At 44.4% G+C, this 72,081-nt stretch overlaps 1 pseudogene across 7 annotated transcripts; it reads left to right on the top strand.

Moving 5' to 3' along the window:
• Positions 1 to 23,025: 23,025 nt before the first annotated feature.
• LOC147637225 (protein ETHYLENE INSENSITIVE 3 pseudogene) lies at positions 23,026 to 60,113 on the top strand (annotated as a pseudogene). 7 transcript variants are annotated; one of them, XR_015266354.1, is made up of 4 exons: positions 23,059 to 23,243; positions 23,433 to 23,536; positions 23,905 to 24,078; positions 58,263 to 60,113. The product of XR_015266354.1 is annotated as a protein ETHYLENE INSENSITIVE 3 pseudogene, transcript variant X2 (transcript). The 7 variants fall into 7 exon arrangements; XR_015266353.1 differs by having other exon boundaries at positions 23,912 to 24,078; XR_015266356.1 differs by having other exon boundaries at positions 23,912 to 24,052.
• The last annotated feature ends 11,968 nt before the right edge of the window (positions 60,114 to 72,081 follow it).

Below are 72,081 nucleotides of genomic sequence, written 5' to 3' on the forward strand. Positions count from 1 at the left end.
ATGCTACATCACTTTCATATAAAGCTTCAAAAGACCATGAGGATTAACTAGTCTCACCTCATAGCCTGGGCCTCGTCGATTGTCCTCCTTGGTTATCACTCATTAATTTAGTAATTCCCAAGTTTCATCTTCTTTATGTGGTGCTTAAGATATCTATTCTCCCGTTCGATTAGGGAGCCACCATGCATGCACAGAAAACATGAAAGTTTAGCAACACATAAGACATACATATAGATACAAAATGTATTAGAACTTACAAATCTAGCAATCCAAGTAACCTTTGGTAATGAACCATATTTTGTGCCACTATACATCTGTCCAAGAACCTGCTCCTATCTCTCCAACTCATCCTCAGCAAAGCCTTGTATCAAGGCTTCGCAATTTTATCCTAGGAAACACAGTCCGTAGTAGAACTGCAACCTCGAGTGAGAGATATGGATGAACCTCAAGAAAGTGGGCCCACTCCTTCTCTAGACCCTAGAGTGGAAGTCGACCAGAGTGAGAGCTATCAAACCCAGACCCAGCTACCAGACTAGAGAGCCATACCTGTCTCGGGGGGGTGGTAGAGTCATTCAGAGCTCCAGAAACCTTGCCAAACCAAGAACTAGGTCCATCTTCCCAAAGGCCTAAGACATCATGCCAAAGAGAATGGGTCTACCCAAGCCCATCGCCACACACGACAGGGCCCACCGGTCTATTAACAATACCCACCTCAAGGGGCACACCCAGTGTAACAAAACAGGACCACGTGGGCCACCGGTCTATTAACAATACCCACCTCAAGGGGCACACCCAGTGTAACAAAACGGGACCATGTGGGCCACAACCTCGTCCTCTCAAAGGTCAAAGTCCCCCCACTAGTCTACTATCTACCCGATTATGCTCCTCCACACAACAACCTATTCCCCAACCTGCACCACCTATTCTTACCATGACAGGTTTGACACCTGAAATGTTAAGGATTGCCATGGAAATAGGGAGGGGGATAGCCACGGGCATTACTCCCCCTGCACCGGTTCAACCTAGGCATGAACGAACCAAACCAGCAAACATCTCAAAGCTGATCAGGAAGTTTGATCTCGGGGGGGGGGGGGGGGGGTCGCTCATAAATATGTAAGCGTAGCACTTGGATTCCACAAAAGGGCTTTTTTAATCCCTTTTTTACACATTTTTTACATACAGAAGGGTACCATTTAAAGGGTGTATTTATAAATTAAATAGAAAAAGGGTGTGTTTTATTCATGAAAAATTTACACATAAGGGATTTTTAAATTAGGCCTTAAATGCACGTGATATAGAGAGTTTACATATAGTGAACTCCCCGAGAGTTCGATGGAATAAGTGACCCCATTACTCACCTGGAGATGTTTAGTCAGATCTGTGAAGCATTTGGCCATATAGACAATCACACTAAGATAAGTGCCTTTAGCCTTACCTTGGATAGCGAAGCTGGCCAATGGTTTAGATCCTTGAAAGTGGAAGATAAAGCTTCCTTCGAGGCTCTAAAGGAAGCTTTCAAAGTGGGGTATTCTCATCAAGGTACCCGATGGAGCCCTCTTGAACAACTCAATAATGTCAAACAAAATCAGGGTGAAACCATCATAGACCACATAAACAAAGTCAGATATCTCCACTTACACTAGTACTACAGACAAGTTCTCTTATGAGAGACTAATTCGAAGATTTCTGGAGGGACTTGAAGATATTTCCTTGCACAACTCCTTGTTTGCCTTGGGTCGCACCTCTTTTGAACAATGCTGCAGGAGTGCTCTGAAGTTTAAGACACGTTCTTGACAACTCCACGAAGATGTTAAATTTGCGACAATGTGATGAGCTATGGTGGATCAAATGCAAGAATCGACATCATTAACAAAGATATTAGACGATGATTAAGATGCGATTAGTGAGCAATTAACTGATAGCTTAATGTAGGCATGGATAATCAAAAACCAGCAAATTCTCATTAGGCCAATGCCTCAATTTATAGAGTTTACATCCAAGCATCTAATCCCACTGATCTCTCCTTGATTCACTCCACCTCTTTCACTTGATTCTCTCCACCTCTTCCTAGAATATCTCCACACATCCTAAATCTTCTCATGCTAGCCTTTATTCTCTCCCAGTAGATACCTCTCACCTTTTCACAGCTTCTCTCTCATTTATAGATTCTCTTTTATAGCCTCTTGCTAAGGGCTTGTTCCCGCACACACCCTATTCACTTGTATATTTCAACACCTCCCCTCAAGTGAATAATCCAATTTTTTGCATATACCAATTTTTGTCCCTCATAATCATGATGTTTTGTACAAGTTTTGATCCACCTTGAGTATGTTTTGATCAATCTTCATAGTTGAATTATCATATCCAACAATTTTGATCTATTTGAGTTGAAAGGAAGTGATTCTGAGGTATTAAATTTTGGAGCTGTCTTAGGACAACTGTCATAAAGCTTTGTTATCTTATAGGGTTTCTATGGCAACAGTCTAACACTGATTCAGTCAGAGAATCAAGTTGTGTGGTATTAAAGACTTCTTCTGTGTTTTGATTCAACTCTGTGTTACATGGATGGAGTGCTCTTGGTGAAAAGGCTCCAGGTAGAGAGTTAACTCTGGTTGAGTTTAAGTTGGGCCACTGAGCTTGGAAAGGGTTGATTCTGAGTCAGTCATACATCAAAAAGGTTAGCCCTATACCAAGTTTCCCTCTTACTTGGTAGCCCGCGACCAGTGCCTCAAGTCCCTAAACTCATAGTCCTTGACACTCTCTCTCTCTCTCTATGTGTCCAAGGCTACTACAAGTGCCCGTGACCTTGACTAAAGTGCTCACACATACATCTACCACATGGCCTATATCATCGGTGTGGACCTCTTCCCCAAGAAATGCACATTTTTAAAATCAGACTTTATGATAAGCTATGTTAGTATGCAAACAACATTCAAAGAAAAAAGACACACCTATGCAAGTAGCCAGTGCCCTTTGATGGTCCCAATGCCCCATGGTCCACCTGCCATGTCCTCTAGAGTGTGTCTAAGAGTTTCTACTTTAACTTGCAGCATCTATTTTTTGAATGCATTATCTGTGTTTTATAAGGCTTTCATAGTAATAGCTATGTCCCTATTCACCACTTTACCATTATAAGGGTCCCTTCACTACAATACATTTTGCACCTTATTGTTTCAAGCATTGTAGTTGCTTTATCTAATTCCTCATTGCTTGTTCCAACACCTCTTTTGTATCAAATGAGATGGTATTTTCTCTTTCACTTCACTAATCTCTTCACTCAATAGTTGATGCTACATGCAACTAGCCACTACTATGAGCTTTAGATTCTATATGCACTTCTAGCACATCAAACAAATAACCTTTACGTGGTTATGACTTGACCACCTACTACGAAGCTTTGTATCAAATTTGTTCTCTATTATCTTCACATGGTTTGTGCATATACACATTTCTTAGTGCCATTGTTGCTACCATATTTATAAGCGAAGTCCCTAGAAAATGCAGGTGCAACTCCAAGTTTGTGATTTATTCTTCTTGGTACACTTTCCTATAGAGTATAATCAAGTCCTAGCAGAACTTAGACTTGATTGTGCAAACCTTCACATTTTCTTTTGATTATCTATGCTCCATGAAGATTGAGAGCCACAAACTGTCACGTACATCAGCTAATGTGAGGTGATGAGGATTCACCCCCACCATTCTTAGGCCATACTCCACATGGATATCCTCAATAGTCAGAAAAACTTTTTTAGTTCACTTGGTTAAACGTTGGGTGGTGTAAGCAAAGTTGAGATGGTGGTAGTAGCCGGTGGATAAGAGCCTGAAGCATAATAGAGAAAAGAAAAGTTATACTCCACATCCACATGTAAACACACACACATGGGGTCTCTCTCTCTCTCTCTCTCTCTCTCTCTCTCTCTCTCTCTCTCTCTCTCTCTCTCTCTCTCTCTCTCTCTCTCTCTCTCTCTCTCTAAAACATCTTGTAGTAGCAGGTTATCTTTGTGGATTTTTGGTGGTTTGCCAGCCTGTGCTAGCTCTACATTCATCCTTTCCCCGAAGTACCTGACCATTAAATCATGCCTGGATGGAGCAACCTCTATGAGACCTTCAAGGGGAATCTTGAGTCTTTCTGTGAGACCAAAGCTTATGTGACTTGTGTCTCAACCCCCCGCAGTGTGATGGAGTTTCCTCCTCACAGAGCAACCTTACGAGTTCTTTGCTGGTGCTAGGTGCAGCACTGGGATCGTTTGCCACAACATGTCCATGAAATCTGTAAGACTGGTTTCTTGCAGCCATGCATGCACATTTTCATCATCTGTTGCTACACTGGTGAAGGGGTCAAACATCACCATGGTACGTGTGCGTGTGATGTGCTGATGGAGAGTGTGGAGTGTTGTACGAGCAGAGTGTGATTGTGCAGGAGCAGTTGTGATGGCTGTGAAGCTTAAGGAAAATTGAAGAAGGTTAGGACAGGGTGCAAGGCATTTATCTACATGCAAGAAGGTAGAAGAAAGTGAGAAGGTAACGGCATTCACAAAGAACCTAAAAACAATTTTCATGCGTGTGTTGTGCATGAATGCCACACTGCCCTCAATTTAGCATGATTAATGAGTAAAAAAATAAATTCTTCAGAAGAATATGCCATGATGGTTTCTTAATACGCACCCTCATTAATTTGCTCGACCTCCACGTAGTGGATAACTGGTGCCACCTCATTAATGAAAGGATTCGGTGGCATCGTCCCATTGTATGATCAAGGCAATAGCCATTCACTAGCTTCTGGAACCGCTCCCATGTGAGTGTTCCATGTAGGAAGGTTCCATCATAGAATTTTTCTACTATCCAGAAAGGTGCACTCCACCTAAGCTTCAATTTCCCCAGATGAGGACCCATTCGTGATTGGAGCAAGAGGATCGGGTCTTCCTCTTCAAACAATCGAAACCTAGAATGTCAGTCCACCCACTTCTTCCTCCTCCTTTGGATCACTATGGTAACAAAGAAACTGGTGAATCTATTCTCATCCAATTGCATGAGCTGATTCAGACATTGTTGAAGGCACCAGCTTTTTGAGATGGTGGACTTCTTATTATGGATGATTAAGTGCTGGTGACCAATTGGCAGATGACGTCATTCACAAAATGTTTGCCCTGATCACTGACCAGCTCAATCAAACTTGGCAGCACACTTGGCTGTATTGTCCTTAAGAGCTCTTGCTTCTACCCACCTAGTATTGTAGTCCGGGCCACCAGAATGTACTAGTTACCGGTAAAGCAGACTAGCAGCTTAAATGGACCCACAAAATTGAGTCTCCATTTCTGGAACGGCTCCAACGAGGAAGGATCAGATTGTGAGGTATCCAATCTACGTTAGTCGGCGGGGCAGGTGATCGAAGCCTTTGGCACACGTCACATTGCTTGGCCAATCTATAGGCATCTCCTAGTACCATCAGCCCACCAAAGACCAGCTTGGAGAACCTCTTTCCCAGTCACCTCCCCTGCAAAGTGGCCGCCATTGATCCCCTGATGGACTTCCTCCTACTCACCTCCCTTGCAAAGTGGCCGCCATTGATCCCCTGATGGACTTCCCAGAGGACAGCCTCCTACTCATGAGGTGGAACACACTGATGGAGAATCTGGTCAATGCCCCACTTGTAGAGCTGTTTAGCTATCACTTGGAAAATCTAGCTTCGAACAGCCAGCCTTCGTCTGGTCCAAAGAAAGGTTGTCCTCCATCAGACCTGTGGTCAAAAATTGCAACATTTCATCATACCAAGTCGAAGGGATAGGCACAACTGCTTCCGCTCTGCAAACAATTGTGCATCCAATAGATCAACATCCACGCCGATCGGATCTTCACCAGTCTTCGGTCGAGACAGGTAGTCCGCCAACTGTATGGTTGGTTCCTAGGGTGTACACTATGCTAAACTCAAACTCCTGTAGGAACAGCATCCATCAAGCCAATTTTCCTGCCAAACTATGCTTATTTACCAGATAGAGCAATGCAAAGTGATCCACATGGAATGTAAATTTGTTGCCTAGTAGGTAGTGGCGGAACTTGCTGACCAAGTAAATCACCCTGAGTGCCTCCCTATGTGAGTGGTGGAGTAGTTCCACTCCGCATCTCCGACTAGCATAGTAGACTACGCAAAACCACTTCTTGTCAGTTTCCTACATCAAGACACTCCCAATTGCCACATCCGATGCATCCACGAGCCTGAGGCAATGGAATTCCCAATTGTGTGCCTACACAATGGGAGATTTTGCCTGCATCAGATTGATGCGTCTGAATGCGATGTCACATTCCTCTGACCACTCCAAGTTGGCTCTATCTGGTAAATAAGCATAGTTTGCCTCTACTGCTGCTTCAGTGGCACTGTTACATGTGCAAGAAACCAAAAAAAACTCCATGAATCACGGGCAGACACGTGGCATACCCAATTAAGATGGTTGTTGGGGGGTCGACGGCTACATCATAAATACATCTTTTTTTCTGTTTTTGTCATTTTTCATCGCCCGACTTGCTTTGCTTCTTGGTATCATCATCTGCATTGTCTTTTGGAGTGCGATCATCGTGAGTGTTCTTCCTCACTTGATTGCTCGCGACCATCAATTCTTAGGTAGGAGCTCTTCACACATTTTTGATGGTTTCATTCGTTTTCATTGGTGAACCATGGTTTCATTCATTTTCATTAAAACATCTCTGCACTAATGCACACATTGCCTGAATCTGAGTCGTTTCTTGTTTTCATTCTTGTTTTCATCTTGTCACCATCCAAATTTCATCATAAATGCATAAGGGTATGGCCTATGAAATAGCACTCTACTATTTCACGGAGTCAACTGAAAATCTCAGGTTTGGGGAAATGAGTACATTGCTAAAATTTAATTTCCTATATCATAGGCTACCCATCAACACCGATAATTTAACACCCTGCTTTCTCATGAATTAATGCATGTTATTTCACGGGTTAAGCCTTTCATGGGTTAAGCCTTTCATGGCTTAAGCCCTTCACGGGTTAAGCCTTTCACGGGTTAAGCCCTTCATGAGTTAAGCCTTTCAAGGCTTAAGCCCTTCACGAGTTAAGCCTTTCACATCTTAAGCCTTCACGTCTTTACACTTCACAAACTAACCTTTCACGTGTTAACCCTTCACCTATTAACACCTCATGAATTAACCTTTCACACCTCCTTCGCGCTCGACCATTTCACAACCTACTACTTCGTGGATTAGGACTAATTCCCGAAAAACACTAATTCACACACATCCCACACTAACACTCTTCCCATCATACACCTATGCAAATCAGTAACACACACATCAAAAAAGAAAAGGGAAAAAAGAAAAGAAAAAGGAGGACCACAAGCTCCTACTAGTCACAATGATTGATGTTCTTTTCACATGTTACAAATGGCCTCCTCTACTACTTCCAAACCAGAGGTTGAGGGGAACCCGACCGTAACTTAGGCTAGTACCACAGGGTCACCATTTGAAAAGTGGAAGAGAGAACCACGCGTCACCAAGCTAACCTACCTTGGGCTGTATGCACAGAAAGTCCAAGGTATAATTATCCATAAAGACATTCAGAAAGCTCACGGGAAGATTATGTTCCAATACCATAGTCCTGAGTGTTTGAAGATCTTAGAGGATAGAGATGTCAAGAACAACTTAGAGAAAGTAGGTCTTGGCAGAGTGGCAGAGTGGCAAAGATCCTCCCCACACCATCAACCTAACACTATGTGCGGAGTTTCTGAAGACTTATGACAGAAACACCAAGGGGGGTACAGTCACAAAGGCAGATGGGTCCACCGAGCAGGTCCTCATCACCAAAGAAATGATACAAGAATCTCTACAGTTACCCCCATCCATACCAACACATGTCCATACCATCGATCAGATGCCCATGGAGGACATGCTGAAGAGGGTTTCCTTCAACTCAAATGGAGCAGAATACGAGAATATAAGGGATAAGGTAGACGAGAAAGCTTGCAGAGCAATGTCAATGCTCATGCAAGTAAAGCTAGTGGACAGGTATAACAAGGTCCCTCTCAATCACATAGCGAAAGTCCATGAGGAAAAACATGAGGACTGGGCTTGGTGCATCCACTGCAAGATGGAGAATTACCTCAAGTCACACCAATCCAAGGTGTGCAATCCATATCTCCTAACCAAAGTCCTTAGTCTTGCAGCAAATCTTCCTAGTCCCCAAGACACTCAGGAGGCAGGCGTACCTCAGACGAAAGGATCCATGGAGTCCTCTACACTCATTTCAAAAGAGCTGTGGCAAGGACAGGCAATCCTAAAGGAAAAAAAGGATCTGATTCAAGATCTAAAGGGTGGTAAGAAATCAAAGAAAGGTAAAAAGATGCGAGGCCACCTCCAACAATTAGAATCCGAAATGCAATGTATGGAAGAAGAGGTTGCACATGATATTACATCTTTTCAACAAGTTCTGGAGCAAAAGGAGGCCCAAGATAAAGAGAATATCAACTTGCCAATTCTAGAGTCAACACAACAACCACCACCTTCTAGCCCTGCTCAAATGGTATTCACAAACCTTTCACCACTCCGCGACTCCGTAATATCAAATCAGCCCACCTCCACACGAAGATTGGTGCAACACAGGTTCCAGCATCACAACAAGTGCCACAGATGGATGAGGGCAAAAGGAATGGAGAGGGCACCTCAGCACAACCAAAAACTCAAGAGGCTCAAGAAGCAAAGAGGAAGAGAACTGATGAGACCACAAGTCTCAGTATAAGTAAAGGCAATTGGAAGCTGAGGGCACAATTGAAAAAAGGATCCTTCTTACAAAATCTTGACGCTAATAGCTTCCTCAAAGAAACCATGGAAGGCCTCGACACGTTGTTGGTGCACCAAACAGAAGGCTCAGCCCCCGCCAAGGTCCACAAGTGTGGACCTTTGGACCCAAGAGCAAAGGGTATGGAGAAGTCATTTTCTTACCACTCACATGTTGCATGACAGAAATGTTGCACTATGGAAACAGATCCAGGAGTCCAATGACCAAGTAAAAGCACTTAAGGAACAAATAGCAACGGCCGATGCCACACACAGGGAAGTTATCCTAAAGAGCTTAAAGGCAGCAGAGGAATAGGAGGCAAGGCTGCAAACCTTGGAAGGAAATAACAGATTCATAAGCAAGACCATAGTCTGTGTACCACCAAAGAGAATGAGGAGCATAAGGCAAGATTAGAACAATAACTGCAAAAGGGCATGGCATATACCAAGGAGAAAGAAGTGTAATATACACAACAACTAGAGGAAGCACATGCCACATTCCAAGCAAAGGAAGATGGATATACAGGGGCAAATCAACACACTCACTGAGGCCATTGCTTAAGCAGAACATAGAGTGGTAAGCCTTCAAACAGAAAGGGAGCAAATGAACAAAGCACATGCTGAGAAACTGAAAGCCCTCAATGAGGTAATCATTGGCAAAGTCCTAGGAGATAGATTAGATGCTGGTTAGCCATCAACAGGTACTTGAGCACATACACCAGCAATTGACTACAAGCCAAAGATTGGCAGAGGAGCGGCAAAGGCTCCTTGAAGAGGCTAATGTTCAAGCCACAGCTTCCAAGATTGCAGCTGAGGGAAGCAGCAAGAAGATATGCAGACCTGGCCGCTACTCGAGATGTGCGGGAAGCCACCATCTCCACACTACTCACCACCAAAGACTCAAGAATACAAGATCTGGAATGCTAGCTCGCCCTCCAACAAAGATCTCAGCAACTAACCAACCAGATGAATTATGCCAACTCATCAAACGCGCCTCAGAGATAGGTTCATTGTTTGCTAGTAACTCGTCAAGCCCCTCCTCAAACTCTAACATTGTTTTTATCTACATAACCCTCTCTCTTCTTCAATATGAAATTACCTTAGCTGAAGACCTCAGTCTAGGAGACCTAACCCTAATTTACCAAAATACAGAAAGGGATGCAGACCCAACCATAATAATGGGAATCCTACGGGGGGATATAGTTCTAACTGACCCAGCTGATATTTTCTTTTTCCCCTTACATCCCATAGTGTTAAACCTTCATAGTTGGAGTCAAGCATCCTGGATGACAGTGTCAATAAACTCGACCTATTTCTACCAGATGATATCCCAATGACACATTGGCCAACTACGAGGTGGTTGCACAAAGTTACCAATGGGTTATTAGCCATGGCTAGACTAAAGTATATAATACCCATCAGCATCTAAACCTCTCCAAATCTACATTATATCATCCTTTTGGTATTATAAAACCTTACATTACATAGTGCTAAACCTTCGTAGTTGGTGTCGGGTGTTGCAACAGTCAGACATCCTGGATCACAGTGTCGATAAACTCGACCTATTTCTACCAGATGATATCCCAATGACACCAAATGATATCCCAATGACACCGGCCAACTACGAGGTGGTTGCACGAAGTTACCAATGGGTTATTAGCCATGGCTGGACTGAAGTATATAATACCCATCAGCATCTAAACCTCTCTGAATCTACAATATATCATCCTTTTGGTATTATATAAAACTTTATCGAAATATGCATAAGCATTTGGAGGCTATGCTCACTAATGTGATTTTTAATTTTGATAAAGAGCATATATAATATCCTAATATAACCACCAATGATATAAGTGACCTCCAAGAATTTATGAAAATAGCCCAGCCTCCCGCCCCCAAGTTCCACAGAGGGTCAAGAAGAAACACAAGGAATCTCCTCATCTTTTACTTATCCATTGTTCTCTTCCATTTCCAGTAAGTTATTAAACCCCTTTCCTAATGTATCTCCAACTAACAAAACTGAGGCCGATTGCATCTTCTCTCGCTTCTCTTCTATCCCTTTTGATTTTCCCACTAACCTCTCGCCCCCAAGGAGATGCCGGCACCAACCCTATCTCTACCAAGGCCGATCGATGAGGTACATGACCATCACCCTCAAGATGAGATCCAAGCTTTTATTGATGCAAATATTCTTGAGTCTTTAATAGTTGCAGAATACGAGGGTTTCATCTGTGCATGCAACCCACTCTTGAAACCGAAACTCATGTTCAAGGTGCTGATGCAAATCACACCATTTAAGCCTACTAGAAGAATCTTGTTGGATGCATACTCGAACATGGAGTCAAGGAGGCAGCCTTACATCCCATACCCTCTCCGAGCCCCAATTCTAGATTTAGAAGAGTTGTTACCGATGGGAGGAGAGAAGGGACATAGTGGGAGAATGTGGCTTGTCACACCAAGCTAGCTAATCTGCACTTGGTTGATCTGCTGGAGATTAGAATTGTCACATTCATGATCAGCTATTGTTTTCGTTAGTAGAGATAGCGTAATTAACACCTAGTGCATACAAGGGGAGGCATATGGCTATCCAAATAAATGATACCAACCCTCGCCTAGCAATTTTTGGCATACAGTCAAAATGGCACAAGGAGGGTGCAAGGAGTATCTAACAGTCCCAGAATACAGTTATCAGTACTAATTCTTCCCGCTAACCCAACAAGTGGATCCCGTATTCATGCCACTCAAAAGGCACATGACTCCACTACAATTCCACAAGGCAAAGAAATGGGATTCTCATGTTTGCTACAACTTTCCACACTTCTCACCAGCCACATTCCAAGATATAACAAGTCAAAGACAGCAACTGCTCACATGGATACGAGCACCACACAAAATTATGGATCCAGATATAGTAGATGCTCTGAGATTCATGAAGTTGATCGTAGTTCTCATCGACCAAAGGAAATACATGATGGATTTGAGGCGAGGAGCAGCTTTGCTTTGACATGACCATAGGCCCAACTCTACTGGAAGAGGCATGATGCTTTACTATCATCACCTAAGGTGTCTTTTCTATGATACATGCATGTCACATTTGAAGACATGGTCGACATTGGGTTCTGGATGTCCCACTCAGCATTCCGAAGAATCCTTAAAAAGTTTCAATCCCGTCGAAACTTCTATCGACACACAAGTTCGACGACCAAGTCTTTCGACCTAGGTAAAGGTTCTAAGGACAGAACCTACATTAGGTATGGGGGATGTTAATCCCATTTTGGATTAACAAAGATGCTTCTCCAATTGAGGATATTAATAAGTGTCATATGTAAAGGCACTATAATAGTTATACATTTTGAGATACTGGCCACCCAAGGCCTTAGTTAGTACGTTTTGGGTGCCCAAGTGTGAATAAGGGCTAGTTGTATAAAAGGAAAATTCTCATAAATGAAAGGACACAATCCCCCTTTGTGCTATGAGAGCTCTTGCTTTGTCTTGTGAGTGTGTGTGTGTGTGTGTGTGTGTGAGAGAGAGAGAGAGAGAGAGAGAGAGAGAGAGAGAGTGTGTACTCTAGTGCATGTTCCTCTTCTGTGCATGTGTGTGTGGAGAAAGAGTGAGAGGTAGATTGCCTTGCATTGTGGTGAGAGTGACTCTGCAGGTGGGGGTGGAGATTGGAGGAGCGGAGCTTCCAAAAGCGAGCTTGGGGAGCCTCAAGGGACGTGAGCTCTCGAAGCATTGGTAAGTACCCAACGATGCTTGTTGTCTGTTGCTTCTTCCGATTGTGAATGGGTAGAGTTCCCTCTTGGGAGGTGTGGTAGCCCATAACACTATTTTCTCTTGAAGTACAACAATTTGTTCTTACATTGTGTGTTGTGCAGATAAATTGGTCATTTTGTGCAAATAGATAAATAAATAAAGGAATGTAATAAATAATTTACATATAATTAAATAAGCACACAAATTGACTTAGTTCAATACTCCTGAAATGGATCGAATTCAAGTTGAATTTAAACAAAAACTTTCTGTTAAAGGTTAAACTCGAGTCTTCCTTCATTAATAAATCGATAAATAATTTAAAAATAAATTGGTAAATAATTTATAATAAATAATAATAAATTATTTATTATTCACCTATAAAATATTCAATAATAAATCGATAAATAATTTATAATAAATAATCCAATAATAAATTGGTAAACAATTATTTCATAGGTATACAAACCATCACCACACACATGTTCATCGGGCGTAAGTACTTCAGGAATCAACCTGCCATACAAACCAACTACAACAAACATAGGAAGCCACAAGCATACGTCAATGTGCACCAAATGTATTAATGTTTGAAATGGCATCACACACAATGTTAACATAATTTGTCATGATGTAAAGATAATCCAAGAATCCTCGAATTATCTAAGAGGGTAGATTAACATTTTTAAGAGGGCTTAAAATACATTCTCATAACATTGAGATTTTAGAAAATGTGCACCGAATGTATTAATATTTAAAATGGCATCACCCACTATATCAACATAATTTGGCATGAAGCAAAGATAATCGAGGCATCCCCAAATTGTCTAAGAGGATAGAATAATATTTTTAAGAGGGCTTAAAATACATTCTCATAACATTGAGATTCTAGGAAATGGGTTTGTAGGGCTTTCACCTTCCCATACACATGATGGAGGAGCTTTTAAATTCAAAGTTTATCAATGACATTGTATCTCAAAGATAGAAGGGGAATTTATATTGTTAGCACCCCTATGCGATATCTTGGTTGTTGGTAGGTGGGTATCAACATCTCCCTAAAAAAGAAAATTGCACCTTTTCTCTTAAGCATTTGGTGTGGAAGATTTTATAATAGAGTTGTGTGTGCCTCTCCTTAGCAAGGGAGAGTGCATTTGGTGTGGAAGATTTTATTATAATAGAGTTGTGTGTGCCTCTCCTTAGCAAGCGAGAGTGGTGGTAGCAAACCAGGAGCTCTTGGCTATTATGTGGTAAATCACCTCTTGTTGGGCCTTCTCTCACTTGTGAATTGGCCAAGTCTAGTTCCCTATTGGCCAAGTCTAGTTCCCTATTTATTACTTCATATGGGCATATCGAGGTCTAGTTCCCTATTTATTACTTCATATGGGCATATCGATGAAACTATGATGGCTTAGAGGGTCATTGTCTAAACCCCCTAATAAAGGGATGGGTGCAAGGCATAGCCCAACTAGGCAAATGTATCATATGTATCATACATCTAGAGGCATATTCTTTCTTGACTATGTGACAACAACCCATCTTGGAGAGGGGGGGAGAGGGGGCTTGGGTGTGTGCCACATTATTTATATGCCAACATAGCATGCTCATACACGAATGATTTTTTCCTTTAATTGAGGAACTTACATGCCATATGGATAAAAGGGGGGATTTAAAATTCAAACATGTAAACTTATAAAATAGGGCTAAACAATTGTGTACACAAAATTAAAGATTTAAAATTTGGGGTATCTTAAATACATGCATGCATGTATTCTCAAAGGCCCCTCTTTGCAAACTTGGTACCTCTTTCTTTTAAGAATAAATTTGTAGCAATTTTATTTGAGTCTATGACACTCTTTGTATGCCTCCCCCCCACCCTTCCCCTCCTTTTCACAACAAGGAGTTATTTAGATAACCTTTGGTTTTTGGAACTTCCTCATCCATCTCTACTTAGAACACCCCTTTGTTCACGTCTTTGGTTTGGAACTCCCTTAGATCATCACTTTGGTACATGCACCAATATCTTGATTTTATGGGGGATGCTTGACCTTCAACCCACCAACCGAATTGGGGAGCTCATAGTCCACTTTAAGTAACTATCCCTCCCCAACAAAAAAACCCAATAAATAAAATAAAATAAATATGCAAGTTTAGAGATATAGACTCAACCATTTCCCTAACGTGGTAGGTTCCCCTTCACTCCTCTCCACCCGACCTAGGTGGCAATCGTTTTTAGACTCCTCCTTAGAATTTTTGGCATTAAAGAGGGTCTCCACCCACCCACTCTCCTTGGCGGTGTGGGTAGCCACAATCCTTTGGAGTATACAAGGCTCCCTTTAGAGGAGGAGGAGGACTATCATGCCCTACCATGCCTCGACACTACCACATTTTGGGCATGAGACAATGTCAGAGCGGCAATATGAGAGAAGTTTACATTTAAAAAAAAGGCGCTTTCAAAGTTGCACTTAATGAGTCACTTAGCAAATTTCTAAATGTCACTAAGTGACAATAATTGTAAAATTAGTAAATATTACATCAGAGACATTTATAGTTAGCAATGCCCACACTTTATTAAAATGTGACGTGTTCTCTTTCTTCTTCTTCTTCTTCTTCTTCTTCTTCTTCTTCTTCTTCTTCTCTCTCTCTCTCTCTCTCTCTCTCTCTCTCTCTCTCTCTCTCTCTCTCTCTCTCTCTCTCTCTCTGACTTTGGTTGATTCCTTTTTTTTGAATTTTATTTTCTAGATGGATATATACACGTTGACATTGCACACAAATTTAATCATGCACATAGTTATGAGTGATGTCTCTCCCATAAAAGATATATTGTTTTCAAATATTAACTACAAATAAATTGTAAAAGCCTATACATGGTTTGACAATTATATATCCATGTATATTGATGCTCTAGGGTGACTGAGCCAAAAATACATCCATGAAATGTACAATGAAAAACTACGTACAAAATGTTATTTCTTGATGTTTTGGCTAAGCCAAATACATCACATTTATAATGAGAAGATCGCTCTACATCGAGGTGCAACAAATGAAGAGCTGAAAAAATATATAACACATAATCATTATGTGTGTCTCATCCTTATTTGAGTCATTGTTGCTGTTTGCATTTGAATCTCCCTCCTCCTCAGGATAATCCTCGTCTCTATCTATCTGCCTCTATCACTACTTTGAGATGCCTGCTTGTCCTTATTCATATGGCCATGCTTCTTCTATAAAAGAAACAAAATAAATTAATACAAGCCATGTAAAAATACAAAACAAGGAAAGTTAAGTATAAGTAATGAGTTGAGTGAATTCAGCTTAGATATAGACCTCTCTCCTCTCTTGCTTAGTATATCAATCGAATGAGTTCAACTTAGTATAGACCTCTCTCCTCTCTTGCTTAGTATATCAATTAAATGAATTCAACTTAGTATATCTGCTGAATGAATTCAACTTAGTATATCTGCTGAATGAATTCAACTTAGATATAGACCTCTCTTCTCTCTTGCTAGGGATTAAAATGAGCGCTTTATAATCCATGGAGAGTAGTGTGACGTTTCGTAGTTAACTCTCATCCAGACTTCTTTTTAAAAAAATTTAAGTATATATAAATCAATAAGAGACTATAGGTTTAATTATTTTAGACATCAAAATATAATTATAATCATATAATATTACTTATAAATTGAGCCTTTTATTTTACCTCATTCTAACCCCTCCTAGAGCTCTACTCGTTCACAAGCAAGCAAGAACAAAGTGCAACTTGTCATGGGGAGCTTACCTTGCTCTCGAGCTCAGGCCTCTTGAAGTCCTCAAGCTTAGCTAGTTGTTGAAGCTCCAATCTCCTTGACTCCCTCTTCCAAGATGTTACCATGGAAGCTCCAATCTCCTTGACTCCCTCTTCCAAGATGTCACCATGGAAGCTCCAACCTCCACCTGTAAGGACACTCACTTCTCTCACTCTTCATACTCTCTCATACAGGAAGCAAAGTGGAACATCCACCAAGAATCACACACATTTACTCTTAAAACTCTCACGTATACACTATAAGAAAGATAGCACAAGGCTGAATTTCACAAAGGGGGATTGTGCTTTTTCATTATGAGAAAATGACTTACATATATCTAACCCTTATTCACGTGTGGGTGCCCAAAACTCAAGGTTAACTAGATTGATCTTGGACATGTCTAGCTTCTCATAAAGATTATAGCTATTAGAAACATGCACCAAAACTCACACATATCTACTCTCAACTCTCTCACATATACACCACAAAAAAGAGCAAGTAGATAGTATCAGGTTGTATTAGCACAAAGGCGGACTATGTTTTTTCATTATGAGAATATGACTTATATACAACTCACCATTATCCACATGTAGGCACCCACAGCTCAAAGTTAACTAGATAGAGCTTGGACATGGCCATATTCTCATAACTGTTTATAGTGTCACTACATAGCATTTACTCGCTTGCTCTCATATGTAGCGAAGAGCAATTATTAACCCATAGAACGAGGTTAACATCCCCCCTTACTTGATGTAGATCCTCTCATCCCCCCTGACCTGATGCACGATGTTATACCCATAGAATGGGGTCAACATCATGTAGGCAAATAAGCTAGTGTTATTGGTTATACTTACTAACTTAACCAAGACTATTGCTCAGATTTGCTCTCCTCTCCCTAGTTCTACCCTTTAAGCCTCTCATATTTGATATTCACATCTATACGCTTCCTCCTTCACACTACGAGGCCTTTAATAAAGCACCCAAATTGCCTATCCGCTCCTATTTGATATTCACATCTATAAGCTTCCCCTTCACACTATGAGGCCTTTAATAAAGCATCCAGATTGGACATCCTTATCTTTGGGAATAGACCAAAGTCTACACCTTTAAGAACCTAAGTAACAATTTGATAGTTAAAAAGCTCAATGAATGGAACTTTTAATTAAAAGATAATTTTATTTATTCCACAAAGGCTAGGAGATACTTTATTCTAACTCTTCACAAAGTGTTCGAGGTGAACTTTCTTTATTAAAAAGAAAAAGCGATTACTAGAGAAAATGTCCTCCCATTACAAGATGTTTGAGGTGAACTTTCTTTATCTATAAAAAGCAAAGCGATCGCTAGAGAAAATGTCCTCCCATTATAGGTAAAATGTTTACATTAAATGCATTAGGCACCTATGTGTAGTAGCACTCCCCATTAATTAAAAAATATCGTGATTGGACCTGCCACTTTTGAACAAACAAGTATTTGATTCCTTCAAATATGAGACTTTTTGGGAATTTTTTAAAGTACTGTGAAAGGCATCATTTAAATTATCGTGAAAGGCGTCATTTAAAATAATGTGAAAGGTGCCATTTAATAAGTTTCCATCTCCATGTTTACTTGCCTTCTAAATAGGTGACTTTTTGGGAATGGTATTATCATTTTTTGAAATACTATGAAAGACATCATCTAAAATAATGTGAAATGTGTCATTTAATAAGTTTCCATCTCCATGTTGACTTGCCTTCTAAATACCTCCCCACAAACTCTTGCCTCCAAACAAGACCTTGTCCAAATTTGTTCCTTCATTGAAATGTGAAATCCCCATACTAGATATGGACTTTGAAGATGTCCTATGCAATAGAGTTACTTTGTAGCTTAGACAATGATGGGTATTGAAGACTTAGGTAACTCTTATAGGTGTGCTGTTTGTCATGGGGTATAAGACCAAGTGGAATAACACTAATTAGACAATGATGGGTATTGAAGAGTTAGGTAACTCTTGTAGGTGTGCTGTTTGTCATGGGGTATAAGACCAAGTGGAATAACACTAATTGGACAAACACAACCTATGTACTATTTCCATCATGTTCGACACCACATGAGTGTACATCATTAGACATGACATCATGTTCCATCATGCTCGACACCACATGAGTGTACATCATTAGACATGACATTTCACTCATAAACATACATACACCTCCTTGGATGGCAAACTCTTGTATTTAGTGAAGTTCATATACAATTGGTGTAGATCCTCCAACTTTGGTGTAGTTCTTCCTCCTTTAATAATATAGATAAGCTTACCTATCTAGTTTGGCATGCTTGTTTAGCTTCGGCTTCTGATGTTGAGGGGCTGATAGTGAAAGGAATGCATAATATTACCTGAGTGGATATTGTTTTTAAATCAGGTCCACTTACAATGTTCAGGTTTATAGGAGGTGTCTACTTACATTGTTCATGTTTAACAAGAGGTGTCCACTTAAAATGTTCACATTTCTCAAAGCTCTCCTTTTTATTAACTACTAGTGTATTTAATTTACACTGTGGTGTAAAATATTCATATTAAAAAACACATACAGGAAACCATGCATATTAGCCTAAACCATGTTTACAATCCTATTTTTTAGTCATTTTTAGATGTTGACTATCTAGATTTTGGTTTTCGAGCAAAGGTGATAGCTATTTATTTTTAACTCTTGTGGTGTGAGGCGCATCTTCATGCCTTTGTGTTTGAAAAGGTAGAAGTTATATATACAAGGAAAACATGGCAGACAAAGTGCCATATCCCTAGAATCTCCTTGTATCGGGATGCTTTCTTACACGTTTTGTGGAAGCTGGGTAGTGTGTGGTAGTGTGTGACACTCACGTTTTGTGGGGCACCAACCATTTTTTTCTGTTGAATTAATGTAATTTGGTGAAGTTTTGAAGGTTATGACAATATTGCATAGTTTTTTAATTACAATTTTTAAGGACAATGGATTTCCCATACTTTTTGAAGGTTATTATTAAGAGACTAAGGTTATGTAGAAGGGTGAGAGAAGGGTGTGAGTGTGAATGGACTTGAGGTCCACTTGTTCACCTATTTAAAGGTGAGGCCATGAGGCATTTTGTATGTGAGCAAAGCCTAGTTGTATGCATAAACAACTTAATAAGCAAGAGTTTGTTCTTGTACTTTTTGAGTCTCTCCTCTCCACACACTTGATCTAGCATGAGCACCACGTTTTCTCATCATGGTATCTAGAGCTTAGGTGATTTGAAGCTTTTGTGGTGTAGAATAGGTCAAAAATATCTATTTTCCCCTTATCCCTCTTGTGTGGAGCTCAACCCTTTCATGGTGGAGGAGCTACAGCAGCTGGTAGAGGCAAAATCAAGTGGAGATGTCAACATGGAAGATCGAGAGGATTCATAGGCGCTTCTAAACGTACGGTCAATTTGGTGTTTGGTCCAGTATTCGCTGCGGCATTACTGCTGAACTCGCCGCCTATTGCTTTGCTGGCCGTACAGCCATACGGCGCATGTGAGCAACTATTAGAGATAGGCTCTTAGGGCTTTGGTAGCTCAATGTATGAGGACTCCACAGCTACAATATGAGCTCCAACCATCCACGATCGTGCCGGCAATCATCAAAAAACTAGTCGCCTCTTTCTCATCTTTTAAGCTCTCCATTAAAACTTGATTTTTGAGGTTTTTGCTTGCTCATATCATCACCCCCTTACTTTAATCACTCAAATGGTATTGTGAATGCTTGTAGCTGATCTTTCTCTTGGTTTTGAAGAGATTCCATCCACATGAGGTAGCCATAAGCCTCATGCCCATCAAGCTTCAACATCAACATCAATTTTTAAGCTTTCAAAGTGATTAAGTGTGCTTCTAAGCACTAATTGTGTTGTTTAACACTAATTACTCTGTTAATCCAGCAAAGAGAAAGTGTTCTTAAACACTAATAGTGTTATTAAACACTAATGGTGAGTTAATCACCAAAATAAGTGTCATTTGACACTAAAAATATGCTTTTTAGCACTAATTGTGTTTTATACACACTAATGGTGATATTAATCATCAACTAAAGTGTTGCTCAACACTAAGGTGGTCTTAACCATCAAAGGAGGAGGTCATTTACATTAAGGAGGCTCTTCTTCATCAACATGGAGGCCGGACACACACCATAAGTGCCACATTCAAGTCTTCATCGTCAACCGCTTCTTCCAAAGAGAAATGGTGCAACCATGAACCAATTGTCTTCACCTCATAAGCTAAAGAGGTTGAAGAATTATGGTTTTTTCATCATCAAACTCAGATTTTTGAGTGGTTTTATAGTTGAACACATGTACACTAAGTGTTCATCTTCAATTTTGTTGTGTATTACCCTTGAGGCCCTTGTTTGTAAGAGGCATAGGCATGCCATAAGCCATATGTTCTCGTTTCCTAAGCCCAAGGCACTCCATTCTGTTGCATATTCTGCTTTTTCATCGTATAAGATGAGTTGTAAGGTTGAGCATAGAATCCCTAAATGCTCTATCTTATTGGTTGTCATGATTTTAAGCATTTTTGGGCATTACTTTTGTAAGAGGCATTGGCAACATTATGAGCCATGTCCTCTTCTTCTTGAGCCAAAGATGATTAACCTTATTTGTTTGAGTATTTACCTCAACCAATTACTCATTAAGCTTGTAACTTCAAACCCTAAAGGGTATCATTTAACTAACATGCACAAAACTTGTTGTAATTGTGGAGTAGACACTGCCCTTGACCAATTGATGCATAAGGCAAGTGGTAAGACCCTCCCTTTCCCTTCCCCATTTAAATCTACCTCATTACTCATGGAGGAGATATATTATACATGGAAGAATAAAGCATGTTGGAGGACCATCTAAAAGCAAACCACTTAAGCAATGGTGGCAGCCTGCTTATGATCATTGTGTGAGAATGGTCAAGGTGGAAAGCATATGGTGGAAGCAATGGCACGTGTCTCTCAAGCATGTCATCTACAAGAAGCCAAGCAAACACAAAGAGTGGGGTGCACCATCATTGAGGTGTACATCTTCATCGACAAACAAATAAAGACTTAGATGGCAACATTGTATTAGCCTCTAAGGCTCTAGGAACACATTTGTAAATTCTAGATAATCACACCTATATTCCAAGCCTTGTACGCCTAATGTTATAAAGGCATCTTATGTCCAATACCACCTATTCCATCCTTTCATAGTTGGTATTGAGGGGGGGTATTAAGAGACTAAGGTTATGTAAAAGGGTGAGAGAAGGGTGTGAGTGTGAATGGACTTGAGGTCCACTTGTTCACCTATTTAAAGGTGAGGCCATGAGGCATTTTATATGTGAGCAAAGCCTAGTTGTATGCATAAACAACTTAATAAGTAAGAGTTTGTTCTTGTACTTTTTGAGTCTCTCCTCTCCACACACTTGATCTAGCATGAGCACCACGTTTTCTCATCAGTTATGAGTTGTTGTTATGTGTGCGCGTAAACTCTTAAATCCTTTGTCTCTCCACATGGTGTCAAGAGGAGCAAAAGAGTACACACATGCTTCACAGGTTGTCCAACATGGCACACACAAATGTTTAGCTTCACTGTTCACACAATGGGCTTTAATCCGATTGGGGACTACGACAAATTGCAACCTTGCAGTTTCTTGATAGAAGTCATGGAAGGGGTGGTTGGTTGAACCCTTCGTCTCTCCACATGGTATCAAGAGGAAGGATGGATGGCTGAAAGATGAGGAAGGGGGTGGTGGGCGTTACGCGATTGACACACATAATAGAAGTTATGAGGGAGGAGGAGGAGGAGGAGGAGGATGAATGAGAGAGGAGGGGGAGGGGGTGGAAAGGCGTATGAAATGGCATGCTCTAAGGTTGAGGACCTTATAAAATAAGATCTTAAACCGAAAGGCATTAATTAATGCCCATGATAAAAATTTGGATGAAATAATAATAGACAACAATGATAATATGCCCCCACAACGTTTTTTTGTGTTGCGAATAGTTAATTAGTCTGATGAATTTAAGTTTGTATTAATTAAATAGCAAAGAGTTGAAATGTTTTCGTGGGTTTAATTTTTTAAAACCTGTATTAAGTATTGAATTTTCATGAATCCTCTTCATTCGGAATGTTCAACACTTGTCACTCAGACGGCCTTTTTTCTCGTCTTATCGGAGTAGCACTGATGTGTGTTAGCCCCCCCCCCCCCCCCCCCTCTCTCTCTCTCTCTCTCTCTCTCTCTCTCTCTCTCTCTCTCTCTCTCTCTCTCTCTCGCGCGCGCGCACAAGGAGGCCCTGCAATCTTGCCTTAAGTGTTACAGGCTGTGGAGGAGGAGTAGGGGAGGAGAGTCTGGAGGAGGGCATGGAGGTGGGCCAGGAGGAACACGAGGGAAAGTGATACGGAGGCGGTGCTCCCTCTCTCTCCCTCTCTCTCTCTCTCTCTCTCTCTCTCGATTGAGGGTTACAGGTTGTGGAGGAGGAGCAGGCGAGGAGAGTTTCGAGGAGGGCATGGAGGTGGGCGAGGAGGAACACGAGGGAGAGAGCCAGTGTGGGTAGCTAAACGTGCAAGTGGAGAGAGACGCAACTGACGTGGCACTGTATCTTTCACCTTAGGGCTAGCATAGTAGCGGGCATTAATTAATGCAACACAAAAAAGTGAATATGTATGCAACACAAAAATAATAATAGACAGCAATGATAATAAGGTTCCCTGACTAAAGCTTTTATTAATTCAATAAGCAAATAAATTGTTAAACCTCTGTGCTTGCACTAATTACCTACAGGTCAACGCCTTTAGCCTTTTTATAATGCAGGGGCCTAGCTTTGAGACGTGCTCCCCATAAGCGGATTAAGCACTAGGGCGTCTCCATTTCTCCTGTGTTTCTTTCAAGTCTTTTCGTATGCTGGAGACTGCCCAATTCCTACCAAAGGTACCTCATGATGTCCACTGCATCCTTTCGGGCTTTAATCTCTTCTGTGGAAATGGGTTCTGTCTCAATTTTTGTTTTAATCCCTTTTTGTAGAAATGGGTTCTCTCTCTTTTTTTGTGTGTGTGGAAATGGGTTCTCTCGGAGCCAGGGTAATTGCATTTTTTCATATGACGACTCTGATGGCTGTAGTTGGCTTGGTGTAAAGAGAGAGTATTATATGAACTGGGACTGGATGGATTTGCCATGGCCACCATCACCATGAACAACACAACAAACTAGGTTGCTTATGAAAGGTATGCATTTTGTCCAATTAAAAACCACTTCACCTGATTAGCCACAACACTTAATCAAACCCATGAGTTAGATTATATAAAAAAAAATCATTAAGAAAGTGCTGGCCTTGCACTGTGTGGTTTTTTAGTTTTTGTGCTTATTAGGGCTTGAATCTAGAAATACTCCTGGCATAATAGCTTCACCCCTCTCGTAATATAGATTCCATGTGGCACGCAGTTTTCCACGAGAAAGCTTTTGTTAAGGGGTTGCTCTAAAATACATCGAGATTTCACTGAAAGTCTGGACTCATTTGTACAAATATTGCGATACCTGATTTAAAGTTAACACAAAAGGAACAAACGCTGCTGTTTTTACTCTTTGATGCCAGCCTGCAGGTGATCTGACGGTATAGGAAAGAACAAATTGTCAGTGAACAGTACCACCATGCTGGATTGGGCTGTTAAAGTTTTTTGAAAGTGTGAACCTGCACCATGAGTGTGTCAGAAGGTGGTGAAGTTAATATTGAGGGAAGGCAGGTATACGTGAAAGTGGCAGAATGATGGTAAAATTCGAGAAATACTAGCTTGCAGCTTTTCTTAGTTCTTGAGTGCCCTGGAGGTGTGCCTGCTGGTATTGTTTTGGATAATATCCTTGGGGGTTTGCTTAGTGGCAGTTTTTTTTTATTTAAATTTTCAGAAATAGATCCTCTTTTTAGTTGAAAATAAACACTCCGAGTAGAGTACAACCCTCACAAGTGGAGAGTAGACTACAATCCTCAAAAGAGGTCAACAACAACACTCCGAGTAGAGTACAACCCTCACAAGTGGAGAGTAGACTGCAACCCTCAAAAGAGGTCAACAAGAGCACTCCGAGTAGACTAGAACCCTCAAAAGAGGTCAACAACAACACTCTGAATAGCTTAAGATACAATGCAAAAAAGGGAGAAGGCTCCCTCCTTGGCTGGTCGCTCTGAGAGGGAGGCTATATCAAGAGAGAGGTGGGGAACGCTCCGCTAGGGGCCGAAACAAAAGTTGCCACCATCCTCACCTGCAAGAAAGAGACCTGGGGAGCGGGTGCGACAGAACAGTACTGGCTAGGCAGCGAAAGGTCCGAAGGGGACAAGGTTGTGGTCTCTACTTGAGTCCCGCTCGGCACATGAGATTTTGGGAGCTGGTTTGGATAGGGACCCGTGGCTGTTGGGTATTTCAGAGCTAGTTGGTGTGAACACCCTCTTAGGTGTGAATGCCTATTATTAAGGTCTAGGTAAAAAGATAAGGCCAGGGGTGGCACGACTGCCCGGAGGTCCACCGCCGCCAAACGCTGGCGGCTTTAGTGCCAAGAGCTCCACTGGTAGCAGGCCCCCCACACACCCCCCCCCCCCCCCCCCGTCTCCGCCAAACGCCAGTGCCGCGAGTGCTGAGCGCACCACCACAGCTGGCTGAGCTGCCCAGTTCCGCCACTGTCTCAGCAGCCACACTGCCACCGGTTGCACCTCCTAGCAATGTCCTCAGCACAGCACTCTTGCAGCTCCGCCATTGGGTTCTGCCCCTGCTTTCTTCACCGGTCACTTCTGCCTCCTGATGCCTACAGCAGCTGGCCACCTCCTGTTGCGTTAGGCATGCTGGCATGCCGACGCCTTCCTGGCATCCCCATCAACAACATACGCTGATGGTTCTCTGACTGAAGTTCCGGGATACTGGGGATATTCAGAAACATGGAGAGCAGCAAAGGGGAATTTTGAGATTGAAAAGTTCAACGACATCAATTTCTCAACCTGGCAAACAAAGCTTCGCACAATGCATGTACCTGATTAGGGACAGCTTCTGGTCCGTAGTCAACGGCACCGACAAGAAACCAGGCAGCAATGAAGGAGTTGAGAAGGTTTGAAATCTGGCAAGACTGCAATTGCTCTTATCGGGCTTGCATTGCCCGACCATCCTGTTCACCATGTGGACTTCAACAAGAGTGCCGATGAGATATGGGACAAATTGGAAAATTTGTTTGGCAACAAGATAAATAACTAAGGTTTTTTTGAAGCAAAAACTGTTTGGTTTAAAAATGAGTGAAGCAAAGACCTTGGGAGAGGACTTGAGCAAGCCTGGCTCCATTTTGCAACAACTCTCAAGCTTGGGAGTGGATGTTGAAGAAGATGATAGGAGGCTATTCTTCTATCCAGCATAGAAGGATCCCCAAGTCTTCAGAAATTGTGACATTTTGAGAGTGGCCAAAGAGACACCCTTTGATGACATGCTTTTAGTGTTAATAGAAGAAGACTGACGTCTCAAGGAGCAAGTTGAAAAGGCATTTGATGCAGACAGAGCTATGGTAACCAAATGGAAAGGAAAGAAAGGGGGCAAGACAATCAGGTGCAGTTACTCCAAGAAGCTTGGTCACATAGAAGAAAAATGCTTCAAGAAGATGGCAAAGGAACATGAAAAAGAGCATGCAAATTTGGTGTAAAAGCCTAAAGATGAAGATGAAAATGAAGCTGAACGAACCGAAGAGAAAGCCATGCGTCAGGACGAATCTTTCTCTTAACGAGGAAGATTATGATTGGGCTGTCACGTGCATCCCGCACTTGGATGCCACGTAGACATTTCTGTACAGAAGGTGCAGGACTTGGGATGGTGAACTGGTCCCATGTGAGCCTAGTCCAGGACGAGTCAGCCAGGGATCCATCTCAGTCGTCCGAGGTCAGGTGTGCATTGTCCTGCACATGTGTCCAAGGTCAGGTGTGCACTGTCCTGCACATGAAACAGTGCCAGTCCGCGCTGTGAGTCTCCCTCTAGAATGATGTCAGTGGTTCTGTGTATCTGGTATGGTACCGGATGCCAGATCACTGAGTAGATTATGTTTAGGACAAGGGGCCAGCCCATAGGGCTACCCCGGATCTGAGTGTGGGCATGGGAATGGTGTAGAACCACCCCCATGAAGGCCAAGAAGGCCCAAGCTGAACCCACCAGCCATGGAGGGGCTGTAGGACAGCCCTAGGGCACAGATAAGGCAATCTCTAGGAGATTACGGCCTTTATATGGCTGTAGGGCATGTATGGGGCAGCCCATACAGGCTGCCCAGCCTTGGGATTGTGGACAAAAGCTGTGTCCAGCCAATCAAAAGCAAGCGCATCACTTTCAGCCTGTTAGGAAAAAAAGGCAGGATTTTTTGGGATTTAATTCAGCATTTATTGCTGAATTTTCACCAATCGTGGGACATTGCCTGTTTTTCAGCTAGCCGACTGCTCCTGAGGAGGAGTATAAATAGTGGAAGCCATAATCCCATCATTCATCTCAGTATTCACCAAGTGCTCAAGCCAATCAAGGGCCAGACAAGCCAAGGAGATTGCTAAGCAAAGGGGTGGACTTCTGAAGGTCAAGGGCAGGGATTTCCCAGCCAAGAAAGGTCAAGTTTTCTGTATTTGTTTTCAGATTTACATCATTCTAATAAAGCAAATACACCATCCGTGGTGGGGGCCCTACAGAGGGTAATTGGGACCCAATACTGTGTCCTCTCCATCTCCCCCTTCTCTCTCTATTTTCTGCACATCTCCTTTCAGTTTGTGCGTTAATTTTCCGTCGCGAAAAGAGTGCTGATTTCTGAGTTTTGAAGTACCAATCTTTATCGGAAGCTTCCGCATATTACAGTGGTATCAGAGCCTACTTCAAGGACAAAGATTCAGCAAAGAAAACCAAAAAAATTTTCTCGCTTGTGTGGTTGGTTTTTAGACACCGGTGGACTACCCCTTTCGGAGTGACTCCTATCCCTCGAAGGACGGTTGGTTTTTAGCCTCCGAAAGCCTCCGGAAGTCTCCCACACAGATAGTGGATGGTCAGATTGCGTTCCGGAAAGGAATTGCATTTTCCCGCTATGGCGAGCTTCGGCGAGACGAGAGAGAACCAGAACCATGGGACCAGAGTGCACTAGGCAGCCCAGCTAGGGCACCTGGCTTGAGTGTCATAGACATGTTCCAGCAGATGATGCAAGCAATTGCAGACCAGACAGCCAAGTTGGATGAGCAGAACGCGCGGATCTTGGCTCTGGAGGAGCGTTCTTGCACTCCAGCGTCGCGTTTTCCATCTCCTCCTCCCTCTCCTTCCGTATCCCAGATACCAGATCCTCATCTCACAGGGACCCTCTCGCGGGGTCACGGCCGCAGCCAAGCTCCTTGCTTGAGTTGCAGATGCGTGCATTGGAGATTCGATAACGAGAAGACGACGCCATGCGACACGTGGAACACGAGCGTTACCTCAGAGCTTTGAACGCCAGATTGACAACGGCGGCGCCCTCGAATCATTTTCCCGAGAAAATGAATTTCAGTAAGTATAATGGTAAACTCGATCCCACAACTCTTTATTCATGGTTACATCAATTTGAAGCTTACTTTGCCGCAGTTAGGAAAACAGATACTGACAAAGTGATCTTAGCTAGTTGGTACTTGGAAGGTGAGGCCATTCCTTGGTGGACTCAGTGGGCTCACGCCCACACCAGAGCAGGTATGGCAGCTTATGTGTGGGACGAGTTCGTCCGCGACCTTAAGCAGCGGTTTCTACCGCCCCACTTACTTGAGCGACTCGAAGACGAGTTCAGGGGAGCGCGTCAAAACGCGCAACCAGTCCTTCAATTTGCCAATAAAATTTCGACCTTGTGTCTGCAATTAGGCTTATCTGATACGGACAAGAAAGGGCAGTTTTTGTATGGCCTGGACACGCAAATCCAATGGGAGGTGCGCATGTTTAGGCCAGCCACCTTTAAGGACGCACTCTCGCTTGCGCAGAGTGCAGAAATGAAACACAATGGTGGCAAGCCCAAGACTTCCCAGCCGGCTTCTCCCAGGGCTAGCACCTCGGGGGGCAAAAGCCAGAACCAGACGGGGTCTTCCCTAGGACAGAGCCCGGGAGCCTCTGGCTCCAAGAACTCGAACAATGCGTCTAAGCTTACTCCAAACCAAAAAGCGGAGGCAGGCAAGACAGGTGGCAAGTTGAGTGCTGAGGAGCTTTCTCAGTACAAGAAGGAGGTAGATGTTTCTTTTGTCACACAAAAGGACATACTTCTCGGGATTGCCCAAAGAAGCCTCCAAAGGCCACCGCGGCCTCCACAGCTTCCGTGGTGAGCTCAGCTCCCACACAGACCCCAGCGGCTACCCCTAGTTCTTCAACCCCCGGTGCTTCAGTTGGAGCAATTATTAGCCGGGAGCTCGAAGATAAGCAAAAGGGCGTCCATGACCAGGAGTATGAGCGCAACGAATTGCTCAAGTCCTTTGGCTACATAGGTGGCCAGAGAGTCGTTGTCTTGTTTGACAGCGGCAACACGGAGGATGTGGTCACGAAACAGGCCGCTAGGCGTGCCCGTTTCGAGCTGACTCCGGTGGACAAACAGGTTGAGGGTTTTAGCACAGGTATGACAACGAGCGTCAAGTATGAAGCTCTAGGTGCTAAGTTAGTGATTCAGGGCATAGAGTTTGTGCGTGACTTTATGGTTGCCCCTCTTGTAGGAGCATACATAATTTTGGGTATCCAGTGGTTTCACAAGTTTCTTCCTGATGTCAAGTGGGACAAGCACACGTTCCAGATCAATCGGAATGTGTCAAACACCCCGGTGACCATTAAGTGTGAGCCAGGTATTCCAAACTTTCCGCTCATAAGCCACTTGCAGGCTAAGCGAGCAGTTAGGAAAGGCGCACAGTGTGCGATGATTTACATCCAAACAGCCCAGACGGTGGCCGGTGCTTCCGAGAGAACTCGGTTCTCCATGAAAAGTTCCAGAAGATTTTTCTTCGGGACAGTCTCCCTCCCCAGCTCCCTCCGTCCAGACTGGAGGATCACAGGATTGACCTCCTCCCAGGCTCGGAACCCCCGAGCAAGTTTCCATATCGCCTTTCTAAGGCAATGGAATCGGAGTTGGACCGCCAACTCCAAGAATTGTTGCAAGCTGGCTGCATCCGCCCCAGCGTGTCGCCATTTGCAGCACCGATCTTGTTTGTCAAGAAGAAAGATGGGTCTTCTCGGTTGTGTGTCGATTATCGTGCACTCAACAAGCTGACTATCAAGAGCAGATTTCCGATGCCTCGAATTGACTATATTCTCGAGAGGCTGAATGGAGCAAAGGTGTTCTCCAAACTGGATTTAAAGAGTGGGTACCACCAGGTACGGATTGTAGAGGGGGACATCCCCAAGACAGCCTTCCGTACAGAATGGGCCCACTATGAATTTGTGGTCATGCCATTTGGTTTGACGAACGCCCCAGCTACATTTAACCGCATGATGATGCGTGTTTGCCGGGAGTTGATTGTAGAGTGTGTTCATATTTCTGGACGACATACTCATATTTTCAGCTACAGTTGAGCAGCATGACATTGATGTGGAGAAAGTCCTTAAGTTGCTGGAAAGCAACGAGCTCTACGTCAATGAAAAGAAGTCAGAATTTTATTTGTTCCAGGTACATTACTTGGGATATATAATTAGTGCTGAAGGCATTCGACTTGATCCGGCTAAAGTAGCCGAGATTGTTAACTGGGAAGTACCTCAAACAGCCTATGACATCAAATCATTTGTGGGTATATGCCAGGCATATTCCACCCACATCGACAAGTTTTCTGACCTCTCGGCAGATCTCACCGATCTGCTAAAAGGAGTGAAAACAAGAAGGCACAAGATCCGAATGACTCCACGAGCGTTGGAGGCATTCCAGAACCTCAAGGTGGCTTTGTCAGAAGCGCCTTGTTTAGCCCTTGCCTCATGGGAAAAACCATTTCAAGTGATCACCGATGTGAGTAACATCGCAATTGGAGGTGTATTGCAACAGAATGGTCATCCAGTAGCTTACATGTCTCGTAAGTTACTGCCCACTGAAAAGAACTACTCAGTCTATGATCATGAACTCCTAGCAGTTATACAGGCCTTGAAACATTGGAAACATTTCCTGTATGGCCGGTGACTTCGAGGTTCGCACTGACCATCAGGCATTGCGCTGGATTCAGACAATGCCAAGTGCACAGTGGAGTGATCGACAACACCGCTGGAGTCAGATATTCCAGCAGTTCGGTGGTATGATTGAGTAGCTTCCAGGAAAGGCCAATCCAGTGGCCGATGCTCTGAGCAGGAAGGGACAAGTATCTACGATTTAGACCACTAGACTTGACCTTGTTGGTACAGGACTAGAGGACATGAAGCACACGTACGTGGATTCCGAGGAATTCGGTACTCAATGGGAACAGGCATTGGATGCCACAGGACCATGCCACTTTCTGATACGCGATGGTTGGCTTTTCTACAAAGGCCGACTGTGTGTCATGAGGTCATTCAGGGCAGCTCTTCTCCATGATGCCCATGACGCCATTACAGGTGGTCACAGGGGCATGAATTCAACTCTGGAGAAATTAGAACGGCAATACTATTGGCCAAAGATGAGGCATGATGTGTTTACATATGTACGACGCTGTGACATTTGTCAAAAGGTAAAAGCTCCTCGTGGAAAGAAGATAGGGTTGTTACAGTCCTTGCCAATTCCTGAGGGTCCTTTCCAAGACATTTCGATGGACTTTGTCACAAATCTGCCTCCGAGTCCGAGTAAGCGTAATACGCAGTGCTTAACTATTGTTGATAGGTTTAGCAAATTTGTTATACTTATTCCTTGCAAGGCCAATGTGACCGCCGAGGATGTTGCCCAGTTATTCATTCGGCATTGGTATTCGATTTGGCGGGATTCCTAGAACCATAGTGTCAGACCGAGATGCCAAGTTTACCAGTCATTTTTGGAGGGAATCATTTTTGCCTTTAGTTCAAGCTGTTTTGAATGACTCTTTTTCTTCAGCTATTGGCAGGACTCCATATGAGGCAGCGTTTGGAAGACCTTTCCAGTCGTTGTTAACCTGGACTTCGTCTTCAGTACCGGAGGCGAACAGAGTGACGGAGTCTTACCAGGAGATCCTAGAGTCAGTAAAAGACAGATTGGCTAAAGTGCAAGAGGCCTACACTCGATAGGCCAATAAAGCCGAAGGGATATGAAGTTTTCGGAAGGAGATTGGGTGTATCTTTGGATTATGAAGCAAAGATTGAAGCAGGTGGGCAAGCGATGCCCAAAGTTGTCTTTCAGGAGCTTCGGACCATTTCCCATCCGGAAAAAGATAAATGAAGTGTCTATGCAGTTAAAGCTACCTCCGAGTTGGACTATGCACGATGTATTTCATGTCAGTTGGTTAAAGCCATATGCAGGTCCACCCCCTTCAGAGGTCAAAGACGAAGCGGAACCAGACATTATTGATGAAGCAGAAGTAATGGTTCCAGAATAGATCCTTCTGCACCGTTTCAAGCATGGCTCAGGCCGAAGACTACGACAGTTCCTCACGAAGTTTCAGGACCGAGGAACCCATGAAGCGGTATGGCTCGACAAAGAGTTCTTCGAAGACTATCCGGCATTATTGACGGATTATTTGGAGCTATGCAGCTTCTGTCAAGTTAAGCAGAAGGGGATGTCACATGCATCCCGCACTTGGATGCCACGTAGACATTTCTGTACAGAAGGTGCAGGACCTGGGATGGTGAACTGGTCCCATGTGAGCCCAGTCCGGGACGAGTCAGCTACCATCTCAGTCGTCCGAGGTCAGGTGTGCATTGTCCTGCACATGAGTCCAAGGTCAGGTGTGCACTGTCCTGCACATGAAACAGTGCCAGTCTGCGCTGTGAGTCTCCCTCTAGAATGATGTCAGTTGTTATGTGTATCTGGTATGGTACCGGATGCCAGATCACTGAGTAGATTATGTTTAGGACAAGGGGCCAGCCCATAGGGCTACCCCAGATCTGAGTGTGGGCATGGGAATGGTGTAGAACCACCCCCATGAGGGCCAGGAAGGCCCAGGCTGAACCCCATGGAGGGGCTGTAGGACAGCCCTAGGGCACAGATAAGGCAATCTCCAGGAGATTACAGCCTTTATATGGCTGTAGGGCATGTATGGGGCAGCCCATACAGGCTGCCCCATACATGCTGCCCAGCCCTGGGATTGTGGACAAAAGCTGTGTCCAGCCAATCAAAAGCAGGCGCATCACTTTCAGCCTGTTAGGAAAAAAAGGCAGGATTTTTTGGGATTTAATTCAGCATTTATTGCTGAATTTTCACCAATCGTGGGACATTGCCTGTTTTTCAGCTGGCCGACTGCTCCTGCGGAGGAGTATAAATAGTGGAAGCCATAATCCCATCATTCATCTCAGTATTCACCAAGTGCTCAAGCCAATCAAGGGCCAGACAAGCCAAGGAGATTGCTAAGCAAAGGGGTGGACTTCTGAAGGTCAAGGGCAGGGATTTCCCAGCCAAGAAAGGTCAAGTTTTCTGATTTGTTTTCAGATTTACATCATTCTAATAAAGCAAATACACCATCCGTGGTGGGGGCCCTACAGAGGGTAATTGGGACCCAATACTGTGTCCTCTCCATCTCCCCCTTCTCTCTCTATTTTCTGCACATCTCCTTTCAGTTTGTGCGTTAATTTTCCGTCGCGAAAAGAGTGCTGATTTCTGAGTTTTGAAGTACCGATCTTTATCCGAAGCTTCTGCATATTACATGGGCTTTCTAGTCCCCCTTTTTTTTTTTAGTCTTCCTTGGAGCATGGTCACACATGTTTGGTGCTCTTGGGTGCGGGTATTTTTACATCGGTTTTCCAGGAACGTCTAAAGGACATGACACTATTATTGGTAGTGTACGTGCAGACTAGTCGGGGAAGACCCTCTTTATACTTCCACGAACACAAATTGGCACATTAACACAGATCCTTAGACGCGTCACAGTTTTGGTGCGGTGAGCGTGGAGGCCTCTCTTCAACGCGGATTGCTGACTAGTATCAGTTTTTGGTGATTTCTTTATCTTTTTTCCAGCGTGGATGGTGATGTGTTTCACCCCAATGGTCTTTTGTCCGTAGATGTGTTTCTTGCAAAGTATATGCCTATGAGTGTCAAAGACAGATGGAGTTTTCAAGAACGCATACAGAACTTTGAATTTTGGCGTGAGGATGCTCGAGATTGGTGCTTTTCTTTGTTCCAAGCCATCCGTCAGGATTGGGATGCATTGGTTCAGGCTTTACGTACGAGGTTTGGGCCGGTTGAGAGTCAAGACCCCTACAGAGTTGTGGGTGGAAATCTAGAATTTGTCAAAAGCTCCTATGGAATTTGTACAGCAGTTCGTGACAAAGTTTAATCCCAAATATTCTTGTTTTGAGCAAGCGGTGGCTAAAGGACAAGCAGCGGTGGCCCAACGCGTTGCTCCTAGTCTTGAGGCTACTTTTGTGAAACTAAGATGCTTTGGACCCCGTGTTACAAAGCAAGGTTCGAGGACAAAGCCTGGCTACTCTTCAAGATGCAATTCGGATTGCCAAGGAGAAAGAAACAATGATGCGGTTGGCTTTGCGACCTCCACCATCTTTGGAGCCACCTCCTACATAAATGCATGTTGTTGCTCCTCAAGGTGAGAGTTCCATGGATCGTTTGATTAATGAGTTTGTTAACCTTTGATTTAGTTATTGCAGCAACTATCACTAGCCTGGACATTTCCCAATATGAAAGGGGTCTGGTGGACTCCAGGATGTCTAAATATTTGGAAAGTACAAGCTTTGGGAATGGGGGATTATCTTGGGGCACAAGATCACACTCCTAAAATCACCGTACTTTTCCACCTTGCTTCCAGCGGTGTAGAAGGATCTGCTCAGGCTCTATTACTTCTACTTCATCAATCATTTCTGGCTGCTGCTCTTCTGGAACATTATGCAATGAAGGTCCAATATAAGGCTTTAACCAAGAGACATGGAAGACATTGTGCATAGTCCAACTGTTTGGCAATCTAAGTTACATGGCGATGTTGCGTATCTTCTTTATGATGGGAAAAGGACCAAAACTTATGAATGACAACTTTGGACAACGCTTGCCCACTTGCTTGAGTCTTTACTTCATGATCCTTAAATAAACCCATTCACCTTCTTTGAAATTGACGTTTGTCTGTGACTTGTTTGCCTGTCTAGCGTAAGCCTCCTGAGCTTTGGTAAGACGTTCTTTGACGGACTCAATGATGGCTGAAAAAGTTTGTCGTCTTGTTGGCTTCCAAGGAAGGAGAGATCATCCTTGTGAGAAGAGAAGAAAATCTTCGACCAAAGGCTGCCTCGTATGGAGTTCTGCCAACACTGGATGAGTGAGTGTCATTGAGAATCGCCTATACCAACGGGAGATGAAGCTCCCACTTCGACTACTGATCATGACAGTACGCTTTAAGCACATCGAAAGCCAACTGATTGTAAATCTTGGTTTGGCCATCGGTCTGGGGATGGAATGCTCTGGACAATTGCAATTTGGTACCAAAGTTGTCGAACAGAGCTCTCTAGAAGTGAGATGTAAACTTTGGGTCCCGATCTGAAGTAATGGTCCGTGGCAAACCACAAACTAGGTACCAATGTCGGAGAAAGAGCCGGGCTATATCTTCTGCGATGGTCGTCTGTTTGCTTGGTATAAGTATACAAAATTTATTGGACTTGTCAACTATCGTCATCCACTGAGTATTCCGAGATCTAGTAGATGTGGGAAGGGGTTTGTAAACTCAGCGGAGCGTATCGTGACAGACTCAAGCACGTGTCAAAGAGATAGAGATAGAGAGAGAGAGGGGAGAGAGAGGAGGGAATAGGGATCTTGCACAGTACACCACATTGAGCGGGGAACAGGCCCCACCCCCTTTCAGGAATTTATTCAGGAACAATCGACGGGCATGCTAGCCAGGATCAATACAATCAATGAATACAAAACAAACAGATATGCTAATGTAGGATATACAAGTCGATGTTGATGTCGAGGCACGAGATCTCTGATGCCGAGCACACCACGGGGATGACCCACAAGTATCTCTCACCGGGCTAGTACCAAATCTAATATCCAAATCCAAATTCAAGTCCAAGTCCAGATCCAAGTTCAGATCCAAGTCCAGATCCTAGTCCAAATTCCATGTTCATGTCCAAGTTCCAGGCCAAAGCTCTACGTCCAAGTTCTCCATATTCATGTCCAAGTTCCATGTTCATTTCCAAGTTCTCTATGTTCATGTCCAAGTTCTGTGTTCCATGTCCGAGCTCTATGTCCAAGTTCATATCCAAGTTCAAGTAGTCCAAGTTCCCATGAGTAATCTCCACAACTCCTACAACCTTGTCGATGAAGAAAACCATGGAAAAGCTCTTTCTGGCAAGAAAACTGATATAAAACCTGTTTTAATGATTTTGGGCGATATAAACCTCCAAAAAATAGTTTTTAGGATTTTTGGAGCAGTGTTTTAATGATTTTGGGCGATATAAACCTCCAAAAAATAGTTTTTAGGATTTCTGGAGCAGTTTTAGCGTAATTTCTATCCGTACAGCTCCGTACACGTGTCCGTATGTGTAACATGCGGAAGCTTCGGGGGAGATCGGTAATTTCAATGCTCAGAAAAAATAGCACACTTGTCGCGACAAAATAACGCACAAAACTGAATATAGATGTGCAGAAAAAGAGAGAGAGAGAGAGACCTCCCCCATGCCCATATCTATCCTTGGGGTAGCCCTATGGACTGGCCCCTTCCCTATATGCAAACCCTAACTGTCTACACAGTGATCTGGCATCCAATATCATACCAGTTACATAGAACCACTGACATCATTCCAGAGGGAGACTCACAGCGCGGACTGGCACTGTTTCATGTGCAAGACAATGCACACCTGACCTTGGACAACTGGAATGGAACGCTGGTTGACTCGTCTCGGACTGGGCTCACATGGGACCAGTTTTCCATCCAAGGTCCTGCACCTTATGTACATATATGTCTACGTGGCATCCAAGTGCGGGATGCACGTGACATCCCCTTCTGCTTAACTTGACAGAAGTTGCATAGCCTCTAAATAATCCGTCAATAACGCCGGATAATCGTCGAAAAACTCTTTGTCAAGCCATACCGCTTCGTGGGTCCCTCGGTCCTGAAACTTCGTGAGGAATTGTCTTTGCCTTCGGCCTGAGCCATGCTTGAAACGGTGCAAAAGGATCTATTCTAGAACCATAACTTCAGCTTCATCAATAATATCTGGTTTTGCCTCGTCTATAACTTCTGAAGGGATCAGACGTGCATATGGCTTTAACCAACTGACGTGGAACACATTGTGCATAGTCCAACTCGGAGATAGCTTCAACTTCATTGAAATCTCATTGATCTTTCTCTGGATGGGAAAAGGTCCGAAGCTCCTAAAAGACAACTTTGGGCATCGCTTGTCCACCTGCTTCAACCTTTGCTTCATAATCCGAAGATAAACCCAATCCCCTTCGGAAAGCTTCATATTCCTTCGGTCTTTATTGGCCTGTCGAGTGTAGTCCTCTTGCGTTTTAGCCAACCTGTCTTTTACTGACTCCAAAATCTCCTGGTAAGACGCCGTCACTCTGTTTGCTTCAGGTGCTGAAGACGAGGTCCCGGTCAATAGCGACTGGAATGGTCTTCCAAACGCTACCTCATATGGAGTCCTGTCAATAGCTGAAGAAAAAGAATCATTCAAAACAGCTTGAACTAAAGGCAAATATGATTCCCACTTACCTTGCTGATCGTGGACATAACACTTCAGCACATCAAAGGCCAACTGGTTGTAGATCTCTATCTGGCCGTCCATCTGTGGATGAAATGCACTGGAAAAATTCAATTTAGTACCAAAGTTACAAACAATGCCCTCCAAAAATGACTGGTAAACTTGGCATCTCGGTCTGACACTATGGTCCTAGGAATCCCTCCAATCGGGTACCAATTCCGAATGAACAATTGGGCGACATTCTCCGCGGTCACATTGGCCCTGCATGGAATAAGCATAACAAATTTGCTAAATCTATCAACTATAGTTAAGCACTGAGTATTACGCTTCCTTGGACTGGGAGGTAGATTTGTGACAAAGTCCATCGAAATATCTTGGAAAGGTCCCTTAGGAATTGGCAAGGGCTGTAACAACCCTATCTACTTCCCACGAGGAGCTTTCACCTTTTGACAAATATCACAGTGTTGTACATATGAAAACACGTCTCGCCTCATCTTTGGCCAATAATATTGCCGTTCCAATTTCTCCAAAGTCGAATTCATGCCCCTATGACCACCAGTAATGGCGTCATGGGCGTCATGGAGAAGAGCTGCCCTGAACGACTTCATGGCACATAGTCGGCCTTTGCAAAAAAGCCAACCGTCGCGTATCAAAAAGTGGCATGGTCCTGTGGCATCCAATGCTTGTTCCCACTGTGTACCGAATTCCTCGTAATCCGCGTACGTGTGTCACGTGCATCCCGCACTTGGATGCCATGTAGACACTTCTGTACAGAAGGTGCAAGATCTGGGATGGTGAACTGGTCCCATGTGAGCCCACGAGTCAGCCAGGGATCCATCTCAGATGTCCGTGGTCAGGTGTGCATTGTCCTGCACAGGAGTCTAAGGTCAGGTGTGCACTGTCCTGCACATGAATCAGTGCCAGTCCGTGCTCTCCCTCTAGAATGATGTCAGTTGTTTTGTGTATCTGGTATGGTATCGGATGCCAGATCACTGAGTAGACAGTGGTTAGGACAAGGGGCCAGCCCATAGGGCTACCCCGGATCTTAGTGTGGGCATGGGAATGGTGTAGAACCACCCCCATGAGGGCCAGGAAGGCCTAGGCTGAACCCACCAGCCATGGAGGGGCTGTAGGACAGCCCTAGGGCAAGATTAAGGCTATTTCCAAGAGTTTACAGCCTTTATATGGCTGTAGGGCATGTATGGGGCAGCCCATACAGGCTGCCCAGCCCTTGGATTGTGGGCAAAAGCTGTGCCCAGCCCTCTGGAAGCAGGCGCATGATGCCCAGCCAGTTAGGGAAAAAATGCAGCATTTTATGTGATTTATTTCAGCATTAAATGCTGGAAATTCAGTCGTGGGGGTATTTTATGTTGGCCGACTGCTTTAATGCTGGCCGACTGCTCATGATTGGGTAGTATAAATAGGAGAGTCCATAATCCCAATTGTTCATCTCATTCTCCACCAAGAGCTCAAGCATAAGGGGCTAGACAAAGCCAAGAGGGTGCTTAGCAAAGGGGTGAAGGGTTCAGGTCAAGGTCAAGGGCAGGGTATTCCTAGCCAAGAAAAGGTCCAAGATTGCTGTATTTTCTTTCAGATTTCTCATCATTCTAATAAAGCAAATACACCATCCGTGGTGGGGGCCCTACAGAGGGTAATTGGGACCCAATACTGTGTCCTCTCCACCTCTCCCTCTCTCTCTCTCTCTCTCTATTTTCTGCACTTCTCCTTTCAGTTTGTGCATTAATTTCCGTCGCGAAAAGAGTGCTGAATTCTGAGTATTGAAGTTATCGATTCTTCTCCGAAGCTTCCACATATTACAGTGGTATCAGAGCCTACTTCAAGTACAAAGATTCAGCAAAGAAACCAGAATTTTTTCTTCCTGTCCCTCGAAGGACGGTTGGTTTTTAGCCTCCGGAAGTCTCCCACACAGATAGTGGAAAATTGCGTTCTGGAAAGGAATTGCATTTTCCTGCTATGGCGAGCTTCGACGACCAAGAACCATGGGACCAAAGTGCACCAGGCAGCCCAGCTAGGGCACCAAGCTTGAGTGTCACAGACATGTTCCAGCAGATGATGCGAGCAATCGCAGAATAGACAGCCAAGTTGGATGAGCAGAAGGCGCTGATCTTGGCTCTGGAGGAGCGTACCCACTCTCCAGCGTCGCATTTTCCATCTCCTCCTCCCTCTCCTTCCGTCTCCCAGATACCAGATCCTCGACACAGGGACCCTCTCGCGGGGTCACAGCCGCAGCAAGCTCCTTGCTTGAGTTGCAGATGCGTGCATTGGAGATCCGACAACGAGAAGACGACGCCATGCGACGCGTGGAACACGAGCGTTACCTCAGAGCTTTGGACGCCAGATTGACACCAGCGGCACCCTCCAATCATTCTCCCGAGAAAATGAACTTCAGTAAGTATAATGGTAAACTCGATCCCACAACTCTTTATTCATGGTTACATCAATTTGAAGCTTACTTTGCCGCAGTGAGGAAAACAGATACTGACAGAGTGATCTTAGCCAGTTGGTACTTGGAAGAGGTGAGGCCATTCCTTGGTGGACTCAGTGGGCTCATGCCCACACCAGAGCAGGTACGGCAGCTTATGTGTGGGATGAGTTTGTCCGCGACCTTAAGCAGCGGTTTCTACCGCCCCACTACCTTGAGCGACTCGAAGACAAGTTTAGGGGAGCGCGTCAGAACGCGCAACCAGTCCTTCAGTTTGCCAATAAAATTTCGACTTTATGTCTGCAATTAGGCTTATCTGATACTGACAAGAAAGGGCAGTTTTTGTATGGCCTGGACATGCAAATCCAATGGGAGGTGCGTATGTTTAGGCCAGCCACCTTTGAGAACACACTCTCGCTTGCGCAGAGTGCAGAAATGAAACATAATGGTGGCAAGCCCAAGACTTCCCAGCCGGCTTCTCCCAGGGCTAACGCCTCGGGGGGCAAAAGCCAGAACCAGACGGGGTCTTCCCCAGGACAAAGCCCGGGAGCCTCTGGCTCCAAGAACTCGAACAATGCGCAAAGCTTACTCCAGACCAGAAAGCGGAGGCAGGCAAGACAGGTGGCAAGTTGAGTGCTGAGGAGCTTTCTCAGTACAAGGAGGGTAGATGTTTCTTTTGTCATACAAAAGGACATACTTCTCGGGATTGTCCTAAGAAGCCTCCAAAGCCCGCCCCGCCGCCGCCTCCACAGCTTCCGTGGTGAGCTCACCTCCCACACAGACCCCAGCGGCGGCTAACCCTAGTTCTTCAAACCCCGGTGCTTCAGTTGGAGCAATTATTAGCCAAGAGCTCGAAGATAAGCGCAGAAGGGCGCCCATGACCAGGAGTATGAGCGCAAGGAATGGCTCAAGTCCTTTGGCTACATAGGTGGCCAGAGAGTCGTCGTCTTGTTTGACAGCGGCAGCACGGAGGATGTGGTTTCGGAACAGGCCGTTAGGCGTGCCCATTTCGAGCTGACTTCGGTGGACAAACAGGTTGAGGGTTTTAGCACAGGTATGACAACGAGCGTCAAGTATGAAGCTCTAGGTGCTAAGTTAGTGATTCAGGGCATAGAGTTTGTGCGTGACTTTATGGTTGCTCCTCTTGTAGGAGCAGACATAATTTTGGGTATTCAGTGGTTTCACAAGTTTCTCCCTGATGTCAAGTGGGACAAGCACACATTCCAAATCAATCGGAATGTGTCAAACACCCCGGTGACCATTAAGTGTGAGCCAAGAATTTCGAACTTTCCGCTCATAAGCCACTTGCAAGCTAAGCGAGCAGTCAAGAAAGGCGCACAGTGTGCGATGGTTTACATCCAGACAGCCCAGACGGTGGCCAGTGCTTCCGAGAAGTACTCAGTTCTCCATGAAAAGTTTCAGAAGATTTTTCTTCGGGACAGCCTCCCTCCCCAGCTCCCTCCGTCCAGATCGGAGGACCACAGGATTGACCTCCTCCCAGGCTCAGAACCCCCGAGCAAGTTTCCGTATCGCCTTTCCAAGGCAATGGAATCGGAGTTGGACTGCCAACTCCAAGAATTGTTGCAATCTGGCTTCATCCGCCCCAGCGTGTCGCCATTTGCAGCACCGATCTTATTTGTCAAGAAGAAAGATGGGTCTTCCCGTTTGTGTGTCGATTATCGTGCAGTCAACAAGCTGACTATCAAGAGCAGATTCCCGATGCCTCGAATTGATTATATTCTGGAGAGGCTGAATGAAGCAAAGGTGTTCTTGTAAGTGGATTTAAAGAGTGGGTACCACCAGGTGCGGATTGTGGAGGGGATCATCCCCAAGACAGCCTTCCGTACAGAACGGGCCCACTATGAATTTGTGGTCATGCCATTTGGCTTGACGAACGCCCCAGCTACATTTAACCGCATGATGATGCGTATTTTCCGGGATTTGATTGGAAAGTGTGTGTTCATATTTATGGACGACATACTCATATTTTCAGCTACAGTTGAACAGCATGACATTGATGTGGAGAAAGTCCTTAAGTTGCTGGAAAGCAACGAGCTCTACGTCAATGAAAAGAAGTCAAAATTTTATCTGTTCCAGGTGCATTACTTGGGATATATAATTAGTGCTGAAGGCATTCGACTTGATCTGGCTAAAGTGGCCGAGATTGTCAACTAGGAAGTACCTCAGACAGCCTACGACATTAGATCATTTGTGGGTATATGCCAGGCATATTCCACCCACATCGACAAGTTTTCTGACCTCTCGGCAGATCTCACCGATCTGCTGAAGGGAGGGAAAACAAGAAGGCAAAAGATTCGAATGACTCCACGAGCGTTGGAGGCATTCCAGAACCTCAAGGTGGCTTTGTCAGAAGCGCCTTGTTTAGCACTTGCCTCGTGGGACGAACCATTTCAAGTGATCACCGATGCGAGTAACATCGCAATTGGAGGTGTTTTACAACAGAATGGTCATCCAGTAGCTTACATGTCTCGTAAGTTACTGCCCGCCGAGAAGAACTACTCAGTCTATGATCGTGAACTCCTAGCAGTTATACAGGCCTTAAAACATTGGAAACATTTCCTGTATGGCCGTGACTTCGAGGTTCGCACTGACCATCAGGCATTGCGCTGGATTCAGACGATGCCAAGTGCACAGTGGAGTGATCGACAACACCGCTGGAGTCAGATATTCCAGCAATTCGGTAGTATGATTGAGTACCTTCCAGGAAAGGCCAATCCAGTGGTCGACGCTTTGAGCAAGAAGGGACAAGTGTCTACGATTCAGACCACTAGACTTGACCTTGTTGAGGACATGAAGCACAAGTACGCGGATTCCGAGGAATTCGGTACTCAGTGGGAACAGGCATTGGATGCCATAGGACCATGCCATTTTCTGATACGCGATGGTTGGCTTTTCTACAAAGGCCGACTATGTGTGATGAAGTCGTTCCGAGCAGCTCTTCTCAATGATGCCCATGACGCCATTATAGGTGGTCATAGGGGCATGAATTCGACCCTGGAGAAATTAGAACGGCAATACTATTGGCCAAAGATGAGGCGTGATGTGTTTACATATGTACAACGCTGTGACACTTGTCAAAAGGTGAAAGCTCCTCGTGGAAAGAAGATAGGGTTGTTACAGCCCTTGCGAATTCCTGAGGGTCCTTTCCAGGACATTTCAATGGACTTTGTCACAAATCTGTCTCCCAGTCTGAGTAAGCGTAATATGCAGTGCTTAACTATTGTTGATAGGTTTAGCAAATTTGTTATACTTATTCCTTGCAGGGCCAATGTGACCACCGAGGATGTTGCCCAGTTGTTCATTCGGCATTGGTACCCGATTGGCGGGATTCCTAGGACCATAGTGTCAGACCGAGATGCCAAGTTTACCAGTCATTTTTGGAGGGCATTGTTTGATAATTTTGGTACTAAGCTGAATTTTTCCAGTGCATTCCACCCACAGACAGACGGCCAGACAGAGATATACATTCAGCTGGCCTTTGATGTGCTGAAGTGTTATGTCCACGATCAGCAAGGTAAGTGGGAATCGTATTTGCCTTTAGTTCAAGTGTTATGTCCACGATCAGCAAGGTAAGTGGGAATCGTATTTGCCTTTAGTTCAAGCTGTTTTGAATGACTCTTTTTCTTCAGCTATTGGCAGAACTCCATATGAGGCAGCGTTTGGAAGACCTTTCCAGTCGTTGTTAACCAGGACTTCGTCTTCAGTACCGGAGGCGAACAGAGTGACGGAGTCTTACCAGGAGATCTTAGAGTCAGTAAAAGCGCAAGAGGCCTACACTCAACAGGCCAATAAAGACGGAAGGGATATGAAGTTTTCGGAAGGAGATTGGGTTTATCTTCGGATAATGAAGCAAAGATTGAAGCAGGTGGGCAAGCGATGCCCAAGGTTGTCTTTCAGGAGCTTCGGACCTTTTCCCATCCGGAAAAAGATTAATGAGGTGTCTATGCAGTTAAAGCTACCTCCGAGTTGGACTATGCACGATGTATTTCATGTCAGTTGGTTAAAGCCATATGCAGGTCCACCCCCTTCAGAGGTCAAAGACAAAGGGGAACCAGACATTGTTGATGAAGCAGAAGTAATGGTTCCAGAACAGATCCTTCTGCACCGTTTCAAGCATGGCTCAGGCCGAAGACTACGACAGTTCCTCACGAAGTTTCAGGACCGAGGAACTCATGAAGCAGTATGGCTTGACAAAGAGTTCTTCGAAGACTATCCGGCGTTATTGACGGATTATTTGGAGGCTATGCAGCTTCTGTCAAGTTAAGCAGAAGGGGATGCCACGTAGACATTTCTGTACAGAAGGTGCGGGACTTGGGATGGTGAACTGGTCCCATGTGAGCCCAGTCCGGGACGAGTCAGCCAGGGATCCATCTCAGATGTCCGAGGTCAGGTGTGCATTGTCGTGCACATGAGTCTAAGGTCAGGTGTGCACTGTCCTGCACATGAATCAGTGCCAGTCGGCGTTGTGAATCTCCCTCTAGAATGATGTTAGTGGTTCTGTGTATCTGGTATGGTACCGGATGCCAGATCACTGAGTAGATAGTGGTTAGGACAAGGGGCCAGCCCATAGGGCTACCCCGGATCTTAGTGTGGGCATGGGAATGGTGTAGAACCACCCCCATGAGGGGCAGGAAGGCCCAGGCTGAACCCACCAGCCATTGAGGGGCCGTAGGACAGCCCGAGGGCAAGATTAAGGCTATTTCCAGGAGTTTACAGCCTTTATATGGCTGTAGGGCAAGTATGGGGCAGCCCATACAGGCTGCCCAGCCCTTGGATTGTGGGCAAAAGCTGTGCCCAGCCCTCTGGAAGCAGGCGCATGATGCCCAGCCAATTAGGGAAAAAATGCAGCATTTTATGTGATTTATTTCAGCATTAAATGCTGGAAATTCAGTTGTGGGAGTATTTTATGCTGGCCGACTGCTCATGATTGGGTAGTATAAATAGGAGAGTCCATAATCCCAATCGTTCATCTCATTCTCCACCAAGAGCTCAAGCATAAGGGGCTAGACAAAGCCAAGAGGGTGCTTAGCAAAGGGGTGAAGGGTTCAGGTCAAGGGCAGGGTATTCCCAGCCAAGAAAAGGTCCAAGATTGCTGTATTTTCTTTCAGATTTCTCATCATTCTAATAAAGTAAATACACCATCCATGGTGGGGGCCCTACAGAGGGTAATTGGGACCCAATACTGTGTCCTCTCCACCTCTCTCTCTCTCTCTTCCTGTCTAGTCGCTGTTCACCACCTCTCTCTCTCTCTCTCATTTCATTTCTCTCTCTCCCAATACTGTGTCCTCTCCACCTCTCTCTCTCTCTCTCTCATTTCATTTCTCTCTCTCTCTCTCTCTCTTCCTGTCTAGTCGCTGTTCCGCCTGCCTCTTCGCTGTTCCGCCTGCGCCCCCCTCTTTCTCTCTCTTCGCTGTCCCGCTACCTGCCTGCGCCCCCCCCTTTCTCTCTCTCTTCGCTATTCCGCCTGCGCCCCCCCCTCCCGCTACCTGCCCGCGCCCCCCCCCCCGGCTGTTCTGTTCTGTTCTGCGCCCTTTCCCCACCCACCCTTAGTCAGGCCCCCAAGGCAGCAACATAACTCTCTCTCTCTGCTGAATCTCCTCTCTTTCCCTTTCCCCTGCATGACTTGACCCCCCCTCCCTGCTGTCATGGATTAATTTTCAGTCCATTGGCTGTGGGAAGTTCTGCAAAAAGTCATGGCCAAGACCGGGTTTAAAGAGGAGCTCGTGAAGGTAGAAGACAAGCTCGGCACAATTATCAAAGAAAACAAGAAGATGGTTGACTCTTCCGTTACCGCAATCATAAACCGCCTCTCCAAACTCGAGAAGGGATTTGACAAAATCCAGGAGCTCGAAGAGAGATCTTCCAAGCAAGAGGCTGAGATTTCAGCCTTAAAGGAGGAACTAGTGGAGGCCAAACTGCATGCTAAAAGTCAAGCGGCTGAAATCTCAGCCCTCAAAAAGGAGTTGGAAGCCACTTCAAAAAGCAAGCTTGAGGATGGAGAATTTCAGCCCTCCTTGATTGAAGAGCTGAATACCATCAAGGAACAAATGAGGATCATTCGAGAGGAGGAGGAGCAACATAAAGAGAAGACATCTTCATGGGTGGAGGTGATCACAAAGACACAAAAGAAGATGGACGAGGCCGAGAAATGGATCGAGGTCGCCAAGAAAGGGAAAGGTAAAGAATCGCCACCCATCCCCACTCCCACCATCATCAACATGACCCTTGAAGAGGAGCAAAGGAGGAAGACCCGGGCCTTACATGTACGAGTGTCCGGTCTAAAAGACCGTGATAATGCGGAAGGGGAAACCAAGGAGCTCTTCTCTATGATGGGCATTGAAGCCACGCACACAAAGGCATGGAGAGTGGGAAAGAAGAGGGAAGGTAGTGGCGAATCTTCTTCTAAGGAGAGAGCACTTATCATTCGTTTCCCCTCCATGGAAGCCAAGAAGGACTTCTTGAAGAGACGTCCTACACTCAAGCAAACGGGAATATTTCTTGGAGATGACCTCACACTCTCGCAACTTGCCCACATGAAAGAAGTTATGCCCGAGATAAGGGCAGCCCGAGAGAAAGGGAAAGTCGCCTTCTATAGAGATGGTAGAGTGGTGATTATGGAGAGGCGCTCTTCATGACGGCGCGAGACCTATGGGACTACACTCAAAGTTGCTACTTGGAATTGTAATGGATCTCTACGCCTTGATGTAGGGGCTTTTGAGGATAGTTTCACTGGGAGGGACATCATCTTCTACTGTGAGACGCATCAGGCTCCTGGACAGTCCATGCCACATGTTAGTGGATACCGATGGGAGACAGCTTGTAGACAGGAGACTCGTTCAGAGCATAGAGGACGGGGCTCAGGAGGAGTGGCAGTATTGTTTAGAGAGGAGCTACAGCCACTGATACATATAGTCCGCAGAGATGAGCAGGCTAGGTACATGTGGGTTAGACTGAGGGCAGAGACCGGCAGATATCTCTACATTGCTATATGCTATTTTGCTCCTAGTACATCAGTGTATGCATCACCTAGCGGGCAGTCTCCCTTTTCTATTTTGGATGATGACATTTGGGAGTTCTCCAGGGATGGTGACATCATTCTCTTGGGAGACTTCAATGCCAGGACCGCCCATAGCCAGACAGTATTTTATGATACCTCAGAGGAGATGTTGAGGGAGCTTGATGTTAGGGATATGGGCCTATCTAGACTCTCACAAGATGAGGAACATACAGTGTATGGGCGGTATTTGATAGACATGGGGACTGCACATGGATTGGCCATCCTGAATGGCCTACAGAGATTCCCAACATCGGGCGGTTTCACTAGCTTTCCACATCGGCATGGTGCTAGTACAGTGGACTATGTTATGGCTCAGCCCAGTCTCATTCCCTCTTTTCAGGATTTTATGGTAGGCACTAGGCCGGTTGGAATAGCAGTGGATCATGCTATCTTGTCCTTCACTCTCACATTTCAGTTCAGCACCGCTCCATTGGGACAGGTCTCCACACACACTCGTTATACCTTTACGAGGGAGACTGACATCGTATACACGGATGAGATATACAGACGCCTATGTGCCGAGGAGCCGGGACGGCCATTAGATGAGCTCACTCAGATATTGATAGAGACGCTTCATGCTGCAGCATCAGAGGCATATCCCCATAGTCAGCCTACACGGAGACGATCTGGGAACATGCCCCAGAACAGTTGGTATGATGAGGAGTGCAGAGAGATGAGGATCAGATTACAGAGAGAGGTGCTCATGGGTGTTACCACTCACAGACAGTCACGGATTACCTTCCGGCACCTAGTGCGACGGAAGAAGAGGGCTTATCTTGCTCAGTTAGAGAGGGATTTGTACCAGTTGTTTATGAGTCAGGACTCAGGCGAGGCATGGAGACTATTCCATGAGCATTCACCATCACCAGCCATTACCTCCACAGAGATTTGGGGTGAGTATGCAGCATCCCTGTACACAGCACCAGGACAGCCGCCCCTGCCAGACCCATCGGAGCCATGCCTAGAGACGTGTGCTTTCTTTACTGCTGAGATGGTAAGGAAAGCTATTGACAGGATGAGGACTGGGAGAGCATATGATCATGATGGTTTGGTAGCAGAGCACTTTATTCATGCCAGAGATATGCTTGCAGAGCTTATTGCTATGATGTTTAACCGAGCCATGTGTGAGGGTTTTCCTGAGACTTGGAATATGTCCACGATTGTGCCTATCTTCAAGTCAGGGGATCCCATGCTTCCTGGGAATTATCGTACCATCATGATTGGTCACACATTGGCTAGATTATATGCATCTATTCTTGAGCAGGAGTTGAGTAGATGGGCAGAGAGAGAGGGCATACGTGCATCAGGGCAGGCAGGGTTCAGGAGAGGTTTCTCCACTCTTGACCATATCTTGACACTCAGAGCTATTATTGAGGAGGGCAGATTATATGGCAGGAGGATTTATTGTTGCTTTGTGGATTTCCGCAAAGCTTTTGACACAGTACCGAGAGCCAGACTGATGCGCAGACTACAGGAGATGGGAGTGCCCACAGAGCTGATTTGGGGAATCATGGCTTTATACAGGACAGTTGTGGGGCAGGTACGTACTACCCAGGGTATATCTGAGATGGTTCACTCCACTATTGGGGTGAAACAGGGCTGCCCCCTTTCCCCTACCTTATTTGGGATGTATGTGGATGAGGTTTCGGACTATGTAGAGCGGGAGGGTGACAGAGGAGCACAGCTAGCAGGGACATGGATTCCGCTGTTATTGTATGCTGATGATATTGTGCTGATCTCAGATTCTCCAGAGGGGATGCAGCGTCATTTGGATGCATTGCACATGTTTGCAGAGGACAGTGGATTGTCTGTTAACCTTGGTAAAACCAAGGTGATGGTGTTTAACACCACAGCACAGTGGGTTAGGAGGTCAATGCCCACCTTTACATATGGTCAGGAGACAGTGGAGTATACAGATGCATATACTTACCTTGGTGTGGTTTTTAGTGGCCCACTATTTTCCTTGAGGAGAGCAGCGGAAACCAGATTGACCAGAGCTTATGCAGCATTGGGGAGACTAGAGAGGATGTGTTCGCAGGTTCAGTTTCAGGAACCTCGAACAAAGCTGTGGCTCTTTGACACTTTGGTCACTTCAGCCATGCTGTATGGAGTGGAGATATGGGGACCCTCAGTGGATCACCACAGCCGAGCTGGTAGCACTGATGGATGGAGACGTATGGAGAGGTCCTTGGTTTCTATGATTTCCCGGATGATTAGGGCCAAGGCCTCCGTACCACATGATATTATCCGTGCAGAGATGGCTGCCCCCCCATTGGTAGTAGAGGCACTCACTCGATCAGTCTCCTTTATACATAGCACTTGGGCTCTCCCTAGAGACAGATATGCTCGCTTAGCCCTGGAGTCTTCACGACAGTTGGCATCACAGGGAGACGGATCATGTTGGTATGCACAGATGACAGCTTGGTTCCAACTGCATGGCTTTAGTATGGACTGGCTACCTCCATTTCAGTACTCCCTGGATGCACCCTCCCTCTCTCTCACACGGGCAGAGATTACCAGACTTATCAGGCAAGACTTGACTCAGCTGGACACTAGGAGGACATGGATACAGCCGACACACGAGCTTGGTACGAAGATGGCTTTCTATAGAGATCATCTTCTCCAGCTCACGGAGGATGGGTTTGTGATTAGACCCAGCTACATGGATACTCATCTTTCTCATGGGGTACGGTGTGCTATTGGTCAGATGCGCACATCCTCACACCAGCTAGAGATTGAGACTGGCAGATTCAGAGGAGTACCAGCTGAGGCCAGGATTTGTCAGCTATGCCAGATGGAGCCAGAGACAGAGTTACATTACATATGTCACTGTCCAGTATATTATGAGATACGAGGCCGTTTTCACTGCCTGTTCAGAGAGGGCTTTGGACCACTTTCTAGAGTCATGAGATACCAGGATCAGAGATGCCTCGGATTGTACTTGCTGGAGCTGCGTAGACATAGAGAGGGTCTCCTGAGAGGGAGGGGATCAGAGAGGGAGAGACACCTACAGAGGCAGATTACAGACTTCTTTCGACCAGAGATTGAGCAGTCAGGTCAGCAGGCATTGCAGCTAGCCCCAAAGTACAGCCGCACCAGAGGTACACTGATTGATCGGGCTATAGAGCTGGGGCGGTCCAGGCGCCCCAAGATGAGAGGCCCATCTCGACACCGGCGGAGACTACAACAGAGGATCAGGATCATACTAGCACGGCATGGGAGACGTCCAGTCAGAGTACTCACCATGGAGGACATTGAGGATATCCGCCATCGACCGATGAGAGACATCTTTGGATAGTGATGTGTATGATGCTTACCTTTGTTGCTGGAGTTTTCCTCCTAGATGTTATCCATTAGGCGTTCCTGGTACCGTACTTTTCCTCATAGTTGTTTCAGTTTCAGTTAGTTGTTTAGTTGTTTTTAGCTTTCCTTACACAGACATTGTATCAGATCCACCAATTGTTGTAACCTTTTTGGTCTCATAGGTCATTTTGGCCTTTTGAAGACGTTAATATATCATTTCATTTCTCTCTCTCTCTCTCTCTCTCTCTCTCTCTCTCTCTCTCTCTCTCTCTCTCTCTCTCTCTCTATTTTCTGCACTTCTCCTTTCAGTTTGTGCGTTAATTTCCGTCGCGAAAAGAGTGCTGAATTCTGTCTAGTGGTCTGAATCAAAGTCACGTATCCCTTTTTGCTCAAAGCATCGGCCACTAGATTGGCCTTTCCATGGAAGGTAGTGTTGGAATATCCGGCTCCAGCGGTACTATCGATCACTCCGGCATTGTCTGAATCCAGTGTAATGCCTGATGGTCAGTGCGAACCTCAAGGTCACGGCCATAAAGGAAATGTTTCCAATGTTTCAAGGCTTGTCCATAGCTCCGCTGCTATTACTGATAATTCTCAATTTAATTGAAAGAATTGGATCATTATCCAATTATGGATTGATTCATAATTTCTCTATGAAATAAATATCATAAAAGCATTAAAAAGCCATTATTTTGGCCTCAATATTGGGAATTGGCAAAGGTTGTAACAATCCGACGGGTTTTTGTCGATCAAATTTGACCTTTTGACAAACCAAACATTCTCGAACATATTGCTCAATATCCCTTCTCATGCTAGGCCAAAAGAAATAACTCTCCAAAGCCTGAGTTGTTGTCATGATGCCCCTATGTCCCATATTAGGTGGGGCATGGCATTCTTCCATTACCTTTGGTCTCAGATCCTTGGTTACACAAACGAGTTTGCATCATAAGAAACCCTTCCTTGATGACATAAGAAGTCACCAAGTCTCCATTCTGTAACCTGTCCCAAATGTCCTTGAAATCTTCATCTGTAGCATAAAGATCTTTCATCATAGTGAAGTTCAAATGATATCCCATAGAAACTGCATGGGTCATGGGTCTTTGAGATAGAGCATCTGCTACTTTGTTGTCTTTACCATGAGTATGCATAATCTGAAAATGAAATTGGGCCAAATAACTAGCCCATCGTATACCTAAAGCTTTGATGATCTGTCTTGATAACAAATGTCACCATTTGATCCATCTCCATTTCTGAAGCCACTTCTATGGGATTGTCACTCCATAGAGCGGCCAGATTTGTACCATGTTCACATGTGGCCAAGCCAGTGCCCCATGTGAAAGGGTCAGTCATTTGGTGTCACATGGACGGGAACCAGTTTTGTGCCACCCGTGTGTGACCGGTATTGTGCCATATGGACGGGAGCCTATTTGCTGCCACCCGTGTATGACCAGGATTGCGTCTTACCCATGGGACTGTCACTCCATGGTAGGACTGATATTTGTGCCGACCTTGTCTATGGGATTGTCACTCCATAGGAAGGCCCGTGTCCCAGGACTTGTGTTTTGTCTATGGGACTGTCACTCCATAAAAAACCAGGACTTCACATTTCTGTCACGCCAGTTTTGTGCCCAACAAGAAATCCTTGTACAAATTTCATGAAAGGGAGATTTTGTCCATTACATGTGCACATGCATTTATGTTTGCATGCATAAACTTTTTTTCGCATGACTTGTTTTCATGTGTTTGCCTGCTATGTCGTGCCAGTACACTAGACGGGGACGCCCCCAGTGTACCGTGGGTGTGCTGTTTGTTGATGAGTTGGTGTGGCGTGTGAACAGGTGGTAAGTATTACCCTTTTTGGCCTTTTCAAATGTAAAATCCATAAAGTAATGTAAACCTTAATGTTGATAAGGTTGGGTGTTCACACATATTTAAAACATTGGCTGGACACTGTTATTGTGGGTGCCCAAGAAGTTGACTTTTGATTAAGGCCTAATCTCAATTAAGGTTAAGCATTGCATGTGAAGCATTATCCCCTCCACACGTGGGTGGTGTGGGGTGGTGGATGGTAGAAGAAGTTGACTACCATCTCCTACAACCCGCCTGCTGCCCAGCACCTGTTGGCTGTCCAGTACCCGCCTACAGTGCTGTACCCGCCTGCTGCCCAGCGCCGCCTGTTTGCTGCCCATTACCCACATACTCCTCTATACCTACTGTTGTTGGTGTACCCACCTGCTGCTAGTGTACCTACTGTTGCTGGTGTACCCGACTGTACCTACTAGAGTACCCGACTGCTGTTCCTGCCCTGAATCTGCGGCCTGCCTAACTACAGCACCTGTGTGTTGCTGCATCTCTTGTACCCGCCTACAGTATTGGAGAACATTAAAAAGGGGATGAACTTCTCTCCTGAGATCTGAATTTAAATCCTTGTCAGGTACTTATTTCTGTATTTTCAGATTCAGAAATTATTAAAATTAAATGTTGTCTTTACAAGTCTTGTCAGGCAAGCATCACCCCCAGTTGCCTTCATGAAGGAAGGCCACCGGGATGGTGATTTTTCCCATGATTACCCTGACCGCCCCCTCACATTTAGAGGAGCCAGTGAAGGTCATTTGGTATGAGGAAAACTGGGAGCAAAGCTGACTAGGGAGCACCAGGTATTATTCCCTCCGTGGTGCTTCACCTTGCCAGGCGTTAGTACAAGCGTACCTGTTGGTGCACGGTCCCGGAAGACCAGTCAGGGCAGGTGTTCACCTAGTAAAGATGGAAAACTGCCTGTGATTTGGTCTACTTCGACAACTCATTCTTCATCGACAAAATCTTATTGTTTTCCGTTGTACTCACTCCTTGTTATGGAGAAATTTGGCCTTGGACCTGTGAACACTTGTACATATAAATACTCAAAGAAATACAACTGTATTGAGAGGGGGGGCGGCCCTTTCCGGCCCCAGTGATGGTGTTAAGTGTTCTTTGTCGTTTTCAGTTTTAATGTCGCAAGTATTGTCCATTGATTGTATTAGTTAAGTGATCTAAAGTATGTGTATTTTATCTTCCGATTTGTAGGCTTCCTGTAGGGAGCAGTTACAACAAACTCAACATCCATAAGATAGTGCTTCCAAATCTTTAAAGCATGAATGATAACCATTCTTTATGTGGATGCGGTCTTTTTGGCTCCTTGAAGTCTTGGACTCTCATAGGCCACGGCATTGCCCTCTTGGTTCAGGGTGAAAGCAAGGGTTGGTGGTACAAAAAAAGGGCCAATTTTTTTTCCACCTTTTTGGTACTTTGGGGGGGGATTTTGAGGGTAAAAGGTTTGTATTTAGGAACTATTTTTAAGATCTTTGAGAATCTTTTGTGCAGTACCACCCCGTGAGAGTAGTGGTGTCATGAGTGGTGGTAGTGGTTTCAATTTTTTATTGTTTTTGCTCATTTGTGTTTGAACTAAGCGGGCGTCGTCTGGTCGCCTTCCTCTGACCATATCTCTCTCTCTCTCTCTCTCTCTCTCTCTCTCTCTCTCTCTCTCTCTCTCTCTCCCCCCCCCCCCCCGCATTCGATTGTAGCAGAGCTGCTCTGCTCTAGAGCTCGCATTGATCAGTCGTCTAGCCATGAGGAACCCAAAGGCCAAGGGAGCTGCTGCCAGCAGAGCGTCACCTTCAACATGCAAACCGAAAGCGAAGGCAAAGGAGAGAATGGTGCCTCCTGGCAGCAGCAACAAGAAGGGGGTGCTTCCACCACAGCCCCCCAACAAACAAAGCCGGAGCACATAGCCAGTCCCAACACAAGGGCAAGTGCAAAACAGTGCAAGGTCGACTCCGAACGGACCTCACTCCTCTTCGACGACGATGAATCAAAATCTACCAGCAAGTCAAGACGTGGTACGCTATTCATTGGCATATGCATGTACTAAGTAAATGGTGCATGTTCACTCCCTGCACTGACATTTGAAGTTAAATGAACAGTACTATATTTGGTACTTTGCAGTAGCAAATTTGGTACTCTTTGAGTACCACAATTGGTACTGTAGGGCATCACCTCACATTAGACACAATGTCGGGCACCACATTTAATCTGTAGGAGTGAGCAATTCTCTGATTGGCATATGCATGTGCTAAGTAAATGGTGCATGTTCACTCCCTGCACTGACATTTGCAGTTAAATGAACAGTACTATATTTGGTACTTTGCAGTAGCAAATTTGGTACTCTTCACAATTGGTTCTGTAGAGCATCACCTCACATTAGACACAATGTCGGGCACCACATTTAATCTATAGGAGTCAGCAATTCTCTGATTTGTTTTGAACACATTTTAGGTAGCACAGGACCTGCATGAAGAGTACGGTCTCAGTCTTGAGGGCAAACTCTTCAAGGACTTGACTGATGAGGACATGCCACCCGAGCAATGGTTAACTGTATTCAAGTTCAAGTACCAAAAGAACAGCAAGATCTATTTAAACCATTTGCAGCCACAACTGGTGGAAGACTGCAGACTTCTATTCTCCAAAGTTTATCAAGGGCCCCCTTCATGTGGTGAATTGACCAACATAGTAGTTTTTGGTACTTCATGTACCAATTTAGTGTTGTTTAAAACTATTTTGGTACAATCCGACCCTTTTTAGTACTGTTTTTATTCTGCTTGGGTTTGGCTTGGGAGTTGTTGAAACTTCATTGTACCCATTTAGTGCTGTTTAGAACTGTTATGGTACAATTTACCTGGTTTGGTACCTATTCTGGTTCAGTTTTTGTACTGCTTGTGTACTTCCTTGCTAATTGTTTGTTTTGGTGGATAAGTGGATAGAGTATGTCTGTTTTGCAGATGGAGTATGTGAAGCTCCACAATGAATGCTTGGAGACCCAAGACCATCAAGAATTTGTACATAAGTTGTGTGCTGATGTGAAGAGGGGGATGAAATATACATTGACTCCAAGGCCTCATGTTGTGGACCCTGCCAACACAATTCATGTGTTTGGTACTTGTGTTGCCTGTGGGGAGGCTTTGGAGGCTTCTTACGTGGTTGGTACCTTCATGCTTCCCTGCAGGCATCAATACCATCCATTGTGTTTTGCAGCTGTGTTGAGAACAAGAGATATGTGCGTGAAGGCACGTTGCAACACCGCAATCCCTTCGGAGGCAAAGGCCTGGGTGTCAGGAGTGTTTGTGTTGGACACTGTATGTTTATATTGTTTGAACTGATGATCTAATCTTGTCTTTCATCTTTGTGCATATGTAGGTAGAGAATCTTTCGGTGCGGACACCCATGACAACTCCCCAATGGATAGGAAGGATCTCCCTGGTCACAGTAAGTCAGATGCCACTTACATGTTTAAAGAAGATCCTTACAAGTCAGTGCAGAAAATACTGCAAGACCTTGATGCCAACACAAGGGAAGGGAAAGGGACTGAGCCTGCTGTAGACTCAAGCATGGGGGGAGATCGACTAAAAGCGGAAGTGCAGGAGAGAGACAAAGACGAAAAGGGACCGGAGGAGAAAGAACAGGGGAGAAGTGATCTGATTGAGGAGGTTGCTGAGCAAGAGACTGACCAAGGCGAGAAGAACAATGAAGAGATGCCGGCTGTTGAGGAGGTGACAATTGAAGTTCTCTCAGAGGCAGAGGTTTTGGCTACGGCATCAACATCTGCAAAGGACAAGGCAGGTAGAAAGAGGAGGAAGAACGGAAAGAGGGCAGCGGAAGCTACTCAAAGTGCACAGGAGGCTGCAAGTGCAGAGGAGCCCAAAGACACTGAGGAGGCTAAAAGCAATGAGGAGGCCAAAGCGGCGGGGAAAGCTACTGAAAGTGCTGAGGAGGTGACAGTTGAAGTTCTCTCAGAGGCAGAGGTTTCGGCTGCGGCATCAAAATCTGCAAAGGACAAGGCAGGTAGAAAGAGGAGGAAGAACGGAAAGATAGCTCAGATGACTGTATTGGATTTTGCAGTCGGGCAGTCATTGCTACCAGAGGGCCCAGATGACTGTATTGGATTTCATAGTCAGACGGTCAATGCGACCAGATGGCCCAGATGACTTGATGAACTCTCGGGCAGTCCTAGCGACCAGATGGCTCAGCACGGTTTTGATGAAACCAGACAGGACAATCCATGAACAAGAGGATCATTAGTTGTGCATTGCATACTGATGTATGCTTGAATTTCTTTGACTTTGTGTGTTGTTTTTGATGTGTGGACGATGCTTGGTTTTATGACATGCGATAGTCCACTGGGCTCCAGACTACTTGGCTAGTACCTGGAATACCTAGTAAACGCTAATGATGCATACTTGTTTGTAGACTAGCTTATGTCTAGTTTTTGCAGAAGGTGAGTATCCATTTATTATATCTAACACATATGACAGGCTATGAAGAACATGTATCATCAAGAACAAGCACATCGGTCAAAGAAAGGCATAAAGATGTTGCGAGAGGAGCAGAACACACCACATTTATGAAGAAAGACCAGATGCACAAGAGCACCAAATGGGGCTAGTATCACGATCATATGGCATATTTGTATCCCACAATTGAGGACAACTGTGATATAAGAGGGAGGGAATGTAACTATTTGGTCCTCCAAGCTCTTTTCACATGATAGAACTCATGCCCGGACGCATGGACAGGATGATGGACACATGGAAACAAGGTCCCTAATGTTGGCATTGGAAAAAGCATCAGTCTTCGTCAAAAATCAGGAAAAAGCAAAAGTCAAACTTTGTTGAGCAAAAAGCGAAAGGCGCCGTTAGAAAGAGGACATCGAATTGGATCAAAAAGCTACTCCAGGGCCAAAAAGCAGGGCCTTGAAGATTGTAAAAGCACAAATCAAGAACTTTGAATATTGTTATTAATATTTAACAAAGAAAAAGCAAAGAGGCAAAAGCAAGAAAAATAAAACAAAAGCAGGGCAAGACAAAAGCATGGACCCCCATCAAGTATATAAGGAGCCTGTACCCTCTTGGTGAGGCATAGAAATACTCGTGGAGATTTTTGAAGGAGATCTTGTGAAAATTCATTCATCATCATCGTCACCTTCCCTCTCTCCACCATCTTACGCTACCATCTCCTCCACCTCTGCCAGTGGCAACACCAATGTAGTGCCAACTTTCTGGCTGCTCTGCCTCCTGCTGCTGCCTCTGCACCATTGAGTGAGCTGTGCCGCCCCTGCCCAGAGAAAAAGCACCGTCTCTGTACCAGCCACCTGCGCCAGCTCCGCCTGCTGCCCTGTGCAGAGATTCTAGCCACCTGCGCCATCTTCGCCTGTGCCACCCTGTGCAGAGACTCCAGCCTGTGCAACAGCACAGCACTGCCGGCCACTGCTACCCTTGGAGATCACTGCTTGGTGCCAGAAGCACCGCCCTGATCCGCTTGAACAAGCCCTGAAGCGTTGCCTTGTTATCTACTGTGCTGCCATCTCTTATCAGCCACCAACAACGATACAGCCAGCCATTCGCTATCTTGAACAGCCTTCTGTCCTATCCAGCAGTTATCACCTTGGAGTTTGCCATCTTGGGATTCCTGTCCATATTGTGTTCAGAGCTCTTGTGGGTGTTTGAAAGCCTCAGAATTTGGTTCAAGCATTAGACTGGTGTAAGACTCTTGTGGGTCATCCTCATGGTGAGCTCGGTATCAGTTATCTTGTGCCTCTACATGAACTCTGCCCAACCTCGACTTCGGCACTTTTGTTTGATATTGTATTCATTTGTTGTATTGGTCCTGGCTTGGAAAAGCCCGTGGATTGTTCCTGAAATAAATTCCTGAAGAGGGGGCGGGCCCTGTTCCCCGCTTAGCGTGGTGTACTTTGTGAAACCCCTTTTTTTCCCATCTCTCTCTTCCCTTTCTCTCTCTCTCTATCTTTATCTCTCGTACACGTGGTTGCATTTGTTACTGGCACGCTCCGTTGGGCTTACAATCGTCTACGAGTCCGCTTAGAGAACTTTAAAGCCGATGAGTTGGCCAAGAGACTTCTCTATGTTGAAACTTGAGGTGTCTTTATGTACTTAGGGGATTTGTTTGGAGTCCTTGGAAGGTGTGCATGAGTATCTTTTGATGGGTGTTATCACCCCGTCACGTGAGAAGAAGCTTCTCAAGAAGGCTTCACGGCTTACTATTCATGATGATATGCTTTACTATGTGGGTCCCGATCAAGTTTTGAGACTTTTGTGCTATGATAACTTTCTGGTTTCAGACATGGTTCTAATTTTGTTATTGAGGAAATTTTCAGTTAAATAAAGGTGTCTTAAATTTGATTGTTAGTTTGTAGCCAAGTTTGCTTCTAAGACTCTTTACGTCTTGGTTTGTTTTCTGGCCAATATGCTTCTTTAATATGTAACAATTACTTGTGTAATCATCAATTGTAAAGATAATTCAGAAGTAATGTGATTTTTTGGCAGTCCATCTGGAAGTAAGCTTTCTTTTGAGAATCTGTGCCTTGAGACCATGGATGAGGATGAAGTGGACGCTTATGAAACCCTCGATAATGATTTAACAAACATCATGGGGGAGACGGATGCAGATGTACTTCAAGATGAGGGCCTTAGTGATGATGACGAAGATGCAGATGAATTGGAGAAACGCATATGGAGAGATCGTGTTAGGCTTAAGCATTTGAAGGAAAAGCAAAGGTCGAAAGGACAAGCCGAGAGGCCAAAGCATAAGCAGTCACACGAACAAGCTCGGCGCAAAAAAATGTCGCGGGCACAGGATGGCATCCTCAAGTACATGCTTAAGATGATGGAAGTGTGCAAAGCACAGGGTTTTGTGTACGGTATCATACCAGAAAAGGGGAAACCAGTCAGTGGTGCATCAGATAACCTTCGAGCTTGGTGGAAAGAGAAGGTGAAGTTTGATAGGAATGGACCAGCAGCTGTAGCTAAGTATCAAGCAGAGCATGGACTGGCGGGAAATGTCGAGGGGACTATAGTTGCTGCCCCTACCCCCCATACTCTTCAAGAGCTTCAGGACACTACCCTGGGTTCTCTTCTGTCTGCCCTCATGCCGCATTGCAATCCTCCACAAAGGAAATTTCCCTTAGAGAAAGGCTTAGCACCTCCTTGGTGGCCCACTGGTGATGAGGATTGGTGGCCCCAAGTGGGTGTGCAAAAAGGCAAAGGGGCTCCACCTTACAAGAAGCCGCATGATTTGAACAAATCGTGGAAGGTTGGGATCCTTACAGCTGTCATCAAGCACATGTTTCCAGATATTACCAGAATCCGTACCATCGTTAGGCAGTCTAAGTGCTTACAAGATAAGATGACAGCAAAGGAGAATGCGACATGGATGGTGGTTTTGAACCAAGAGGAAGGGATTGCACACCAAGAAAGTAATTTTGGTAGTGCGGTCACCAGCGATGATACTTTGGAGGCTGGTGTGGCCCAAAACAGAGCTAATGAGTATGATGTAGAAGGCTTTGATGACGCGTCTACCTTTGCTGCCAGTGGCGATGGGGGTCCGGCAACTCACGCTTTTAATGCTAGTATGGCGATGACACAGAAGGGAGGTTTTGGTAATGAGGAAACAATTTCTATGTATGGCAAGAGGACACCATCTGTTTTGGCCGGAAGGAAGAGAAAGCAAGCAGGCAATTCTATAGACCGTTCGCATGCAAAACACCACTGTCCAAATGGTCATCCTCCTATGGATGGGAATGTCCAGATACCTGATGGAAGGTTGGAAAGTTCGAGTCAAAACTTCCTGCTTGGAGCTGAAATGGGAAACACTATTCAGCAGCATCCAAACGTGCAACATCCAGCAAACTATTCAGTGAGCCCTGTTGAGCTACAAGGATACGGCAAAGAGCTTTTCAATGCAGGGATGCTTAGAGATGCTTCAAGGGTGAGCTTTGAAGAGAACATGGTGTATGGTCAAGGCTACAGAAATGCTGCTAATGTGGAGGGACTTGAACATGCCCGGCTAACTAGCTGTAATGGTGGCAAGGTGATTGCGAACCACTTTCATTATCCACATAATATGGAGGCTCAGGATGAGTTTGGTTTTAGTTCTAGGTACAACATAGGTGTAGACAATACTAATTATTTGGAGGGAGAAGAGCTAGACAGCCTCCCTTCATATGAGGACTTCATCTGTTTTTTCGGGTCATAGTCGCGCTATCATAAGAATAAATACTGCAGACTTGGACATGTTTTGTATCGGTAGCATGGCATTGTACATTCTCTGAACTTGGGTATCGATGGTCTACAATCTGCAGGTTGAGAAGCTTACTAACATGTGTTGATTTCTTACCATCGTTTCTAGTGTTCTGCATTGCAAAGAGTTCTTCATATGAGGACATCATCTGTTTCTTCGGGTCTTAGTCGCGCTATCATAAGAATAAATACTGCAGACTTGGACATGTTTTGTATCGGTAGCATGGCATTGTACATTCTCTGAACTTGGGTATCGATGGTCTACAATCTGCAGGTTGATAAGCTTACTAACATGTTTTGATTTTTTACCATCGTTTCTAGTGTTCTGCATTGCAAAGAGTTCTTATTGTAGATATGTTTTTTAATTGACTTTGATGTGGCAGGTGAGTGTTTCAGATTAGTTTGACCAACTCGTGCACGCCAGTGTTGCATGTGTGTGTGTGTGTGTTGTGATGGCTCTCCTGTCTTCAAGGCTGGTTCAGAGCTGCTGGACCGATGGAAAGCAATTGTGAACTCACCATCATCAACCACAGGTCTGAAGCTGTCTGACGTATGGTTTGGTTGGTGAGTTTATAATTGCTGTCCATATTTGATCTCTGCGTATGCCTGTGCATTTGTGTGTTTTCCATCTGTGAGAGTGTGTGTGTGTGTGTATGTGTTTGTGTACACCTCCATAAAGAATTCAATCATTGGGACAACAAAGCAGTTTTGTAATCCATACAAAGTGATACATATCATAGTTTTTGTCCTTCTTGTATATACTCTAATCTGAGAGATTATCTTTTCTAATTTGAGATATAATAACTTGAGCCAACTGGCCAACAGTGAGGTAGGCTTAAGTTAGTTAAAGAATTTTTTCACAATCAAAGGGTATGTTTTGCACATAAACCTAGAAAGTAACATTAATGTTCCATCTATAAGTTGAGTGCAAGATCAACAAATAAGAGGCAAGCTAGAAGTGTTGATTTCACAAGGGATTGTGGTTCCAGGATAACACATATGTAGCTATGGAGGATGAAAGATATCCATGATGGGTGTGGTGTAGAGTGCAAGTAGAGAGATGAGATGTAAGCTCAAACCATGACAATAATACAGAGGGAGAGAGAGAGAAAGAATGAAAGAAAGATGTATTAAGCGTCTACTAAAGACCCAATGCGCCTATGAGACCAAAGTGGCACAATGGAGAGAGATTGCACAACACAATGATGAATGAATTATAATAGTATTTACACCATGTACATTGCTTATATAGGCATCAAGTCTCATCTTAATAAGGGTTGTTCACACCAATAGATACTGCTAGACTCAGAAATACGCAACAAACCCTCCTTCGGAGTAATGGAGGTAATGCTTGGCAAACCTTCAATAGACTATATGCTCATGCAGCAGCAAAGAAACAAGACATGCTCCCCGATTGGCTCAGATGCTCATGAAGACATAAAAGCATGGCTCAGAGGCTCATGTAGCATGCCTCAATGCCAAAGACTTAGAGGTCATGTCTTACCTTGGGAGACAAAGACAACCTACATCAATTCATCAAGACAATCCCTCCACGCTCTAAGCAAGGTAAAGAGGAAATGAAGGAGCATTATAAAAAGAAACCTAACATAATAACATATTTAGATTTTGAGGGACGTCTTAGGCAAAGAATCCATGACTACAAAATATTTAGATTTTGGGGGACATCTCGAGCATAGAACCCATGACTAATAATTGGAAATACATAAATTTTTGGAAGTATAGAAATTTCTAGTGATGTCTTGATGAAGATGTGTCCTTTTTTGTTGGCGTTGCCAAGTGATGGACACTTGGGGTATCTTTTTAGGCTTAGGAGCCAAGGCAAAGAACCCGCCCGTGTATACACAAATTGGGAGCACCAGAGGGAAAACCCCAATTTTTTGTCGATGCAAAAGCTCAAATTTGATGTTAGAGGCTTAATGTTGAAAAAACCCCAAATCCTTTTGGGCACTAGATTTCCAATTTGATGAATTTCTCCATATTGGAGAAATGCTAATTTCTCATTCGATCAGTGAAATCCCCAAATCTTTTGAGGGTTGTAATAACCAGTAGACTTACAGATGGTGGGCATCATGGATTGAATGCTGGCCCCTTGAAGTAGACGTGCATGATTGCCACGCTACCCTCAAGTTAGCATGATTAAAGAGAATAAAAATAAAATTTTAAGCCAAATCTGCCATTGATAGCTTCTATGATGTGCATTTTGCTTCTATAGCCTGTTAGATCGACGTTGCTATTTGTGTTTAGACTTGAGGATCCCCTTCTAGTTAGTGGTATCAACCTTGCTTGCAAGAGAATGATGAGATGGTGGCTCAGTTCAGAACAAAAACCAGCAAGGTTGAATGGAAGAAATGTAGGTTTGATGGTGGGGTCGGATAGCCGGACAAGTTGGAACACCACAATCGTGGCCAATCAAGCACTTGTAACGGATTAGTCAGTTGGACTGCTAACCTTAGCCATCATGGGTGTAACATAGCCGTTGCTCAGAGCACGGGAACTTCTTGGTTGTAATTGCGCCTTGAGCAGCATAAACATGTAATGGAAATCAGAACAATGGTTGTTGTTGGCTGGTTGATCAGTCAAGTGTCTACTTTGTATATCAGTCTTTTTTTTTTTGGGTAATACATCAATGCCAATTCATCTCTTGTAATTGTATTCGTCTCTTGTGACTGTATTTATGCTTTGTCTTTTGCTCTTTTTTGTATATTTCTTCTGCGTTACACTAGTGTATGCTGCATGCATAACTAGAGAAAACTCAGTAGGTTATTGGGCAGCATCGGTCTTCGATAACACTTTGATGACCACGATGGGTTCGACTCCGCTCCTTCACTGGACAACTGAGCCATACCTGGCTACCAGTTCCTTGGCCGTTTTTCTTGCCTTCTTGCTCTTTGACCGTGTCTTACAGTTTTCCTCCGATTCCTCACTTGAATCTCAGACATCAAAATCTTCTTCCTCCTCATCATCTGAAGAGTCGGAAGATACTTCTTCGATTTGCTTTTGCTTTTGCCTTTGACAGATGTCACCAACACTCTCTCCGCCCTGAGTGCTAAGTCACCTAGCACCGTTTCACAGCGTGAAGTGGCATGAGTCGATTCACGACGTGAACCATTGTGAAGTTTTTCACGACGTGAAATAGTCCTGAGCATTTCATGATGTGAACTAGCCTGAACCAGTTCACGACATGAAATAGTTTGTACCCTTATGCATGCAAATATTGATACCCTATTGTTTTCTATATGCTCAAACACTCCATGGCAATATATTATGCATTCTGAGGGGTAGAAGTGTACACATGAAAGAACGAACATGTTTCATGGCATGAAAAGCATACCCCTTTACCTTGTACTCAGTTGTTGGAGCTGGGTATCCCTCGTCATCCTCCTTTCTTTTAGTGCCATGGGATCCAATGTTGTACTTTGAAGCCTATGGATATGTGTCGTTGCAACCGCTGAAGTTCTGAGTGAGAACTTTTGATTTTTCCCTACATCTAGTGGAGGAGTACATCCATCAAATCCTGGTGAACCTGTTTTTCTTCTTGTGCATGTGAGTGCACATCTCTCTTACCCTGGTCCATAGCTTGGTTCAGCTTTTCCTCCTTGGTGGATGGCATTGGCGGTGTCACTTTCCCTTGATTACTTGGTTGAACTTGCTTCTTTTTCCAGATCAACTTTGGTGCTACCTTAGCACCACTTGACTGAGCTGGGACTTGGTCCTGTCAATGCTTATGGCACTCTTCTGTTCTTCTCAAAGTACATTCGAAATTGGGTTTTGGATTTATTTTTGGTACCCATACCATTTAGCTTCCTTGATAATAGCCATGTGCCGCTAGTAAGTCTTTTCGGACCCACCGCTATTGAATGTTGAGTTGTGTGCGGGCTTGCTTTGAATACAGCTTCTTGTCCTTGTCTAGCTTTCCTTGTCTCTTTCTTGTAACATGTCTTTTTTGCTTTGTTACCCATGAGGCTTTGTATGTCTCATGGTATCCTTATGCTTGAAGTTGGGCCTTGGGAACCCATTGTTTTTTTGCCTTGATAGTTTTGCTGCTTTTGCTTAGGTTCTCTTGAAGAGGGATGACCTTTTGATGTGGATGCTTGTTCTGTTAAGCCTTCTATTTTTCGTGGCATTGGACCATGTTGCATGCCACTGCATGTTTCCCTTATTCAATGGACTCCATAATGGCACGATGATGGTGTCTTTGCCATCATTGAGTTGCACTTTTCGTTTTTCCCATTGGACGTGACAGTTGCTAGCACAAATCCAGGTTCGTCTAAGAAGCATTTCCTCTTCCATTGTTCCTGCAAGCATAACAAACACCTTCCCGACCAAGGGATTATTTCTGATAGAGATGTTGATATTCAAAAACCCTATTGTATGTGTAACATATGGATGCACACTTCGAACCTTTGCATTAGTTGCCTCTAGGGGGGATTTGTTTAAGACTACCCATGTCTTAGGAAATCAAGTTATGACTTGACCATGTATCAATGAGTGCGATGCTTGTCATGTGGCCCTCCTTTGTAGAGACCTTTACACTTAGTCATGCATGTTCAATATCTAAGCCATCCTTGTCAAGCAAGGTGAGTGAAGCCATGTTGACATGTAGCGCTCTCCCGTGGATTATTTATTTTGCTTTGGCTTCCCTCGCCTTGGATTCCTCTTGAGCTTGTTTGATCTTTTCCTTGACTAGCTCTTTTTCTTTATTTTAGGAGATGCTCTTGTGTGAGCATTTCATGGGTAAGGGGTCCATAATATTTCTTGAGTTTGCTTCCTTTGATACCCTTCCATTTCTACCCCTTCGATAGTTTCAATTCGGAATGACTGTTAAGGGGTGATTTCAGACACTCTAAAAGGCCCTAACCCTCTATATTTTAGTTTCTTTTTCTTGGTGCTTCCCACACCATACATGAGAACGAGGTCCCCCATTTCTAATTCTTTGTGTTTCAAGTTATGGTCAAACCAGTGTTTTCTTCGTATTTTTTCGACCATAAGCCCATGCGAGGCAATCAGCTAGGTTTCATCAAGTTTTTCCAAGTTAATCAACCTTTTGGCTAATGCATTTTCAGTGAGCCTTTCTTGTACGAAAATTCACATGCTAGGAACTAAAAATTCCATAGGCATTACCGCATCAATGCCATAAGCTAGATAGAAGAGAGTATATCCCGTCGCTACCTTATATGATGTGCGATGGGCCCATAGTGCTCTCTATAGTCAGCTTGTGTTCCCAATCCGTGTAACTGACTTCCAAGGTTATAGTCAAGATAACACATAATATCTTGTTTGTACTCTCTACTTGGCCATTTTCTTGTGGGTAATAAGGTGATGATTTGCGGTGTACTACAAGGAATCCTATAAGTAATTGTTCAATCACCTCATTAATGAAATATGAACCCCAGTCATCACTGACTAATTCAAGTGGGCAGCCAAATCTGGAAATGATTTGTTCATATAGAAACTTGGCCGTAGGCATTACCACATCAATGCCATAAGCTAGATAGAAGAGAGTATATCCCGTCGCTACCTTATATGATGTGTGATGGGCCCATAGTGCTCTCTATAGTCAGCTTGTGTTCCCAATCCGTGCAACTATCTTCCAAGGTTTTAGTCAAGATAACACATAATATCTTGTTTGTACTCTCTGCTTGGCCATTTTCTTTTGGGTAATAAGGTGATGATTTACGGTGTTCTACAAGGAATCCTATAAGTAATTGTTCAATCACCTCATTAATGAAATGTGAACCCCAGCCACACTGACTAATTCCAGTGGGCAGCCAAATCTGGAAATGATTTGTTCATATAGAAACTTGACCGTCGTTCAAGTATCATCTCTTTTAGAGGTTCTCACCTCTACGCACTTAGTGAAATAATATATAGCCATGATCACATAACGGGCTTGTGTGACGGATGTGCTGCTGGACTAATGGGTCCAACAAAATCAATAGCTCATTTCTCAGAGGGTTGTCTCACAATCACAAGGGTGAGTGGCATCCTGTCCTTTTATTGTGGAATAGCAAATTGTTGACATTCCTCGCATCTATTTACAAATTCTATGGTGTCTTTGAATAACGTAGGCCACCATAATCTTACTTGAAGCACTTTGCTGTAACTTCTTCCGCAAAATTTCCTATGGCTATTCCTACGTGTACTTCTAAGATCATGTGACAAACTCATCTTCTCGCACACATCTCTTGAGGATATTGTCCTTGCCTAGCTTATATAATTCTCCAGCAATCAATTGATAAGGTGCGGCCAACTTAATAAGCCGATGCATCTTATCTTTGTCCAAGGGTTGATCTTGTGGGAACGCATGAGCTAGATAGTTAGATATTTCCACACTCCGCTCAGACACCGTGTCAAGTTTGAATAGACAAGCATCTGGAAGGTCATCGTCAATGTCTGTTGCCAGTTCTCCATTAGGAATTCTAGACATGTGGTCCACCAAGACATGTTGTGTTCCTTTTCTCACCATGACCGTAAAGTCGAATTTCGGGAGTAGAAGCAACCATCTTGTGATTCTTCCTGTGGTGGTGCAAGGCTTGTTCACCAAATATAATAGGGCATGATGGTCCACAAATAATACAAATTTATTGGCCACCCCACTAGGTAATGTCTGTATTTCTTTACAGCATAAACCATGGCCAAGCCTTCACACTCAATGGTGGTGTCGTTTATCTCTACATCATTCAGTTAACGACTCACAAAGCAAATTGAGTAATCCAATTTGAATTCCCTAGGTTTCACCAATACGCATCCAATAGTGAAGTTTGATGCATCGATATGTATGTGGAATACAAGATCCCAGTTGGGTGGTCTCGGGATTGGTGCACTAGCTAGTGCATTCTTCAACTTATCATAGGCCTCTTAGCATTCCTCGGTCCATTCAAAGACAATGAGTAGTCTATACAATGGCCTGGAAATTTCAGCATAGAATATGATGAAGCATCGATAATACCCAACATGGCCCATAAACCAATGTACACCTTTGTAGTTGGACGGTGCGGGTAATTCCAAGATCAATTTTACCTTGCTCTCATCATTAGAAATACCATTTTTAGACACAATGTGCCCTAAGATAACACCGTGCTTGACCCAGAATTGACACTTTAAAGGGTTTAAGGATATACGATATAATCGACATCTTTCAAACGCCTTCCTCAAGCAAGCCAAGTGCTAAGTCCAACGTGAGTGTGCACACAGATCGTCAATGAATACCTCCAGCCACTTTTGCAAGTAGTCCTTGAAGGCCATGCACATCAGTCGTTGTTTGGAAAGTTGCTGGGGCATTGGTGGTGCCAAAAGACATAACCTTATAAAGCATATGTTCCCACATCGTATTGAAGGCTATCTTGTGCTGGTCTTCTGGTGCTATGGACACCTAATTATAGCCTAAAAACTCGTCTAAGAAGCTATAGGCTTCTTCACCTATTACCCGTTCTAATACATGTTCTGTATATGGCAGTGGGTAGTGGTCTTTCATGGTGGCTGTATTGACCTTTTTGAGATCAACACACAGATTCTCAATTTTTCATTTTTCTTTAGCACAATCACGATTGATGAAAGCCAATCTATGTGCTCGATTTCATAGATGAAATCCACAACAATGAAATTAACAATTTCCTCCTTTACAATTGCCGCATATTTCGGATTCATCTAATATGGTTTTTGCCTGGATGGTCTCGATCCTTCCATGATCGGGATAGTGTGTTGAACCACCTTAGGTGGTACACCCTTGATTTTCGTGTATTTCCAATCAAAATAGTCCTTGAATTCTTTTAAGAGAGCAACAAGCTCTGCTTCTTTAGCCGCACTTAAGTCTTTAGCAATGTAGACAGGTTTGGTGTTCTCCCCTAGCTCTGCAATATCAACCTCCTTAACTTGAGCTGGACCGTCGTAAGACGTGGATTGGCCTTCCTCCTTTACTCTTTTAGCTGTAAATTGGACCACCTTTCGTTCATCAATGGTGTAGTTTTGAAATGGTCCGGCCGCACTGAGAGTAGGTATGGCTTGTCGTCCTCCTCATCTTTCGTCCGAGCCATCGCCTTCTTTACCTCACGCTCAGAGCCTTATTTTGTTTTCTATGTCCTGCATTAGTGAGCTTAGGCGTTTCCGGTTCTTGTGGCATAGCCTTTTTCTCTCGTTTCCTTCTAAGGTTATCTTACTCAACTCCTCACCCCAATTCTTAGAAATCTCCTCGTGCACCTTAGTGACCTCGAGATATCTTAGCCATTGGGCGTTTGTGGGTTTACTTCGTAGTAGGGAATTTCATTGAGTGATATACCTCTTGTGTTTACGCCATCTTCTGAGGCATTGGGCGATGTCGGCCTTGTAACCTAGACCCCTTCATATTGGAGGCTTCATCCTCTGTTATCTCTTCTCTTGGTTGCATATCCACCATGCACACTGAGGTGGTAGGAATGTTTCTCAATTCAATGTACTGGGTTCCTCTGGGGAGGGCAACACATCTATAGTGGCAAGCACGTGCATCCAATTTTTGCTAAAATCTAGAGGTGGAAGAGACGCATACATTGCGACCTCTTCCTCTTCCCGTGAATTCTCCTCAATTGGTTGGCAAACTTGTAAGGATGTGGTTCACTCTATGGTGACCGAATCATTTCCAAACAATTTCCCTTCCATGGGTGTGCCTTCCATGTATGCAGATTGATTTTTAGAATCTGCAAATCCTTTCAAACATACACCTGATCTAACGCCCAATCATGCACCAATTTGGCTTCCCTCATGACGGTCTTCCCAAGATGATGTCATATGAATCCGGTTGGCACAGAAAGTCCATTACAACAAATGTATGATGGTAGTGGAACGAAAAGAGCCTAACGTTTTTCAAAGCCCCATTGGTCTTGAGGATGTTCCATCTGCCATCTTGACGATTAAATATGCCCTTTCCAATTCTGGTTTTCCCTAGTTTTCCCAACATTGTTTTGGTAATAATTATCACGCCCATGCCTCCATCCAGGATAGCCAGTGCTTGGTGCCCATTGTGGTGGGTTGAAATTGTGGCATTCGTATCATCACTCTCATAATATAGGCCCAATTGGTTGACATGTATTTTGACAAATCTGGGTTCTCCTTCTTCCTCATAAACTAGTTTTTTCTTTGCCAGAGATGATTGGCTTCCCTCATTAGTGGACATTGGGTTCACTCTTCCTTCTACCTAGTCCTTAACATCTGCCCACAATGCCAGTGTTGTGTTGTATAACAATGGTCCTAGTGGCATTTTGACAGTTGTGGACTGTATGGCTGTGAGACTGCCTATGTCTCTAGGTTCCCTAGCAAGTGAGGGCTCCCTGCACATGTTTATCACATATTCAATCCTAGGGAATGAATGGATTGACAAATCTTGATCTGGTTCCTCAAACATTCTTGCCATCAGGTCACTTTGAGTCCCTTCCTCAAACTCTTCTAGGATTGGAGTAGGCACATCTAATCTCCTTTCCTTTAACATCTCAGTTCTTGGATACACTATATCCCTAGCCCCATTAGCCCTTAGCTTGGCTTCGTGATTGCATTGACACTCCTCAACCAGGGCCTTAGCTTCTTCAAGCTTTTTTATTTCTTCTTCAGCATTTGGATATTCTTTAATCCCCTTAGGGGTTACTAGTCTCTCTTTTGTAGATTCGTGGGCATGCCCATCCTGTTTTGGCACTTGTCACCTTCTTCCTTTGATTGGGTAGATCCGGTGTCTATGGTATCTTCTTTGGATCCATCCTGAATTATGACCATGGTATCTCCCTTGCCCACTTTTTTCACTCTTCTTCTTCTCCCAGTCTTAGAGGTTGTAACACCACCTGGGTTCTTCCCTTTGTCCACTTGTTTCACTTACGCTCATGTTAAGACATTCAAGGACATGATATTCCCAGGCTGCACACTTATATTCCCGATAGTGACATGGTTATAAGTAGAAGTGGAACTACTGGCGCGATATGGGCAGTCTTTGATCAAATGATAGACGCCACACTTCACACATGAAAGTGTAGGCATCACGTTGGTCTGTGCTAAGCTTGGCCACCATTCGCCACATTCTTATGAGGACACTTCGCTACTCAATGAGGTCCATTACAATGAAAACATTGTATGGGTCCCCTTTCCATAGTTGAGTTTATGTCTTTTCCTTTCCCTTGTACCGTGGTTTGAAGCACTGGTAGTGGTGTGTTGTTCTATAAGACATAATACTCTGGTGTGATCTCCGCAGGCTCCTCATATTTGTCATTATTGACTTCTACCTTGCGTATAATTTCTCTCTCATCCAAGGGATCCTCAATCAACACTTGATTAATTTTAGCATGTGGGGGTAGAACAAGTGGCGACAAAGGCAACATGTCTTGCATTCGAAACATCCCTCTTGGTAGGTAGTTATTGGACTGCCCTGCAGGTCACATTAGTTTGCACTGGTGGTGCTGGCAAGGCTAGCGGCACTCTAGCTGGTATTGAAAGTTGTGCTAGGGGTTGGACCCTCAGATATCTGCACATGTGAGTGTCATGGTTTCCCAGTCCCATAGCGTAATTGCCTTGGTCTTAAGTGAGGTCATTCGGTGCTCATGTGATTTTGTCTACAAATTGAGCACTAAATCAGTTCTCTCCAAGGGTAGAGATGAGCATTCCCTAATGCTTCTCTCTCATCCTTAACTTTTAACTTCTCCAAGATGGCATTACTGAGTTCTTCCACTGTCATATTGCCAATTTGCTTGCTCTTGGTTCGTATGTCTTGATGACTAGAGACTCATAATGTTGCCACTACTGAAGCTGCCTTGGCATCTTTTGGCTGTGGGCAACTCAAGCATATTGTCCTCATATTCAATTGCCAACTTACAACAAGTATCTAGAGTAGCTGGTCGAGCTAACACTAGAGAATCCTGCATCTTATGATCTCAGAATCCTCTCCGAAAGCATGGCAATAACTGATGATCATCAGTTAGCTTTTTCCTTAACTTGCATCTTGAATTTAAGTGCTTAAGCTGAGAAACATAATCCCGCATGGACTCATTTTTCTTTTGCTTAATATTGTAGGTGGAGCTGAGCCACAGGACTCCATCTATCACCACTTCGAGCAAAGCTTGGTATGAACACATCTTTAAGTCGAGTGAAATTGACTTTATCCTCAGGTTTTAGTGTTCGATACCATTGGTGAGCCTTCCCTTCTAGGGTTAAGGAAAAAGCATGTATCATGGTTACGTTGCTCACTGGCCAACATATTTCATAGGTAGACTCAAAGACCTCTACATATTGAATCGGGTCCCCATCTCCCGAGAATTTTTTCACAAGTTTTGAAATAATATGTGGCTGCATCTCAGATGGTTTGGATGCCACGGCAGTGCCTAGCTCCCTAACCATACCTCGGCCCATTTTCGCGGCCATATTTAGCAGATCCGCCCTTGTAACTATGTTTAGATCTGCATTAGGATCCACAATTTCTCTCTGAGGAGCTATTCCCCCCCCTACCTAGACCATGTCCTCTTCCTGGATAGGTTCTTCTATTCAATTCGAGTCTATTGCTAGGTCCAGGTAATTCCTCGTTGCCTAGCTCATTGTTAGCAACCTTAGCCCATCTTTGTTTGATCAAGAGTTCCATGCTCTACAAGAACGTGGGATCATTAATCATTTCTTGTATATCCTCTCTTATATATAGACGATCCTCACCTCCTATAGGTGCCCTTGGTAGATTGTCCTCCTCTCCTTGTGTTTCAAGGCTTTCGTCAGCCCTTGGTTCCTCATTGATGGATTCTAGAGTTAGTATCACTTCTTTTATTATTCCCATCCACATGCTATTAGTGACATTTCTAGATGTTTCTGGTTCTTTGCAACGTGGTCGAAACTGATTCAAATCCTCCATTTCCCTCTGTTCTACCCTTGTTCTTCGTGTATCAAGATCTTTTTTTCTTAAGCTCATTAGCCACAATTATTGCTCTACCTGAGCCCTCTTCAAGCTCGTTTCCATTTCTTCCAATATGGGGAAGAAGACAACCTATCCTGGCGGCGCTTCCTTATCCCTTCTAACCCTAGGGGTCATCCCACTAATCCTCACTGTGTTAGCATT

Source organism: Cibotium barometz, chromosome 7 (assembly GCF_041138505.1).
Source record: "Cibotium barometz isolate CiBa-2024 chromosome 7, ASM4113850v1, whole genome shotgun sequence".
Lineage (NCBI taxonomy): Eukaryota > Viridiplantae > Streptophyta > Polypodiopsida > Cyatheales > Cibotiaceae > Cibotium > Cibotium barometz.